We start from the raw sequence: 65556 nt of genomic DNA, 5'->3' as shown, positions 1-65556 counted from the left end.
TTAGGTAATTTTTTTTTTAAAAAAAGGAAAAAAAAATCTGTACTTAGCGTGTGTTCAGTTCTACAACTACACATATTCTAAACAAACTCTGCCTAAGTATGGGGTGTCCGGAAGAAGCTGGATCATTTTTTTCCCATTACTTAAAGGGACACTCAATCAAAATTAAACTTTCATTATTCAGATAGAGCATGCCATTTTAAACAACTTTCCAATTAACTTCCATTAACAAAATGTGCACCGTCTTTTAATATTTAAACTTTTTGAGTCACCAGCGCCTACTGAGCATGTGCAAGAATAAGTGTGTATGCGTTTGTGAATGGCTGATGGCTGTCACATGGTACATGTATGCATTTGTTATTGGCTGATGGCTGTCACATGATACAGGGGGAGTGGAAAAAGACATAACTTAAAATTGTCAGAAAAAAAATAAATCTACTACTCATTTGAAGTTCAGACTAAGTGCTATTGCATTGTCTAATCTTGCATTTGTTGATTATGCAAATCTACTGTGTTTGACTGGTCCTTTAACCCCTTGGCTGCAATATAATATGTTGCAGGACTAGCTGTCAAATGAGTTAACTCATTAATGTCAGCATTGTACCTGTAGGTCACGTGTCACAAGGGGTTTTACCAGTCCTGTTATAGCGCAGGGCTCGCCATTATGACGTTAGTTTTGTACATTATTAGAACTACAATAGGAATGGAAGAGTTTTCTTTCGCTTCATTTAGTAATTTAGAACAGTTTTTTTTCCAAAGCAGAACCAGTTTTGTTTTTGTTAGAAATTAAAGAAACATTGTAATGTAAAATGTTCTCCATTTGAAAGCAATAGGAAAGTCAAAATTAAACTTGCATGATTCAGAGCATTTCATTTTAAGACACAAGTTATCTTCTATTTTCAAAATGTGCTTTGTTCTCTTGGTATCCCTTGTTAAAAATAAAAGAAAAATACGCACATTCTACACTAGTGGGAGCTAGTTGCTGATTGGTGCATGCGCACATTAGTCTCTTGATTGGCCAACTAGATGTGTTCCATCTAGCTGCCAGTAGTGCAATGATGTTCCTTCAACAAAGGATACGAGAATGAAGCAAATTTGACAAAATAAGTAAATTGAAAAGTGTTATGTTTTATCCAAAATATGAAAGAAAATGTTGGGTGTTTCCTGTCCCTTTAACGGTTTTTCAATGATCAAATTTTACCTGCAGGAGTGTATTAAATTTGAATAGCTCCTTGACCTACTTTCCCTGTTGAAACATAGAAAAGCTATGTAAACAAGACAAACAGAACAAACCCTGTAGTGAGGTGGGAGAGAGCGCCCCCAGTTCACAGGCTTCCTGAAGTTCTTAGAGAAACTGTTTTGCCCAGTATCTTCACTAGAGAGCGGTATTTTCTATGCTCAAAAACATGATATTTGCAAGTATCTGAATACTAGGATGTATAAAAACTGCTGATTGATTAATAGCAATGTTTACTTACATTTACTGCATGCATTGCTAATGTAAATATGTCAGCAATGTTATAATAGAAATACCTGTAAACCGCATGCCAGTTTGCCACATTTTGCCCCAAGTGATATAATCAAGTTTTACCATTGTTGGTTCCTGTGCAAATTTCTTGTGTCAGATCGTCTTTTTCACAACATTTCTGCAAACGTGCATAAAGATTTTTTTGCTTTTCCGTCAGGAACACTGGACTAATTAAAGGGAACTTAAATTTCAAAAAAGTGAACAAGGCTCTATTTTTATTTTGAAACCATAAATGCACAGCTGGTCCGTGGGATAGAAGCTTATTGGCAGAGAACACCGTCACCTGAATCTCTACTGGTGGATCACTTTTTTTTCCTCAAAGCAGCGTTTCAAAAATGCCCTTTTAGATCCGACCAAAAAAACAACAACTTACTTCATGTCCCTTTAAGTGTAATTTTAATAGCCTGAGAAAACCTGCAGTTCACCAGATACGCTGGAGCGTTTGCTACATTTGCGTCCCTAAAGGATTAAACGGCAAAATAATATATAATCATGAACATTAAACTGGCCCTTGCTGCTATAGTTACTCTTTATTAGGACTGTTTGTTCAAAGTGAGGGCTTTGTAAATTTGAATGGAGAAGGAAGTATGGTTTAGTGGTTAGATACTCCATAACACGATAATGATTCCTTCCATTAACTTTTGCCAATTTAACACACGGTAAAAAAAAGATTTTCCCGTTACTTGTGGCACCTTAAGGTAAATCATTCACAAGATGGGGCTTCCTTTTTGCTCTGAGTAAAATGGATAGATTTACAATTGAGACAAACTTGGAGTACAATGAAGCTTTGTACAAGCAGTTTCTGCTCCTCTGCAAATTTTTATGCTAGTAACAAAAGTTTCCATAATGAACGGTTACAAATTATAGCTGTCAAGCGTACAGACACCATTCGTACAGACACAATTTTAAGAGGGCTAGAGAAACTAAATGGTGCCTAATTTATTTTTCCAAGTGCTAGACCTATGAACTTTTTTTTTTTTTTTTTAAATGTTCCCTGTCCAATCATGCGGACTGCTCTTGGCATAAGATGGTGCACTATGGGATTAGCCTGCAGTCTGATAGGCTAACACAGACAAGCCCCTCTGGACATAGTAAAAAAAGATTATAAAAGGACAGTAAATTAAAAATTAAAATTGCATGCTCTATCAGAATCAAGAAAGTTTAACAACTTTAATTTTCCTTGGTTATCAAATTGTCTTTGTTCTTTTGGCATCTTTTATTGAAGAGTAATACTAGGTAGACTCAGCAGTGTTTTGCAACATTATTTGTAGCTTTGTTATTCAATGTTGCAAACACTGCAGCCATACTAAGTAGTACTAAAGGACACGTGCACACTCCTGAGCTCTTATGAGCCTACCTAGTTTTACTCTTTAATAAATATATCAAGAGAACAAAGCAAATTTGATAAAGTAAATTGAAAAGTTGTTTAAAATTGCTTGCCCTATCCGAATCATGAAGGTTTACTTTTGATTTACTGGAAAATACTGGAAATAGTCTTGAAAACAATTAACAGCCACACAGGCTACCAAATGTGTACACAACTATTTGTTTGTTATACAGAAATACATAGAAGCACCCAACTATGAAAAGTGAAACCTAGGTATCAGTGAATGACTGACTGCAGCACTTACAGGCAGTATATGCTTTTTATTTCTTACACTGGTCTACACCAAAAGTATTTAAAGGGACACTAAACCCATTTTTTTTTTCTTTTATGATTCAGATAGAGCAAGCAATTTTAAGCAACTTTCTAATTTGCTCCTATTAGCAAGAGGAACAGAGACAAATTGATATCTAAATTTTAAAAGCAGGAATGTAAAGCTTAGGAGACGGCACATTTTTGGTACAGCACAATGGATAGCACTTGTTTATTGGTGGCTACCTTTAGTCACCAATCAGAAAGCGGTACCCAGGTGCTGAACCAAAAAAGGGCCGGGTCCTGAACTTTAAATTCCTGCTTTTCAGATAAAGATATCAAGTGAACAAAAATTAATAGGAGTAAATTAGAAAGCTGCTTTAAAATTACATGGGCTATCTGAATCGTTAAAGGAACACTGTAGTCAAAAATGAATTCCTCATAGCTCAAAAGTATACATTGGAAAACAACATTTTCACTGCCCATAACGTTCAAATACTTACCGTTTCTAATCTATTTGCCTCTGAAATTTTTAATTTTTCCAAACACACTAACTTTCTATATTCTTTACCAATTTCCAAACCGGGCTGACACTCTAGTTGGAAGATGGCGACTCTTAGACGCGATGCGCGAGATAGCTAAACGTCATTGAATATGTCACTGCATGCGTTATTTAGAATCTTGTTTTGGTAATGTTGGGTTCTGTGCCACAATATGTGCATGCGAGAGTACACAAAATCAAATTGCACATGCATAGGTTGACGCAAACAGAATTTAAAATATATGGTCCGTTTTGCATTAAAAAAAAAAGTTAGTAATCCTTTAAAGAAAAAAATGTGGGGTTTAGCATTCCTTTAAATCCACTGTGTGCATGTGGAAAAGTGGATAAATGAGGGAAGAGGAACCAAGAGGAACATACAAAAGTTTTGTAGGGAAAAGGAAGGATGTCGGATTTCTGTAGCATTTATACCTACTGCCAATGTGCAGCAGAATGTGAGAGTTGTAGGGGAGTGTAATGTGCTACAGGCAGCAATGGTTTTCCAGAATTGTGGAAAGGGCAAAAGGCCTAACATTTCTCAAGCACTTCTTACAAAAATGCTTTAAAAACATTGTTGTCAAATGCTTCAAAAAGGTATATAAGGAAAAAAAAAATGGAACGTCCATGATTCAGACAGAGCATGCCAGTTTAAGAGACTTATTAACTTCTATTATCAAATTTACTTTGTTCTCTTGGTATCCTTTGTTGAAAACATGTTACATATCCTTAGCAGCAGCAACGCACTACTGGGAGCAAACAATTGTGCAATAAGAAAAAGCTACAACACAGAATTTCTTTTATGAACTTGTGCTCTTTAAAGTTTTGTGTCAACATGTATGTCCCTTTAACATAATTATATTAAGTATGTTAAAAGGATATGACCAAACAGGTGCAGAATGACACAACAGGGACAAGGGAACAAGATTCTGGCACTTTGGAGCTCTGCCTTCTAATTACAACTCTTCTCTAGCCACATGCTTGCTGGGAATTATAGTTCCTATGTGTGGGCTAGAATAGATGTGGTAGGTTACCCTCCACTACTGCTAAGACTGCTTTAGTGCTGCCATAGACCTATATTTAAAATGCAACAACTGCTATAATTGCTACTGCTTGTAGTACAGCTAGAAAAAGGTAAAGCCCCTGCTTTTTATAGTAAACCTTCTCACCCACATCATACCAGTTCACAAAACAGGCTCGACACCAGAATACCCAAAGGACTTAACTCTAGGTATGATTTAATAAATTACTGGGAATAACTCCAGTTCTTTGTTATCTCCCCCTAGGTGTAATGCCTACTTTGATTTAGCATTTTGTGCTTGTCATTTTGCTTTTTTCTTTTTTACTCCTAATATTTTATTTCTTAAATATTTTTCTTTCCTGATCATATCATCGCAACTTTTATAAGGCTAGATACATATGATACTCCTAGTTCACATATAGCTAATGTTATGAACTTTTTTCTGTACTATATAGTTGCGTTAATATATTCATTTACACTATACCGTATATTTCTATGTACCTTTCGTGCATTTTTGCACCAGCAGTCCTAATTTTTCTGATAATTATTATTATTTTTCCATTGACATTTATCAGCATATGGTTTAGGCATTGCACTTTATCTCACACTATTTTTAAGTTGATTTATATATTACATCTTCTCCTGGCATATATAGTTCCTTTGTCTAATACTTTTGTCTCTCATTTTGACATTTATTTAGTCCTTTTTGTCCCTTCAACCATCCTATTTGTTTCTATGTTCCTAATAATGATAATTGTATCGATGTTTGTATACATATGGATCTTTATACCATTCATTGTTTATTGGACTATACTAGTAGAGATGGTGTATTTGCTTCTCTTATACTATATTTAGTTCTTGACACTTCCAAGCGGGCGGGTTGTTTTTCTTTTGCTCTTAAATTTTCTTTTAACCAATGAGAATCAACCTAAGGTGTTAAGTTCACCTGTCAGGCACAGCACCTGTATGCTATGATTAAGGCTTCACAGCCGAAACGCGTAAGCCCTGGTGCTGCGCCTGCAAACGTGTCTCTTTGTTCTCCATGATTCTGTTATTTTAAAGAAGTACCAATAAATAAATTTGTTTTATTTTTATCGGAGCATCCAGTACTCTTTCTTTTTGATGAGTATAATATTATGCAGATTAATACTTAATGGAAAAAGAAATTGATATATATTAAACTTGTCTAAATATGTGTCTGAAGTTGGTGTACTGTTATTTGTACAATAATCACAGCACCGGGCATATTTTGAAAGCCAGAGGTCTAATTGCTAGAGCAATGTGAATAACAGCAAGCTACCAGTTGTTGAAGGGAAAAGACACCGTTACAGAGTGTTTTAATCTTGCAAAATGTTTGGAAAAGGTGCCCTTTAACCCCTGGATTGCCAGATGGTACAGCTACTAAGACATTTATTTCAGCAATTTTCAGCAGCCAATGAGTTAAACATAATTCAGTAATTAACAGTTTGACATTCGAATGATACCATATCAGGTCTGTCAATTGGAAAACAACTTTGGTCACTGTTTAACATGGGAAATGACTCACTGTTGAAAGCAGAAGACTTCAAGCTGCCTTTACTTTTAATGCGTCTATTGCAGTTTACATTTATTATGACTTTTCTTTTTTTTTTTTTTTTTTAGAACAGAACAGTGTTGAGACATTTTGACGAGGGTGGCTAATCCAAATAAAGTGCAAGCAGTTCCTGCAGAGGAAAAAAGCTTTTGGCTTTAAAAGGGTCTGAGAATACATTCAGATTATTTAAATGCATGATCAAACACACCACTGGCAACGTTTTAATACAGGAAGTCAACACAGAAATAGATGTGCAATGTCAAGTAAAATAACTTTACAGCAATAGAAATCAGCTAGAGATTTTAGAAAACAATATATTGGAAAATAATTTATACTAATAAAACCTAATTTGAAGGGGCATTGCAGAGTAAAAATGACATGCCCTAATTAAAGGGACACTGAACCCAATTTTTTTTCTTTTGTGATTCAGATAGAGCATGCGATTTTAAGCAACTTTCTAATTTACTTCTATTAGCAAATGTTCTTCATTCTCTTGGTATCTTTATTTGAAAAGCAAGAATGTAAGTTTAAATGCCGGCCCATTTTGGTGAACAACCTGGGTTGTTCTTGCTGATTGGTGGATACATTCATCATCAATAAACAAGTGCTGTCCAAGATTCTGGACTTTCTTTTTCAAACAAAGATAGCAAGAGAACAAATAAACATTGATAATAGGAGTAAATTAGAAAGTTGCTTACAATTGCATGCTCTATCTGAATCACAAAAGAAAAAAAATTGGGTTCAGTGTCCCTTTAAGGGTTTGACAAACCCAAGTGCCAGAGAGCCACAGGCTCTTAGAATTGTACCCCTGGCTCCTAACTTTTTGGCTCATTCTCCATATGTCTATACCACTGTCTGGCTCCTAAATATTCTTACTGGCTGCAAAATGTTAAACAGATTTGTTGACCCCTGTCCTAATTCAATTTTTGCACTACAAACTGTCATTTTTGCACTTCAAGGTCCCTTAATTTTTTTTTTTTTTAACTATCATGATTTATATAGAGCACACTATAAAATATCTTTCCAATTCACTTTTATTAACTAACATGCTTGTTTCTTTTGGTATCCTTTGTTTAAACGTATACCTACTTAGGCTAAAGAGCAGCAATGCACTAGTGGGAGCCGATTAGTGGATGCACATATAGGCCTCGTCATTGGCTCACATGATGTGTTCAGCTAGCTCTCAGTAACACATTGCTACTCCTTTAACAAAGCATAACAAGAGAATAAAGCCAATATGATAATATAAGTAAATTGGAAAGTTGTTTAAATGGATATGCTCTATCTCAATCATAACATTTTGGATTTCATGTCCCTTGAAAATTAAATTTTTTCCCTCTAACCACAGAAGCGGTGAATTTGATCTTGCAGGGTCTGGAAATGTTGGATGTATCAGCTTGGATTGGCTAAGAGTGCACCCGCAAGAGAGAACTACACCCAAATATCCTAGGCTGTTTATACAGGTAATCAGTTTACAAGTATTATATGAATATCCTTGAACACAAATGTTTAAACCAAGCAGTTTGGGAGGGATCAGGGGGTGGGAGATCTCTACACTACAGCTAAAATTAATCTTATAAGCTACCCGATTAGCCCCTTCACTGCCAGGAATAACAGAAGTGTGGTGCACAGCTACAATTAGCGTCATTCTAATAACCAAAAACCAATGGTAAAGCCATGCATGTCTGCTATTTATGAACAAAGGGGATTCCAGAAAAGCTTTTACAATCTTTTGTGATATAATTGCACAAAAAAGTAAATAATTTCAGTGAGAAACCCAAAAGTTTGGGGAAAAGTTTATCGCATTTGGAGGTGAAACAGTGGCGTCAAATATACCAAAATGGGCCTAGATAATACTTTGGGTTGACAAAAAATTTTTTATATATATATATATATATATATATATATATATATATATATATATATATATATATATATATATATATATATATATATATATATATATATATATATATATATAAATATATAAAAGGTAAATAAACAAAAAAACACAAGGCACTATTTCTGTTTAAATGGAGTGATAAAAAAAAAAATGCTAAAAATTCTCCTGTATTTTGGGCAAGTTCTTCTCCGTAGCAAAGGGGTTAATATTTATCTTCTCTTTGCAGTAAAAATGGAAGACCTGCCTAGTACTGGGAAAGGTGGCCGAAATGCGAGGGAACCCAAAAGCTAAGATAACCAAGAAGAAACTGCAGATTTTTCAGCAAGGTCTAACAGCTGTCTTCAAAATTAGCCGAACTGTTTAGCAAAACTAATAGCTGGAAAGTATGAAGGCCGTCCATTCACAAGCTCATATTTGTCTGCCTGCACTGAAACTCTATCTGCACCTTGGCTGACATTTCAACTTTTTTTCTTATACAGGTGGTGAATAGTAGCACAGTGCAGAGATTCTAATATTTTCCTATTCCCAGAAAGGATCACCTGAGTAGAACTTTACATTAATACATAAAAAAAAAAACAACAACAAAAAACAGATATATAGACACGGCCATTTCTCACCACTAATCGGTCATGTGTGATGAGTGTTAGCCATAAAAATCTTTATTTAAAACAAAGAACTCAACAAATGTTTCAAAATCTATTAGCCCAAACATGCGTTTTTTTTATTTTAGTATTTGAGGTATGGGCAACCCCAGAGTTGCAAGAATCACAACAGTGATAACACCCTATTAATTGGCAAAAAACAAATGCAGCCGTGGCTTAGCCAAACAGAGGAAATCTAGGGGTTAAATAAACAGTATGTACCTCTGAATTAACCCCTTGATTGCCTGTAAAGACATGAAGCAGCAATTAAAACACTTACTTCCGACACATGTATGGTAAGCACCCCTTTGCAGGGACAGGAGTTGAAGGGAGAAGGAAAGAAGGGGAGATGGTAATTCTAGTGCACACCAAAAAAGAGAAAAGAGCAGTTATGCTTCCACTTCTACCCCAAACAATAATGGTCAGTTTCCTTATGTGCCACGATGCCCTATTTGTAAAGCGCTGGCCTAACGCATAAAAAGCCAGAGGAGTTGCATTAGAGGTGACCATAAATTACTTATTTCACACACCACAAGCTCTCCGATAAGAACCTATAAATCTAGTCAAAAAAGACACCTCTTCCTATTAATAAAAATGTGTAAGAGCTAAAAATTACTTCTCCTAAAATAGGATATTTGGAGTACAGAACCAAGTACAAAAATATAGGTACACATCTTTGAAAGAAATGTTCTTCCAGAAACAAAAAGGGAAAATGCACACAATTTGTAACAAAAAACTTCCTCGAGGCCTGCTTGATTATATCTGGTAGTTTTTTTTGTTATTTTTTTTAAAGGAACACTAAATATTTAGTATGTGGTAAAGCAGCAGAACAAGAACGGACTTATCTTTATACAGCAGCTGACAAACCCCAAAGGAACAATGGCTCCTAACAATGTAACCACTGCTCCATTTATTATTCCAAGTATATCCGTGTGATCACTCTTCTAACAGATACAAATACAGAGGGTCAGGCACTCTTATTACAGTACAAACCGTTTCACTCTGAAACAGGTTAATAAATGTCCTCCCAAACCTAAACTAAAATTAAGAGAAGTTGCTCAGAATAGACGCACCGCGCCAAGAAAGCAGCTTTCCTGAGATCTGATTTATCTTGCACATTTTGTGACACTTTTACACAATGGAAATACTACGAAGCCCTGAAAAACAGTAGTAGCTGCCAGTTTCCTGACCTGGATAGTGTTCCCTTCACATGCTGACATCTCAGGAAAGCAGCACCCATTCTTGGTGTCCCAATTTAACAGCACACTGGCCTTGTGAGTGAATATAAACTTGGGGAGTTCCTGTTTCCTCTAAAGTGATGTCCTTTTAGCTTGGTCTACATCCAGCAGGGCACTGTGCTCTTTAAATAAGGCAGATTAACATCCCAGCTGTGCAGCTGAAGTAATGGCAGATTTTGACTTGTACTGTTCAAAATATCCAGTGCACAAATTGTAGTTCAAACTCTGATTTGCCTTTTAAGCAATATTTGTCTAAACATATGGTAGTAAAGGCACTTTTATATGTATGAGGGGAAAAAAATAGGTGCCATATAGAGGTTATGTAATTAAAGATCTGGCTCACTTAAAGGGACAGTTCACCCAAAAACTTTCTCCCCTTAAAATTATTCCCAATGTTCCTTTTTACCTGCTAGAGTGTATTAAATTGGTTTCAAGTAGCTCCTTTACTCATATTTCAGCATTTGAAATAGCTGATTTAGCTTGTGGTTTCCCAACCTATACTGAAAGTTTTGATACTGGCGTATACGCTATTGACAAGCATAAGTAAACACAGCCAGCAGAAGAGATTACTCTCCCAGTGGGGGGCATGATAGTTAAGTAATAAAATGGTAATTTTCCATTGTTCTCTCTATGTATTGAGCTTTGGTGTTCCAGACAAATATAAGATAAGGAAGCAAGTCTGTGTACATAAAAGTGATAACATAATGAGATCTGATATTACCTGAAGCTCAACCCATTGTAATAGGCTGTGGTTTCAAAGCACAAAACCAGCTACTTCAGATACACAAAAACCCGAAAATGCAATTTCTCAAATATTTTATACTCTGCAGTTGGTATAACAAGTAATTTAAAATACATTAATGGAAAAACAATTTTACAGTGTACTGTCCCTTTAAGGACAATGCGAATATATTACTCTAGATTTGTTTTCACCTGGTGAAATGAATAACTATTAGCACAATTACAATATCTTATGCACTAATTTAGCCATTTAATCTTTACAAGTATCTTAAATTCTAAGGGCAATTAGTTTATTTAAAAGAAATAAAAATCTGTCTCAAAAGATGGCCAAATGTATCTTTAAAAGTTATCAAAGTCTTTGACCTGTAAATGTTTAGTCTGATACTTCTTAGCAAAATGGCTAAACATTTAGGAATTAATCTTACTATGAATGTTTTGTACGGTTCGTACATCTAAAATTGTGCATTTGTGTTTTTTTCTTATAATTATTAATGAGAATTACAAAAGGGAAAATGCACCATAATGAACTGCAAAAAGTGATATTCTATCTTCTCCTTTCCCACAGATATGGGGAATTGTTACATTGTTCGGGAAATCAAATATATTTGTTACAAGTGAAGCTTAATACTGCTAGTGGTAAAGGACATTTTACAGTAAACTAAAACTAGAGCTGGAAAGAACATTTGAAATAAAATATTAAAAGTTTCTTCCAAATATTATGCTGTAGCCAAGACAGACGTTTGTGTTAGAGTAAAATATTCCTTTAAATAAGAAATGTTTCTGCTTTCTACACACTTGTCTATTTTAGGAATAGAACTCGGTGTACTTGCATCTGCTGGCTGCTAGGGAACATTATGCAAGCTTACCAACACTGCACTGGTCGATACCCACGGAAATTACACTATTACCTGCTTCCTATCATATCAGCACAACAGATTAAAGGGCCACCAAGTCTAAACATGGCCCTTTTAAAATGTATTTTAACTTATTTGGTTGTTCTGCATAAAATTAAAGGGACGTTTTACACAAGATTTTTTTGTAACAATGTATAGTTTTGCTTATTTTTTTTAAATACCATTATGCTGATTTTCAGACTCCTAACCAAGCCCCACAGTGTCAGATGTATACAGGTGTTTAGAGACTCCTGCTGGCTCTGTTATCTGTATTTTCATAAGCAGGGAAGGAAGAAGGGTCTGCTGTTCTTGTTTTTCCAGCCCATTTCACTGGGTGTCCCAGCCTAACATCATCAGTGCTAAACTGGAAGCTTTTTGTAACAATGTATAGTTTTGCTTATCTTTATTTTTTTTAAATACCATTATGCTGATTTTCAGACTCCTAACCAAGCCCCACAGTGTCAGATGTATACAGGTGTTTAGAGACTCCTGCTGGCTCTGTTATCTGTATTTTCATAAGCAGGGAAGGAAGAAGGGTCTGCTGTTCTTGTTTTTACAGCCCATTTCACTGGGTGTCCCAGCCTAACATCATCAGTGCTAAACGGGGAGCTTCTAAGTACGTTTTTAAAAGGTTTTATACTGGATTTTTAGATCAATATCTGTACATATTCTTTATACTAGTGCCTATTAAATGTTGTTATATAGAAATTGGTGTATACTGCCCCTTTAACTATTGTTGATCTACTAATGGTCAACTTTAGCAGCAGTTAGCATGCAAGTATTACAGTACTGTCTGGAAAATAGCTTGAGATTCTGCCCCAGAAAATGTTACTAGTAAGTACTATAAGATACGTTTAACATAGGAACCGAGTCCAACTAAAACCCATTAGATTATATAGAAACTGTCTTCTGTTGCATTTATGAATAATTTTAAATGTATTAAAGCTTTTTTCCCATAAAGATATTCCTGCCCTAAATAAAACATTCTTGGTTTTATGCTAGACAGTGTATGTCCATTAATGTGGCTTTAGGAATAATACTAAATCCCTAGGTACGCCAAATGAATTTCCTGATAAAATTGCTTAAATTTACTTTTTCACACATCATAGCTTATTCTGAGACTGGACTGGGTGTCTGGTACCTGCATTTCTACATAGCAATCATAAACCTATCATGTACATGTGTCCCAGGAAGAATGAAACAGGCACTCACTGGCATGAGAGAGTCTGTATTTTAGAAACACAGTGAAAAGCCCTGTAAAGATTCTTTGCATATCCTTACCCAGAATCCCCTACTACAGTGACAGGTTGCTATGTTCTCTGTGGGAAAAGACACCTACATTTGATGTGCTAGACATTGATCTATTTTATATTGGGATATAAAAAATATTTAACGTGTGTTTTCATACAGTAGCAGACCTACTCAGAACCGTGGTGGAGATCATTTTTGGGCCCGAAAAAATAACTCTAAAGGTAAGCAATATTAATAATATGCATGCTGCTCTGAATAATGAGGATAGATAGATCTGCAACCGGTACTAATGTATAGACTGGCTGATATGGAGCACTGGTGCAACTGCACCTGCTAAACCAATGGTAGTTCTCCCCCTGGTTTCATGTTTTCAGATGCATTATAGGATACTAGTTATGTTTAATCTGTATTGGATCCCAAATAAAATCTTTTTTTTTTAATACTTTAAGATGTAGAGCAATATGATTTTAAAAAAGGGCACTGAACTGTAATTGCATTTTATAAGCTTAGTATTGAGGTTATTCCCCACCTCTCTTTAGTCATAGGTGACTTTATGTAGACGTCTAGTTGCATTCCAGTGCGGATGCGTTCGCACATGCACAGCAACTCCCCTTTAGAGGCCTACAGTGTCATCTTGGTTTAAAAATGGCAGCGTCTATAAATTAGAGGGGGTACATGAAATGTATCAAGTGTTTAAATGTCCCTGTAATACACATTAAACAATATGAAAAGTTTAAACTATGTGCTTTGCTGGCTCTTCCGATTTAGCAATAAAGACAATGTATTCCTTCTCAGGTCATTTTAAAAGTCTTCATGCAACTCTATATAGAATAGAGGGGCTTGCTGTCTGCTAGAATTTCTCCATAGCTGCAGTCTCTCTGAATCATTGCTAACATTTATAGTCCTATCTGTATGAAACGAGAGTTGCAGAGAATACGAAAACGGAGGATCCTGCCCTCAATTTCTAGGCATCAGGAAATGCCATTAACGTTGTTTTTTCATAAAGTGGTATCATTTCTGTCCAACTTATTGGTCAATACCATTTCATTGGTCTACATTGCAGTGGCATAATATAAAAGTGAGTACAATTAGATGATTTCACTAGATTTGGAACTAGATAAGGCTTTACAATCCTACACAATGGTGTATATATATATATATATATATATATATATATATATATATATATATATATATATATATATATATATATATATATATATATATATATATATATATACATATACATATACATACACAAAGATTTTAGAAGAGTAAAACTCTACGTGCCCTGACAGCAATAAAACACCAACCACTGTTAACCAATTATGAAGAACACTTACCCTTGTCATTTTAAAAAAATCTAAAGATGGCCGGTGCCATCGGACATCTTCGTCACGTCTGCGCTTTAGTCTGGTTTTCCTCTCATTTAGCACACAGGGCTGGGAACGGCATCTCAGTAAGCCCTGACGCCTCCTGAGCTCTGGAGTTGAGGTTGGTGTGCTATTGGCTGAAGGCAAGAGGTCTCCGTTCTCTGTAATATGCTCCTGAGACAAAGAGAGGCGTCTCCTTGGATCAAACTCACAAGGTTCTTCAGAGTTCCAGCGACTGCTAGAACTTGTGCTTCCTTCACTGCTGTCCACATAGCCACTGCTGGCAGATGAAGGCCTAGGGACAGGAGACAAGTCGCATGCAGTAGCTGTAAAGATGTTATTGTTGAGAGCCAGTGCATTTTGTGGCAGACTGATACTTGTGCTTCTCTGCAGAGTGGCACCAACATGGCTATTGCAGCGCTGTAATGTGGAACTCCCACCACTATTACAACGTCTTTTTGATACAGGAGTCCAAACCTTGGAATTCCCAGGTTTCCCAGGGGGAGCGGCAACGGGACAGTTCATCTGGCTCAGACAATGACCTGCAGTGCCGTTTTGTGGGAGGTGCCAGAGGCTGTCCAAGGCTTTCATTGAGGTTAAGTTCACTTATCCACCCTGATACTATGGACCTTACTGGTTGATTCATTTTGCCATTTAAGATGTAATCCTCCAGTGGTGCCTGCACTGAATGGGCACACCGGAAAAGGGAATATTGAATTCTTGTTCAACTCAGTCCTGATTGGACAAGCACTGTTAATAATATTCCCATGGGCTCTCTTCTAAAGGAAGAAAAAGAAAGAAATGCTATTAAATACATAAAAAACCTTGAAAGTAAAAAGCATTATACAAAGTCAAGTCATTTATAGAACTAATGGCATATTTAGTATATTTAGATATGAGAAGTTAATCAGCAGGCTCAGCATTTGCAGAAACTAAGCAGGATGATATTTTAAAAAGGGGCAATGACATAATATATTAATATGCTCTAAAATACTTGTGCATGTATATGGTAAGCATGTGTTTTGTTCCAATAGATTCCAAATTCACAGCATGCAGCACAGATATTTTTGGAAAGGCCCTGGAACAAAAAAAGTAACTTCTATAATTAAGTGAAGGTAAATCCTAGATTTTCAAAAATGCTAGGATTTAACATTACAAAAAAATAAAAAGGCCGCCTTCATTCATCAGTTTAAACAAATAAACCTATGAAAAGGTGTCTATATTTGCCCACTGTTTAGCTAAGCGGCTCTGACAGCCCAGCTCATTTTTTTCAACTGAGGCGACGTTCCCACCTTTTAGCCAAGAGCGATGAGGGCCGATCGGCATTATGCTGTAGACATGCACGGCTATTGGTCAAGAGGCGGAAACATCACTGAAAAATTAAGCAGGGCAGCCAGAGATGAGCTAGGCTTAGCAGTGAAGCCAAGCCAAAATGAAGGCACCTTTTCATCTGTTTATTTAAACTGATAAAATGAAGGTGGCCTTTATTTTTTAGTGATGGTAAATTCTAGCATTTTATCAAACGCTAAAATTTACCATCACTTTGAGAACACACACACAGGCGTTCAACATTTGGGGTCACTTATTTCATGCATGTTTTCATGGAAAATATGGAAGTGTCAGAGTTTGAATAGGAAATATAGTCATTGACAATATTTTTTAAAAATAAAAACTGCTATAGTCAAAGAATCCTCTATGTGCAGCAATTACAGCTTTGCAGACCTTTGGCATTCTAGTTCTTAATTTGTTGAGGTAATCTGAAGAGATTTCCACCGCATGCCTTCCTGAAGCACCTCCCACAAGTAGGATTGGCATGATGGGAACTTCTTACATACCATACGGTCAAGCTCCTCCCACAGCAGCTTCATATGTACCATACGGCCAAGCTGCTAAATAGGGTTGAGATCTGTGACTGTGCTGGCTACTCCATCAGAGACAGAATACTAGCCGACGGCTTCCTCACTAAGTAGTTCTGCATAGTTTGGAGCTGTGCTTTGGGACATTGTCCTGTTGTAGAACGGAAATTGGCTCCAATTACGCGCGTCCACAGAGCATGGCAAAATGTAGTTACAGCCTTCCCTTCTTCAAGGTCCCTTTCACCCCTGTATAAATATCCCACTTTACCACCACCAAAGCACCTCCAGACCATCACATTACCTCCACCATGCTTGACAGATTGTGTCAACACTCCCTCTCCAGCACCTTTTTATTTGGTCCCATAAATGTTCTTTTGTGATGCAAACACCCAAACTTAGATTCGTCTGTCTATAACACTTTTTGCCCCATCTTCCCTCTGTCCAGTGACTGTTCTTTTGCCCATCTTAATCGTTTTTTTTATTGGCCCAGTCTGAGTTATTACTTTTCTTTGTAGCTCTGCCTAGAAGGCCAGCATCACTGAGTGTTTTGCGGATTCTATTTAATAAAGCTGCCAGTTGAGGATCTGTTAGTTGCCCATTTCTCAAACTATCAAACTCTAATGTATTTTGTCCTCTTCTCAGTTGTGCACCGTGGGCACTACTCTTTCTATTCTCATTAGAGCCAGTTAGTTGCTGTTCTGTGAAGGGAGTAGTATACAGCGTAGTACAGAATCATCAATTTCTTGCATGGAATAGCCTAAATTTCTCAGAACAATTATAGACTGACCGAGTTTCAGAAGAAAGTTATCTAGTTTCTGGACATCTTGAGCCTGTAATCGAACCCACGATTGCTGATGCTCGGAAACTCAACGAGTCTAATAAAGTTTTCTTGCTTCTCTTAATCGGCACACAGTTTTCAGCTGTGCTAACATAACTGCAAAACGATCTAATGATCAATTAGTATTTTTAAATGATGAACTTGGGACTAGCAAACACAATGTGTCATTGGAACCCATTACACATGGTTGCTGATAATGGCCTCTGTACACCTAATGTAGATATTACATTAAAAATCAGGTATTTCCAGCTCCAATAGGTCATTAACATTAACTATGTCTACACTGTATTTCTGATTCAATTTGATGAAAATAAATTGTTTTTCTTTTGAAAACAAGGACATTTCTAAGTGACACCCAACTTTTGAACACGTGTGAGTGAGAAAAAAATTTTTATTGGTTGATTTCAGGGCTGTCTTATGGATTTTTGGGTTATCTTATTTTTCTCTGGTTGATATCAAATCTTTTGCTTGATAAGTCGCTTTACGTTACCTGATTGTAGCTGGCAAAAACTAGACCCCATAAGCCTTGAATGTCTTTTACTAATGGTTACAGGAAATGATTTTGCTGCCACCCATCTATTGATAGGAAACAGCAAAACAAACATTATTTATAACCAATTCCTGATTGAATTGGGGAATTTTAGTTTGGTATGTGTAAGATGCTTCTATTCAGCTGCATTTAAAGGTCCTCAGACACCAAAAGGATAAACGGAATGTTTATTTTGCCCCTTTTCATCTGCCCTATGAAAGAAGGCATTTTTACTATTCAAAGCAGCTTACATACACAAAAACAGGATCCTACCACATGATACCCTGGTATTGTTCAAAGACCAGTATATAAGCACCAGGTTTCTGGACATATCACTCAAGACTCTTTCTATAGTATCTGATTTGCAACAGAAAAAAAGGCTTTAACTTATCCAGACACCTCGATTTTTCTAAATAAAAACATAAAATACATTTTTTTATGTTTCACAGAAACTTACCATTGATTTCGTAAAGGGGAACAAGTTGCCAGTTTTGTTCAGCTTCTCAGATGAGCGCTGAAATTACCAAGAAAAAGAAAAGTTTCAACACCATACAAACAGCCTCATGGTGTGAAAGACAGTGAACATAGCCTTACTGAGCACAAACTAACCAGAAGAAAGCATAAATATATAAAAAGCACTTTTTTTTCTTCTGTCCAACAATATATACCAATAATACAATGCCAATGTTCTCTGTTTAACTTGTTTACATTAGAATTTCTGAAGAGAACATACATTATACAGTAACTAATATTCTGTGATAGTAATCAGACCACCCGCTTCTTTTTTTAAAACAGCCCATGGGCATCCATTTACAAAGCATCTTTTTTGTGCATGTATATTAATGCATTAAATATTTACTGAAGGCTTCCAACAAGAAGTCACAATCTGTTACCCTCAAAGTACAGATTACAATTTTATTTTTTATGTTCATTTCAAAGCAGGGGTCTTCCCAAATCTAGAGAGACAGGGACTCTAAAATGCATACAATTCCTGCAAAGTGGTTTAGTATAGAACAGCCTAGAAAAAAACAGTTTTGTACATATATTTTGTGAGTTTGTCATAAAGTCTAAAGGATAAAAAAAAAAAGGATCCACAAATAGAGAGAATAAATGTCAGAAGCTTTCAGTAAAATATTTTAAAATCAAAAGGATATTTATACAAAAATGCATTTATAAAGCATACAAAATAATTGACGTTCCCTATAAGCAATTAAATTAAGCTATATGTATCTCCCGACTCACAAACTGTAAGCAAAGCTGTCACAGTGCTAGATAATGCACTGTGTCACGGGACATGAAACCCATCAATTCGCTTTAATGGTTCAGATGGAGCATACAATTTTGAACATTTTTAACAAATTTGCTTCATTCTTTGATATCCTTTTGCAGTGGGTCCCCCCCCTCCCAGAACCTTTTAAATGGGCAATTTTTATTGCACACATAATCAAATATATTTATGTTAAAATTATGCAATTAATTTGTGCTTTGGATAGCAGAAAAATGATAATAGAATAGATTACACTGCCCCCACACAATGCCACCTAGCTGGCAATGAACATTGTATATGTGATGCACCAAATCAGCAGCTAACTCCCACTAGTGCTCTGCTGCTCCTGAGCACTAACAAAGGTATGCTTTCAAACAAAACAATACAAAGAGAATGAAACAAATTACGTAATTGAAAAGTGGTTTAAAATTACATTCTCTGAATCATGAATGCTAAATTTTCCTTTAGTGTCTCTAAACCAGATATTTCCATAAATCAATAGTTGTAATTTTACAAGATGTCTGGTCATCTAAATTTGAATACATTTGTGGTGACATGCAATTAATAGTATGCAAATAAAAAGGCAATAGTTGTGCAGAGAAAATTTCCTAGGTTTATATGAAGCTTCCATAAAAATATAAAATGTAAACATGAAGATACATCTTTAAAGGCAATGGAAACCCAAAAAATGTCATTCATGATTTAGATAGAACATCCTTTACTATTATTATCAAATATGCTTCATTCTCCTGTTATCCTATGCTGAAGGGACAGCATCACACTACTGGCAGCTAGCTAAACACGTCTAGTTAGCAATCACAAGAGACAAAGTATGCAGGGTTCAATCACCAGCTAGCTCTCACTAGTGTAGCATATGTTGCACAGTCATTTTCAACAAGGGATACCCAGAGAACAAAGCACATTTTATAACAGAAGTTATTTAAAGGCGTCTTTAAAACTACATTTTCTGATTCTTCAAAGGGGAAAACAAAATTAAACACACAATGCCAAAACAAATGCCCTAGTTTGCATGTTACACAACTATTGGCCATACTCAAATAGAAAACAAATATTGAACTATATTGTACCGATTTATACAGCATATTCTGAGAATGAGAAAAGCCATAAAACATATGTTGATTATCGAACTTCCTTGCAGGAATGCTTGCTGGACCTAGATTTATTTTCTACATCGCCAAAAAAGATACTATTGTTCAGCAACTTCCTGTCCTATGATAGCTTTGTGTGTGCGTTTCTACTGTGAAAAGTAAACATCCTACACCCTCTTCTTTTTTTATACACTAGGTAGAAATATATAACCAATCCCTAGTTCAGAGAAAACCAATGTCATCAATACACCTGAGATATGCCCACACAAACTCGTTACGTTAAGTAATCTGCAGTAAAAAACATGGCTGTTTCTGGTTGGCAGCGCAATATGCATTTAAAGGAGCACAGACCAACACTTTATTATTTGATGTAATAACTAACATCTTTGAAAAGGGACCACTAAATGCCTTTACAACATTACAACATTTACAAAGACTACAGAAAAATTAAAACAGTGTGATATTTTTAGAATGAACTTCCTCGTATGCTGCATTTGTTTTTCAAATAGCCAAACTCCCCCCCCCAACATTTGTCTTATTTGGAGAAGCTAATCTGAACTTGTTATAACGTAGTGTTCCACTGTCAGTTTTGTTAGCAAAATCTCCATTGTATCTGATCAAACCTTGCTGAAGTCAATTTGGCAAAGATATGTGGCACGGTTACGCTTGTGAAGTCCACAGTGTGCACTTCCAGTTCTCAGATGTGGAGAGCCCCACAATTAAACAAATCAGGGAAGAAGGGGGGGGGGTGTAATACAAACTTTAAAAAATTTACCTGCAGAGTTTATTACAAGAAACATTTTATAGATCACAAACGGTTAGTCATCGCTTTAATGTATTGGCTAAAATGTTACCCCCAGAGTGATGGTACATTCACTAAAAATCTGATTGCTATTTATATGCTATTGTTATATGGAACATAACCCTGAAATACAGCATGTGCTATGTTTGCACAAGTGAACCCCTTTCTTATCAGGGTAGAAAGCATACTTCATCCCATTCAAACATTTCCTAATTCGCACTATGCTTAAAGAGAAACCGCACTAACCATATGCATTCAGCATAACAAAATTAGTAAAAGAAAGCCAATGCATTGTGTACAAAAGGTTGTTTTCAAGCCAGTTACATGGAACAGAAACAGGGGCAGGTTTGATTGGCGGCAATGTGCCTGGCTCTGTATGCCAAGACTGTTACAAGATAATTAAACAATAAAATAGAGGGAACAATTGCTTAGTGCAAAGGAGCTGAAAATAACTACAATGACTGTGTGCCAAACTGCCACCTTTAACTCACTGCCTGCCAGCGAGGGCTGCAAAAGCAAACCTATATATACCCTCTCTCCAACGCCTTCTGTTTGTGGTGAAAGTGTAAGGAAGGCCATGCAATGTTACATTAGCAACATTTGTTGTAGTTTACTCCATTTATTTTTTTAAACCTTACAAAATAGCCAGTATATAACAAATAATTAAAATAAATTACTGTGATTTAAAACATAGCAAAAAAAATTGAATGTTGCCCCCTTTAAATTTAGGTGTGAGCAGACACGCGTAATAATTTAAACTTAATAGTAATTATTTATATAAAATATACAAGATATATGGTCAGAACCAGTAGGGGTAAAAAAAAAAAGTCTACACGCCCCCTGTTTAAATTGTCAGGTTTCTGTGGTTGTAAAATAATGAGACAAAGCTAAATCATTTCAGAAACTTTTTCCACCTTTAATGTGACCTATAAACTCTACAACTCAATTGGAAAAACAAACTGAAATCTCTTAGGTAAAGGGAAATAAAAAAACTAAAATAATATGGTTGCATAAGTGTGAACATCCTTAAACTAATACTTTATTGAAGCACCTTTTGATTTTATTACAGCCCCTCAGTATTTTTGGGTATGAGAGTCTATCAGCATGGCACATCTTGACTTGACAAGATCTTGGCCCACTCTTCTTTGCAAAAAACACTCCAAATCTCTCAGATTGTGAGGGCATCTCCTGTGCACAGCCCTCTTCAGATCACCCCACAGATTTTGAATTGGATTCAGGTCTGGGCTCTGGCTGGGCCATCCTAAAACTTTAATCTTCTTCTCTTGAAGCCATTCCTATGTTGATTTGGATGTATGCTTTGGGTCGTTGTCAATGTGAAAGATGAAGTTCCCCTCTTCATATTCAGCTTTCTAGCAGAAGCCTAAAGGTTTTGGGCCAATATGTCTGGTATTTGGAACTGTTCATTATTCCCTCTACCTTGACTAAAGCCCCAGTTCCAGCTGAAGAAAAACCGCCCCAAAGCATGATGCTGACACCACAATGCTTCACTGTGGGTATGGAGTTCTTTTGGTGATACGCAGTGTTTTTGTGCCAAACATATCTTTTGGAAAACTTTGGTTTCATCAGACCATAACACCTTTTGCAACATGCTTTTGGGAAACTTCAGATGTGTTTTTGCAGGGCTTGGGTGTTTTTTTTTTTGTAAGAAAAAAGGCTTCAGTCTTGCCACTCTACCCCATCGCCCAGACATATGGAGAATACGGGCAATTATTGTCACATGTACCACACAGCCAGTACTTGCCAGATATTGCTGCAGCTCCTTTAATGTTGCTGTAGGCCTCTTGGCAGCCTCCCAGACCAGTTTTCTTCTCATCTTTTCATCAATTTTGGAAGGACATCCAGTTCTTGGTAATGTCACTGTTGCACCATATTTTCTTCACTTGATGATGACTGTCTTCACTGTGTTCCATGGTATATCTAATGCCTTGGAAATTCTTTTGTACCCTTCTATTGACTGATACCTTTTAACAATGAGATCCCTCTGATGCTTTAGAAGCTCTCTGCAGACCATGGCTTTTGCTGTGGGATGCTCCTAACAAAATGTCAGGAAAGACCAACTAGAGCAGCTGAACTTTATTTGGGGTTAATCAGAGGCACTTTAAATGATGACAGGTGTGTACTGACTACTATTTAACATGATTTTGAATGTGATTGCTTAATTCTGAACACAGCTACATCCCCAGTTATAAAAAGGGTGTTCACACTTATGCAACCATATTATTTTAGTGCTTTATTTTTATTTCCCTTTACCTAAAAAGAGTTCAGTTTTGTTTTTCAAATGAGTTGTACAGTTTATAGGTCGCATTAAAGGTGGAAAAAGTTCGGAAATGATTTATCTGTCATTTTTTTACATCACAGGAAAACTGACATTTTAACAGGGGTGTGTAGACTTTTTATATCCACTGTAAAAGGCTTTGCTTAGAATTGCATACGACAGAAATGTGGGCCGACTAGATATCTTTCCATCAAACTGTTCACTTTTATTTTCTGAGTTTCCAAATTAAGTCTTAAACCATTAACCCCGTATCAGAGACCACATGTAAGAAAACACAAAAGGTACTCAGTTTTGTCCTCCCGCTATTTCCTGTTCTAGGATTTGTATTGCAAGACATAAAAATAGGGTATTTTACGTCATGTTAGACAGTTGAAGACTTTATCTGATTCAGAAAATCTATTTGCTGTGTTCTGAAACTTAAACTTTTTGCAAACAGGATTATACAGCATACAAAAAGGTGTGAAGATTCCAGATCAGTGTTTTCAACACATAACATAAAACAGCTGAAGGCAAAAGGTTTTTTAATCATAAGAACAGTCACTTATCCTCCCAACAAGTTACAACTGACACCACACCCAGCATATCGCCAGAGAGCAGCTTTGGTCAATGTTTAGCCCAAGGTCAAAACCTATCAATGGTCCAATGAGGGCTGGGAAAGGAGTGGAGCTCAGTCAAGGTCGCAAGAACAAAATCACAAAGGACTTGTTGCTATGTATAGCTGAGTAAATATGAAATAACGGATGGACCTACACGTTTATTTTATGTTACTGTTTTACAGTAGTGGATACGTGGATCAGCCTTTCAAGAGAACACGAGAGCAAATGAATAAAATGCTTAGGATATGTGTAATGTTAATATAAAATGATGTGATAATCATTACATAGGAAAACACTTTATTTGGTAGTGTATACTGGTGCTTGTCATTTAAGCTTACGAGCAGAAGCATGTGCTTTTTTAGGTTATCTAGTATAAGATAACTTACAGTAACATTTAGAATCAGATACTAAATTAAAGGGACAGTCTACTCAAAATTAAACTTTCATGATTCAGATAGGGCATGACATTTTTATTTAATTTAATTGTATTTTTATTATGCAATTCTACTGCATTTAGTGATCTTAAATTACCACACACAAAAAAAAAATATATATATATATATATATATATATATATATATATATATATATATATATATATATATATATATATATATATATAGAAGGTCCAGAACATAAATTACAGTTTCTCAGTCCAGTATTAGGAGTATTGCAGAAGAGTTAAAATAGGGCTGTCCAAGTTTTCATATGGCCAAATTTTTTCTCTACAATAGAGGTTTTAGAAACGATATAAAGTGAAACAAAATGTATTTCTGAAGAAACTTTAAATGAGAAATGCACTTAGTCAAGATATGGTACTAAACGGTTTCCCAATATCACTTGTCAGCTGCACGGATAACCAACGTAGATGAGCAGTGTGCAATACAGATGGGGAGAAAGCCCAACACTTCAATCCCTCAAGTATCTGCTACATGGGGGTTTTACACAGGTGCAGTGAAAATGCCATAGTGGTGGGTCAGATATAAATATAAAATGGCCTCACAATAAGGGGAGGGTGTACATAAGTATTAGAGAGATGCATTGTGGTCCTAAGTCATAGACTTGACAACCCAGAATAAAAAAGGATAGGAAAGTAAAAAATTATACTAGCTAAAAAAAAAAAAAAAAAAACGCATGCCATTTTAAGGGCCACTAAAGTCATAATTCAGATAAAAGCATGAAATATATATATAAAACATCTCTTTGTATATGCACACTGAGGCTGCAGCTCCTGGAAATGTGCAAAAATACAGTATATGCATGTTGTGATTGGCTAAATCACTGTCACATGAAACAAGTGGAAGGAAAATTGGACCAACTTTAAATTTAAAATTTGCTAGAAAATATATATTTTTTGTAAGTGTTATTGCATTGTCTTTCTATTGTGTATGTGTCAATTTAACCCTACTATTTATTTAGTGGGCCTTTAAAATGTACTTCTATTATCAAATTTACTTTGGTCTCATATCTTTTTTGAAAATATGCAATATCCTCAGAGAAGCAGAAATGCGCTACTGATTGGTGGCTGCACACGTCTTGTCATTGGCCCACCAGAAGTGTTCAGTTAGGTTTCAGAAGCGCCTTGCTGCTCTTGAACGGACCATCTCCTATGCAGGCATTAAACAGTTATATGCACGCAGCAATACAATAATAAAATGCCGTTAACAGATTAAAGCATATTCTTTCTTGCCCCCCCCCCCCTTTAAAACAGATCTCCCTATAAAAAATACAATTAGGAATGTCTAGATATCTATATGTAACGGATACGCAGCAGAAGTGTATTTTATTTATACAAGATGAACAAAAATACCATTTCAAACCAGCTCTAACATGTCTGCTGTATAAACTAAACGAAAATAAAACCAAAAATGCTTCTATAGAAAGGTAACAAGGGTGAAAAGCTGCTTTTTGATCTGGGTTGTGTGCTGGGTTAATTAGTAACCTAAAGAATGATTAAGTGGAATTCCCAGATCTGTTTCTTTTAAACTGTGAAACGTTTGTGAAAGAATCAGCTTTGACCCTCCACAACATTGTGGCTGACGCACTACTGCAGCAACAATGAAATAAATGAGCCATCTCAAGCAGAGGTGAAACTAGTCTGTAAACCCTAATGGAATATACATTTGGTAACAGAGAATGATTGAATCCTCACTGTAAGAGTGCAGTTCCTGTGACAACACTGTGGCCAGTCTCTTCTTCTACAAGATATTACGCTAGGATTTCAAGTTTGCATATTATCTTAAGGGGTCTTTTGTCTTTATTTTTTGCTTCATATGAAGCTCTCTATACTAAATTAATGTATCACAGAAGTGTCAACAGCTGTATAAATTTATGGAAAGGTCATACAATTTTAAAAAAGGTAACATTTTCCTTGGAATCCTTCTTAATGCTAAACCAACCTGCTGGAACCATTTGACCAAACAGTTAGGGATAGACAGGTGATGGTTGACCTTTGGTGCAGAGGGAAGTTGTAAGCCTTTCCCCAGGCTGGTCCAGTGGATCCATGTAAACCAGGGTCAGGAAACTTGGGCCCCCAGATGTTTTGGAACTACATTTGCCATGATGCTGAGACACTCTCTAGGCTGTCTGAGCATCATGGGAAATGTAGTTCCAAAACATCTGGTAACCCAAGGTTGCTAACCCCTGATGTAAACTAATGTGAAAGCTGAGACAGGCAGCTAGATTATGGCCTGGTATAATGGGCTTTTGCCCTCTAAACTGAATGCGGACAGTACTCTGCACAAGACCGCAGACAATCACTCTCTCACACTACCGGTTTAGTGCCTTTTCTCCTATGCGGTGTGTTAATGTGGTCTTTTTTTAATCTCAACATAGTGTTTAATAAACAGACACTGTACCCCCTTCACTTTCATGCAAGACAGCAGAAAAGTCTATAACCAGCAAAATACTGGGAAAATGTCAATATTGTTATGGGTTGAGTTATATATTTGGAAATATGGTCTCACAATGTTCCATACAAAACCAGTTTCCTCTCGCCACCACATAGGTTTTTTATAGCATACAGCTATGTGCAGTGCAGCCTGAATGCAAACAGTAGATAAGTAAAATGATTTGGACTGCTGTCATTTCTTGTACTATAGTGTTTGTGTGGCTATTTATATTGCATGAAACCCTCAGCCCAACATGACACTGCTCTATTCAGCAGCAGGCAGATATGAAATCATTATCCCCCTGATGAACGAAACCACTGCAGTTAAGAAAAAGTGCATTTCTGCACAGATGCCTAAACTCCAACTTTCCTAAAACAGACGGTTACAAGAAATACTTCTAACTATCTGCCTTCTCTTTCTACTTGAGGCATTTGCTGCCTAGTAATGTGCAGTAACATCCTGTCTTTTGGGGTGTTTTTAAACCTTACATCTTATATACGGTTAAACACAAAATTTAAAAATGCACAAATTAATTAGAGCATTTTAAATGCTGAAAAGGGTGAGGCACGGCAAAACGAGTTTCCCAGATGGGCTCCTATTCTGCTCCTGAGAAAGACAAAGATGACAAGATACTTATGAATGCCACTCCTTATTAGTTCATTGGCCATTGTGCTAGTCTAGCAGCAATGCATCTCTGAGCATAACTAACTATATGTTAGCAATGAGCATCTGTGTAATAAAATTCTGTAACAGAGTATTTTATTAATACACTAGAATGTCAAGATATTAGTTATTTATAAAGCACCAATATTTTACGCAGCACTATACAAAAAAGGTACGCTACATAAATGTGGGTACAAAAAAATATTTACAACAAAAGATTGTGCAAGGATATATTATATTACATACGCACACTGAGAAAACATTACAAGATGGTGACTCATACGTCATCACACAAATTCAAAATGATTAGCTTTAGTTGAAGAAATTCTAGCAGTTACACAGGTTATGTGGATCAGCTCCTTCAATGTACATTTCGGTATCCCTATACTGACCTACAATGGTTACATTTGTTGATGTTGAGCTTTTTCGCATGCATTTGCTTACCAGATTAATATTATAGGTTTTGCAAGTCAAATCATCCAGGCTTTGGTTTTGAAGCTCTCGGTTATTAGTGTTACCATGGTAGTTGCACCTTTTCCTTTTCGCAAGCCTAAAAGCATGGATCCTCTTGGTTTAATACTGTTTAGCCATTTTATCAGCTGGTGCAATTAAGCATCCATTCGGCTTAATTCTGTGTAGTACTGCAATGCATTATTCTCATCTGCAAAAACAAACAAAAAATAGTACTGAGCAAACAAAAAAAATAAAAATAATAATGTAACATAACAATTGCAGCAAAATGCCTAACACTAAATTACTAGGACCTTTAGAGGCAGTTTTAAAACAAAACACTTAGACTCTTATTTTAAACTTGCCAAAGGTCCATCTGTTTCCTAAATGGCACTGATCGAATGAACATTAAAGGTTCACTTAACGGTAAAATGTAATTTACCCATAATAAGTTCCAAATTAATTCTTATAACAGCCGCAGAGGTATTGGATGTATTGGAAATTGTTCCTTTAGATTTATTTTTTGCAATTGAAATAGTTGGTTTTACACATTGAAACCAGCACCTTTAAGGCACATTTCAGTACATAAAGTAATACATCTTTAAGATGCAGCCAGCAGATCCAATATGGCAGCCGCCAAATGGTACACAACATTCCTGGCGCTAGGCCCAATTTCTGAGATGCTGTGAATTTGTCAAACCTTGAACTAATGTCCCCTTAAAGGGACATTAAACACTAAATACATGCAGTGTTACCTAGGTTCCAATGATTTCCAAATTAAGTACTGACTGATCACTGTTCAGCTCCAGACAGGGAAAAAAAAAATGATGACCATAGGACTTCAAGGACTATATTATGAGATGAAACAAACAGGTCGGTGAGAAAAGTTCAGAGACTAGTAAGGAAAACTTGGTGTAAAATAACATTCCTTGTAAGCAGAAAACAACTTTTTCAGCAAAAGAACATCCATTTAAAAAAAAAAAAAAAAAAAAATACAAAAAACCAAACGTACATACTTTTACTAATTTCCCTCCTTTAAATGCAATTTAAAAAAAAAACTAACGATCTTTTCAATGGTACAGAATTTGAGAATACTGACAAAAAAAAAGCACACACAACTCATGTCCCTTTAAAACGAATACGTAAACAAAAAAAAAGTAAAAGAAAAAACTTTGACCTGAAATCAGTAGTGTAGAAACTTGTCAGGATAGGTCATTTATATAAAATGCAAACAATCTGGCTTTTAACACTTCAGATGATACTATTACATTTGCAATACTGAAAAACAGCATCCAAGTGAAATAGTAAGTGTGTTAGCGCTGAGAAGGCCTTCAGTCTATTGCTAAGGAAATGACATCTTTCTGCCATCCCACAGGGACAGTAACCAAACCAAAGCCCTCAGGTCCTATTGTTCTAACACAAAGGATCAAAAACAGTTCAAGATAGCCCTCTATGGAGAGGCCAGCACCACACTGTAACTTTATACAATGCGGGCCCCGGTGGGACTATAGCACACAACCTTCAGAAGGGCTCCACAAACACTACAAATAAAAGCAGAACATCTTATAAGACAAAGAACTGTGTTCATGCATCCCAAAAGGAGGGTTTGGAAAAATTAATCACGCTTACATCACCCCTTAAGCTCTGTGAAAAATAAACATTTTCTTTTAAATAGGAGCAGTAATTATCGGACATTAATTTTATTATTCAATCCTCAACAGTTGGCCGGATAATTATGGCATCACGCTTACTTCTCAAGGCAACGACAGGCAATAATAAGAGGTCAGGCAAGGTGGCCGTTCAGCCCGTGGATAAGATGATTAGAGTTTATATTAACCCCTCAGCCGTAAGAGGGATGCAACTTGACTGCTATGCAATGCAGCCCTCCATGCTAGTCAACAGGGTAAAGGGACAGTGCTATTATACACTCCGTGGGACAGTAAAGTTAACAAAAAAGGACAGATTTTTTTTAATTTTATTTAAATAAAAAAATAAATAAAAAAAAAAACCCTGCTACTTCTGATTTTTAATGCAAAAAAAAAAATCCTTGCTTTAAAAAATGACTAGGTGGTTCTTGCATTACTGCACCAAGTTAACTATGGCTCCCAAACGAAAAACCGTAGGCATATCGCAAGTTATGTGCAACTGCCACTTCTGATTGGCTAACTGCTCTTGTAACTGAGCTGAAAGGACCTGCAACAACTGAACCTTTTACCTCTGAGTTATCTAAAGTCACTAAAGCAAAACTTACATGTTGTAACAAAATAAGAGCTTTTTACATTGGGTTTCTTTAAAGTTTACTACAAGGTCCTGAGCAAAATTTAAATATATACCCACACAATCATAGTTCCTTGCTTAAAGGGGCAGTAAAAGTCAAAATTAAACTTTCATCACTCAGAGCATGCAATAAATTGTATAAAAAAAATAAAAAAAAAAAAAAAAACCCTTTCCAAAATTACCTCTTTAACCCAATTTCCTTTGTTTTCTTAGTATCCTTTGTAGAAAGGCATACCTACATAGGTTCAGGAACAGCAATGCACTACTGGGAGCTGTTGGTCCAACATATGTGTTCTGCTAGCTCCCAACAGTGCATTGTTGCTCCTTTAACAAAGGATACCAAGAGAATGAATCAAATTTGAGAATAGAAGTAAATTGTGAAGCTGTTTAAAATAGGATGTTCTATCTGAATCATGTGTTTAAGGTCCTTGAAGTTTAAACAGTTATAATACAAATGGTTTGTCCCAGAAAAATAGTAGATGTTAGTATCTGTTTAATAGGAGTTTCTACATATGACTTAAAGGGACAGAATGCACCTTGAAATGACAAGACATTTCTGTTGTGTTGATAAAAAAACAAAACAAAAAAACATCTCAGCCAAGTCTAAATATTTGAAACCAATTAACACCTTTTTTACTGCAACCATTTTTCAATAGCCAAACTTCATCCACCATTTACCTTACTTGGAGCAGCCAATATGGGCTTTAGACTACAGACAAACAGGCTAGCCACGGTCATAATAGTATAAAAATGTATTGTTTTGGAGCAGTGATCAGTTAAAATCAACTAGGGAGTGGTATGTAGCAGGGTTAGCCTCCCAGAGTCAGCAGGGTGCGTTTCAAATTCTGAGAATTAGAAAATCCTTGTGTCATTTTTCTTGGAGCTAAATTACATTAAAAAGAGAGGGGGGAGGGCAAAATAATTAAGATATTACAAAGTTGTTTCATTATGCATAATTAAACATTTTATATAAACAAATCATCTCAAGGTGTTTACTGTCACTTTAAAATAAGCTGTAAAATGATGCCCTCTCCCAGTACAGCTCCAGGTTACACCACCATGAAAGGACATGTATGGATGAACTTGTCAGGGATCCTTCATGGAGCACTATTGAGTCATACAAATCACGGAGGAGTTTGGAGAGGGGTTAAATTCATTTATATACATTTGTGATGCTTAAAAGGAAAAGTCTAGTCAAAATGTAACTGTCTTTATTCAGATAGAACATGCAATTTTATGAAACTTTCTAATGTACTCCTATTAACAATGTTTCCTTTGTTTTCTTGCTATCTTTATTTCAATGTAAGCATAGGAGCCGGCCCATTTTTGGTTCAGCACCTGGGTAGTGCTTGCCGATTGGTGGCTACATTTAGACACCAATCAGAAAGTGCTACCCAGGTGCTGAACCAAAAATGGGACTGCTCCTAAGCTTACATTCTTGCTTTTTTACATAAAGATACCAAGAGGAGGAAGAAAAAAAAAATTAATAGGAGTAAACTAGAAAGTTGCATGCTCTATCTGAATCATGAAAGTTTGATTTTTACTGAACTATCCCCTTTAATGTATTTGCTTTAACTTCAGAATAATTTTTTTAAGGACAATTTTCTCTGAAGATAATTCATTGTGGTTTGCTGTTTGTTTTTTGGACTTGACTGTCCCTTTAAGCACTTTCATGTTTCAAATAGGGCATGTAATTTTAAACAACTTTCCAATTCACTTATCACCAATTTTGCTTTGTTCTCTTGGTATTCTAAGTTGAAAGCTAAACCTAGGAAGGCTCATATGATAATTTCTAAGCCCTTGACGGCCGCCTCTTGTCACATGCTTTTTTATTTGCTTTTCACAAAAGGTGAGAGCTAGCTCATGTAAACCAGGGGTGGGCAATTACCGGCCCTCCAGATGTTAAGGACTACATCTCCCATGATGCTTTGCCTGCATTATGGAAGATGTAGTCCATAACATCTGGAGGGCCGATAGTTACCCACCCCTGATGTAAACCATATACATAACATTGTGATCACACCAGTGGCTTGTGGCAGACACTGCACTAATTGGATAAAATGGAAGTCAATAGGTAATAAATAGCCATGTGATCAGGGGGCTGTCAGAAGATTCTTAGATACAAGGTAATCGGAGGTAAAAAGTATATTAAAACATAGCAGCGTTGGTTATGCAAAACTGGGGAATGGGTAATGAAGGGATTATCTATCTTTTTAAAAAATTAAATTCTGGTGTTGACTGTCCCTTTAAGGGAAGTGACCATGAGAGAGATCCTGGGTAGTCCCATCTGGAGCACAGAACTGGTGCGCTCTCTAATAATAGAGTAAAGTGAGGGAAAGCAGAACTTTACACAAGAGAAGAAATGTTGTATTCTTACAAGAAGAGAAGTCACATGGATGGGTGGCCTGCAGGTCTCAATGGGACCACTTGTTTTATATGTACATGTGGTTGTATCAATACTCTTCATGTTTGGCAATAAAGTACTAAGCAATGTCTAGTTACACATTTGTCATAAAACAGATTCCTAATAAATCATGATAAATATGATCACACTAAATACTGGAGCTACCAAAACAGCCTATAGGGTGGTAGATTTAAAATCAGTCTGCCTTCCATCAAATAAATTATATATTTTGCCTATTCTCACATATACCAGGACCCTCGGAATTCATTCATGCAATAATATTTATCTTACCCAAAAAAACAAAAACAAAAAAAAAAAAACATTTTGCAGATTTTTATCAAACGGAATTGGTGAAACTATTACTTTTCAGACATATAAAAAACTTGTACTTTGATCTTTACTCAGAGCTTTCAAACTGAGATATCTATATAAATTGGGGGTCATAAACCGCAGCATTACCGTTAAATATTGCAGCTCTGCAAATTTATCAAACATAAAGCACCGCTAAGGACATAAAGTTTCATTCAGATAAAGCATGCAATTTAAAAAAAAAAAATTTCCAATATATTTCTGTTATCAACATGTGCAGTTTTCCATTCCTTTAATAAGCACACTGAGGTTCTGGCTCCTACTGAGCATGTGCAAAAATGCACAGTATACATATATGCATTTTGTGATTGGCTAATTGCGGTCACATAATACAGAGGGAGGGAAAAAGGAATTCATTTTGAAATTTGCCAGAAAATAGTTTACTGCCCATTTATCAGTTATTTAGTGGTCTTTTAGTATTCCGTGATCGCAAACATACATTTATTTGACGCTAAAGAGCACAACAATGTGCTTTTGTATCGCTTATACCATTTGCTGGGGAGGTGGCAGTGAACCTTCAACAGTTCAGAGGTTCATTTCTAGGGCACACGTTACTTCAACTGTCAAAAGAATCCACAACCTGAAACCCAATATGGCAAATGCCCGATGACGCATCCAAGAGAAAATGAATATGCCCTGGACTCACGGTCCTTAATACTAAAGAAGTAAACCTGCACTATGACACGGAGCATAAAGCTACACAATATATTCATGCACATATAACTAAGATTAATGTATAATTGCCAGGCCACTATTTGTATCACATATTTCAGTTTATATTGTATTTATGCGATACCGTTCAAAGAAATTGTGTGTAAAATAAAACTGGGTTTATGCAGTGTTATCACATCACACACACTAATTTTTTTATATATATATATATATATATATATATATATATATATATATATATATATATACACACACACACACATACACAATTTACAAGGTTTTGCAGAGAAGCAGTTCAGGGATACACCCATTTAAAAGCCTTATGGAATCCATGCTCCTGGTCTTCGCTGTTGCCAATTATGAACAGGAGTAAAAATGTGAAGCAGAATGGAGGAGGGTTGGATACATTTCACCATACAGAAGTATAATGGAGGCAAGTCAGGTACACTGGAACTAGCATAATTGTATATGTATATTTTACAGCAAAATAATTATTAAAGGGACTAGAAACCCCAGCATTGTCTTTTATGATTCAGATAGAATCTGAAATTTTAAACAACTTTCCAATTTAATTTTATTATCACATATGCTTCATTCTCTTGTTATCCTTTGCTGAAGGAACAGCATTGCACTACTGTCATCTAGTTAGCCAATCACAAGAGACAAATATGTGCAGGCACCAATCAGCAGCCAACTTCCACTAGCGTAGGATATGTGCATATTCTTTTTCAAGAGATACAAAGAAAATGAAGCACATTTTAAAATAGAAGTGAATTTAAAAGTGTCATAAAAAAAAAGCTCTATCTGAATCGTGCAAGTTTAATTCTGACTTTCCTATCCCTTTAAGTATTTCAAAATGTTTGCTTAACAAATGGTTTAGGGGATAAAATATGGAATTTAACTTCCCCTTTAAAGAATATAATTCTGCTTGTAACGTCTTCTCTCACACATCAGCGATTCCTGCAATGAACAAATGTAGCCGATCACTGTACAGAAAGGTTTGTACTCTAATCTCTAAGGCAAATTGCTTTATTTCCTGCATAATGGTTAAAGTTTAGCAGAAATGTTCTACTAAAACAATCTCCATAACCACCCAACATAATTTGTGGTAAGTCAGAAGCAGCAGTTTGGCTTTTCGAGCTGAGCACATGGCGTGTATATAAGATACACCTTTACTGGTTAATAAATGACTCGCCCACACGTCTCATTACTAAGCAACAAAACAGCATTATTTGTTATACGCATTGAATACGTGATTGCTTCAGTATGAAGTTTCAGCAATGGGTTTATGGTTGTCACATGGCAAACGCACCTTACACCTCAGTACACGTAATCCCCAAGCGTTGTATTACCTGGAGGTTACCGATCAGGGCATTCATCTAGTGCACTCAGTGTATGGCTCACTTTAGAAAATCAGCCCCAACCAGCACTTAGCATAGCACATGGATGGCTATAGGGCATTCTAGTATACAGAGCGTTAAAGGGATATGAAACCCAAAAAATTCTCTTGTGATTTAGACAGAGCAAACAAAAAAAAAAAGTTTCAAATTTACTTCTATAATCAAATTTGCTTTATTCTCATGATATTCTTTTTGAAGAGATACCTAGGTAGGCATTTTGGAGCACTACATGGCAGGAAATAGTGCTGCCATATAGTGCTCTTGCATATGGATAATATTCTTGCAAAACTGCTGCCATATAGTGCTCCAGAAACAGTCTGGCTCCTATACACCCCTGCTTTTCAACAAAAGATACAGAGAGAACAAAATGTGAAAATAAAATTAATACCTTTTTTTTTAAATCGCATGTTCTACCTGAATCATGAAGGAAAATTTGGGTTTTATATCCCTTTAAACAAAGGCTACTTTATAAACGATCTTTATTAAATCAATGTCATAAATACACCACAAGACAAACCTTCCAGAGAGCTGAAATAATAGTGTATGTTATAAGGTGTGAGGTACAGCGAGGTGTGGGGGCTGAGTAAGCTAAACAAAGGGTGGCCAGTTTACACTCAACAGCTGAGGCCATAAATGTGCACTGTTCTCTAGGCCCCTAAGAACCACTGCACTCTACTCTGCACATAGAGGCAACATAGGTCACCCACATGCGGTGGTATCTTCTCTTGCAACCACTTCCTGTCTACAGGAGCAAGACAGGGTCCCTCTCTTACGCACCAACAAGAAATCAGACTCCACAAAGCATTTGTTCTCTTTTCCCTCAAATATAACGAGAGCACTGGATTGGCCCTTGGGTTATCAGTAACGTTCATCATCTATTATATACATGACTGTCACCAGAGCAAGACAAATAGATCTACAGTAGAAAAGCTCCTTACTGGTCTGCAAGCTTGTTTAGTAAACTATCACAGGAGAGTGGAAATTTCCAGCCGCACCATTATAATTATCTACAATGAGCCAACACCCGCTAATAGGTACGGTTCACATTGCTGTTGGATTCACTTAGTGCTGACCTTTTGATAGGACTTTAGCTGTGTCATACTGAAAGATTCAGAATATGAGCTAAGTATCTGCAGCTAAGACATGTGTTTTCTCTATATCTTTCATGAACATTCTGGATCATACTGAAGACAACCCAAGTGACACTGGCTTTAGAAGTAGGCTAATTTCTATAAAACTTTGGGGAGTAGCTAGCAGCACATTTTAGGAGCCAAACAACGAAGTAAGAGATCTATGTAAAATAGTTTAATATAGATTATAGCAGAAGGAGAAAACAAAACCACAGTTAAATAACTACTTTTTTCCCCACAAGGCCCCAAAAAGTTAAGGGGCAATAAAAGTAAAAAAAAAATAAAAAATGACAGTCTTAAAGTTATATGCTATATCAAATTAGAGCATATTGACCCTACACAAAAGATGACTCGCAGAGCCTGCTGGTAGTGATCCAATCAGTAGCGCTAGTCCCATGACTCTGCTGTCTAACTAGTGAAACTGATTGGATCAGCAGCGGGTTGCGCTAAGGACCAGCAGTGCACTGCAAATTAGAGCACGTCTTTTTTTTTTTACTTACTAACCCCTTTAATAAAAGCCTTAGATAGAAAGGCAGCCCCTCATGGCCATTTGGAAAAACAAAGAATATTTGCACAACTATCACTATTTACACATATTTGCTGCTAAACAGACACAAAGATATTAAACATCTTTTCTAGCTAGAACAAGAGTATGTTAACCCCTTGGATGCCATAGTAAAGTGCAAAGCATTTAAATGAACAGCCAGACTTACCTGGAGCCTAAGGGTTTACACAAAGTGCATAGATTGACGGTTGTGAACAAAACATCTGATCTATTTATCAGTAAAAAAAAAAAAAAAAAAAAGAGAAGTAAGGCAGGTTTGGTACCTTGTACCTATGGTTTATTACAACAGCTGCAGGAATTAAATATTACACCCTGCAGTAAAGATTACTGAGTAAACACTTGAGTAGGCGATTTTCTGCATGTCTTTCCTTTGACAGAAGCCGTTACCTGTCCAGACGCTTGGCTGCCAGGGTAAACAAACCAAACAGATGGAATATTGTACTCTGCTATGACAGGCAGAATCCCTTTCAAACTTGGCAGTTTGAGTATTTAGATTCCACCCACCCCCTCATTTAACAACCAGACCCAAAACGTTAATAATTTCACTAAGATGCAACTACTGAAATATATATATATCTCCATTTAACTATCACAGCAATACTGAACTCAAACATTATATCATCCTTAGCAGCAACTAAATATGGAAAAGCTTAGAGGAGCAGTAAAGTCAGAATTAAAACAAATGGATAGGATAGAACATGACAACATTTTAAACGACTTTCCAATTTACTTCTATTTTCAATTTAGGTCACTTGCTATCCTTTGTTAAAAGTGCAATTCTGAGTGAGCTCAGGAGCGTGCATATGTCTTTAGTCATACAGCAGCAGTGTTTGCAACAATGTTTGTAGCATTGAAAGTAGCAAGCAATGCTGCCATAGAATGCTAGACAAGTGCACCTTTCTAAGCTACTATCAAGCCTACCTAGATTTACTCTTCATCAATGGATACCAAGAGAGCAAAGCAGATACGTTTTTTTAAAATTGCATATTCCGTCTGAATCATACATTTCATCTTTACTTAATGTCCCTTTAAAGGGACATGACACTCGAAATGTAAGAAGTTAATGGTTCAGATAGAGACTTCAGTTCTCTCAGCAGATATGCTCAGCTAGCTCCCAGTAGTGCATTGCTGCTCTAGAGCCGACTGTGTACTTGGCCTCTCTGCAGAGGTTAAACAGTTACATACAAGCAATAATAAGATGCTCTAACATAAGTGTCCCTTTAAATACAACAAACAGAACAGGCATTTCATTACCTTGTTAAACAGTCTCACTTTTACAAATAGGGTTCCGTTTGGTGGGCATAAGCATTTAAACAGTGTGCATGAATTTACTACATAAAAAAAGAAGTGTATTCACAGCTGCATGAAGCCCTCTAACACTACTGGAAAACAAGAGTTGCGTCAGGTCAGTGAAGCTTCCCAAGGCTTGCATCAGCTGAGACACTGATATCCGGCCTGCAACTCTCTGTAAGAGTAAGACATATTCTCACTAATCAGATGCTGAAGTAGTTCTTATGGGCTGTGCGCTGGTTCCTCCAGCACTGACGAGGAGCAAAACCCATCTGAACTGATTAGATTCTGGCAGGAAAGTTTATCTTCCTGTATTGTATGCAAGCTTGTGTTTTCTGTCTAGCACAACAAAATGTGGGTTCATACACTTATCCATGTCTAGCAGATTCTCTGCTGCAACTCTTACTGTATTTGTTGTTACTATTTTATGTACCGTTAGATAGGGAAACTGCAGAATGTGAAACCAGTCAAATTGCAGTTATAAAAGCCAAGTAGAAAGCGGGAGCGTGTTCTGTTTATTTTCATTCGGGCAGGTAGTTGCACAAATATTTCAAAAATAAGCTGCAGCAGAGTTAAAGGGCCACTGTAAGTAAATATTTTCTATGCCTGTTACTAACTAACTACCCCAAATACGCTTTTTACCAATAGCATTTCATTAACATATCTCTACCGTATATCAGAAATCTTGTCTGGAAATTTAATTGTTTTCCAAACCCACTTTGTGGGTATCCTTTGCTCTGTACCAATCCGTTTACAATACCTAGGTTTCAAAATGGCGCTTTAAACACAAAGTTATTGGTTTAAGTATTTTGAACATGCAGTGCTGAAAATAGTGGGCAGGATAACGTGACATCATCGGCGAATAAAAGATATAACTTTTAGAACGTTATGAAACTTCGTTTTGGAGAAAATATAGGTCAGTAGGTTTTAATTAATGTTTATTAACTTTAATATGTTAGTTGTTTAGCTTAAAAATTATAACAGAAAGTAATCCTTTAAGCACACACTTATGCAACAACATACACAATCTAGTTATAAACTACAATTGCGGTATCTAACTTTTTCCTATCCCATACAGCAGCACAGACCAAGCATACTGTCACCGGTTATGTCAATTTTACTGAGTTAATATTTTCAGGAGAAGCCAGAAACCAAAAAAAAAATATATATCACACTGCAGCAAAAGGATGGAATGTAGAGAGCTACTTCAATAGTAAAACATTCTAAGAATGACTTTTTAGCAGAGGTGATAAAAAAATATCAAGCTAAACACAAGCGCATTTGTGTATTCAGGCTAGTCTTGTGAACGTGGTGGATTTAAAAGCTAATAGGAATATAAATTTGGTTACCCATCAGATAATTATATTGAGTTTCTGAAACAAAGATGATATGTGTATTCGCCACTTTCATTAGTTGCCAAATGTGGAAAATGGCAGCCACTCCTGGTATTTAGCTCTTTTCGGAGCTGGATTTTATTTTTGTTAAAGTGCAGCAAATCCAGATCTTGGTGTTTTACACTTTTACGAAAAAAAAAAAAAAAAAAAATAGGAAAAGGACTGAACGAGCTTCTGCTTTTAGCCGCTAATGAAACTACCGAATGCGCATACTTAGAAAAGAGTTATAGAAGAAAAAAAATGTAGGACAAGGCGCCACATAGCGTAATTCCGCAGAGTATATCTTATATCATATGCTGAATTGTATACACTCACATTTGGTGTAGCACTGTAACGTAGTGCAAACTAGGCAGACCGGATCCTCAGAGTTGTCTGGTAAAACTCTCCTCTCGGTACAGGACACACAGAACTTGAAGGTACCTCTTCCCTCGCAGTAGGTTGGTATATTGGTTACCCTTAGGTGCCACCTTACTGCTACAAACCATCCGGTGGAGGAAATAGGTCACCCAAAGTATTGAGAGTGTATATAAATAACATAATTTATGCTTACCTGATAAATTTATTTCTCTTGTAGTGTATCCAGTCCACGGATCATCCATTACTTATGGGATATTAACTCCTCCCCAACAGGAAGTGCAAGAGGATTCACCCAGCAGAGCTGCTATATAGCTCCTCCCCTAACTGCCATTACCAGTCATTCGACCGAAAACATGCAGAGAAAGGAAAACCATAGGGTGCAGTGGTGACTGTAGTTTAATGGAAAAATTACCTGCCTTAAAGTGACAGGGCGGGCCGTGGACTGGATACACTACAAGAGAAATAAATTTATCAGGTAAGCATAAATTATGTTTTCTCTTGTTAAGTGTATCCAGTCCACGGATCATCCATTACTTATGGGATACCAATACCAAAGCTAAAGTACATGGATGACGGGAGGGACAGGCAGGCTCTTTATACGGAAGGAACCACTGCCTGAAGAACCTTTCTCCCAAAAAAAACAGCCTCCGAAGAAGCAAAAGTGTCAAATTTGTAAAATTTGGAAAAAGTATGAAGAGAAGACCAAGTTGCAGCCTTGCAAATCTGTTCAACAGAAGCCTCATTCTTAAAGGCCCAAGTGGAAGCCACAGCTCTAGTAGAATGTGCTGTAATTCTTTCAGGAGGCTGCTGTCCAGCAGTCTCATAGGCTAACCGTATTATGCTACGAAGCCAAAAGGAGAGAGAGGTAGCCGAAGCTTTTTGACCTCTCCTCTGACCAGAATAAACGACAAACAGGGAAGACGTTTGTCGAAAATCCTTAGTTGCCTGTAGATAAAATTTCAGGGCACGGACTACATCTAGATTGTGTAGCAGACGTTCCTTTTTCGAAGAAGGATTAGGACACAAAGATGGAACCACAATCTCTTGATTGATATTCCTGTTAGTGACCACCTTAGGTAGGAACCCAGGTTTAGTATGGTTTAGTATGCAGAACTACCTTGTCTGAATGAAAAATCAGATAAGGAGAATCACAATGTAAGGCAGATAACTCAGAGACTCTTCGAGCCGAGGAAATCGCCATTAAAAACAGAACTTTCCAAGATAACAACTTGATATCAATGGAATGAAGGGGTTCAAACGGAACCCCCTGTAAAACATTAAGAACTAAGTTCAAACTCCATGGTGGAGCAACAGTTTTAAACACAGGCTTGATCCTAGCTAAAGCCTGACAAAAAGCTTGAACGTCCGGAACTTCTGACAGACGTTTGTGTAAAAGAATGGACAGAGCTGAAATCTGTCCCTTTAAGGAACTAGCGGATAAACCCTTTTCTAAACCTTCTTGTAGAAAAGACAATATCCTCGGAATCCTAACCTTACTCCATGAGTAACTCTTGGATTCGCACCAATATAAGTATTTGCGCCATATCTTATGGTAAATCTTTCTGGTAACAGGCTTCCTAGCCTGTATTAAGGTATCAATAACTGACTCAGAAAAACCACGTTTTGATAAAATCAAGCGTTCAAAGTCAGCTTCAGAGAAATTAGATTTTGATGTTTGAAGGGACCCTGGATCAGAAGGTCCTGTTTCAGAGGTAGCGACCAAGGTGGACAGGATGACATGTCCACTAGATCTGCATACCAAGTCCTGTGTGGCCATGCAGGCGCTATTAGAATAACTGATGCTCTCTCCTGTTTGATTCTGGCAATCAATCGAGGAAGCATCGGGAAGGGTGGAAACACATAAGCCATCCCGAAGGTCCAAGGTGCTGTCAAAGCATCTATCAGAACCGCTCCCGGATCCCTGGATCTGGACCCGTAACGAGGAAGCTTGGCGTTCTGTCGAGACGCCATGAGATCTATCTCTGGTTTGCCCCAACGTCGAAGTATTTGGGCAAAGACCTCCGGATGAAGTTCCCACTCCCCCGGATGAAAAGTCTGACGACTTAAGAAATCCGCCTCCCAGTTCTCCACTCCCGGGATGTGGATTGCTGACAGGTGGCAAGAGTGAGACTCTGCCCAGCGAATTATCTTTGATACTTCCATCATTGCTAGGGAGCTTCTTGTCCCTCCCTGATGGTTGATGTAAGCTACAGTCGTGATGTTGTCCGACTGAAACCTGATGAACCCCCGAGTTGTCAACTGGGGCCAAGCCAGAAGGGCATTGAGAACTGCTCTCAATTCCAGAATGTTTATTGGTAGGAGACTCTCCTCCTGATTCCATTGTCCCTGAGCCTTCAGAGAATTCCAGACAGCGCCCCAACCTAGTAGGCTGGCGTCTGTTGTTACAATTGTCCAGTCCGGCCTGCTGAATGGCATCCCCCTGGACAGATGTGGCCGAGAAAGCCACCATAGAAGAGAATTTCTGGTCTCTTGATCCTGATTCAGAGTAGGGCACAAGTCTGAGTAATCCCCATTCCACTGACTTAGCATGCACAATTGCAGCGGTCTGAGATGTAGGCGTGCAAAGGGTACTATGTCCATTGCTGCTACCATTAAGCCGATCACCTCCATGCATTGAGCTACTGACGGGTGTTGAATGGAATGAAGGACACGGCATGCATTTTGAAGCTTTGTTAACCTGTCTTCTGTCAGGTAAATCTTCATTTCTACAGAATCTATAAGAGTCCCCAAGAAGGGAACTCTTGTGAGTGGAAAGAGAGAACTCTTCTTTTCGTTCACCTTCCATCCATGCGACCTTAGAAATGCCAGTACTAACTCTGTATGAGACTTGGCAGTTTGAAAGCTTGAAGCTTGTATCAGAATGTCGTCTAGGTACGGAGCTACCGCAATTCCTCGCGGTCTTAGTACCGCCAGAAGAGCACCCATAACCTTTGTGAAGATTCTCGGAGCCGTAGCCAATCCGAATGGAAGAGCTACAAACTGGTAATGCCTGTCTAGAAAGGCAAACCTTAGATACCGGTAATGATCTTTGTGAATCGGTATGTGAAGGTAAGCATCCTTTAAATCCACTGTGGTCATGTACTGACCCTTTTGGATCATGGGTAAAATTGTCCGAATAGTTTCCATTTTGAACGATGGAACTCTTAGGAATTTGTTTAGGATCTTTAAATCCAAGATTGGCCTGAAAGTTCCCTCTTTTTTTGGGAACCACAAACAGATTTGAGTAAAACCCTTGTCCTTGTTCCGACCGCGGAACCGGATGGATCACTCCCATTAATAAAAGATCTTGTACGCAGCGTAGAAACGCCTCTTTCTTTATTTGGTTTGTTGACAACCTTGACAGATGAAATCTCCCTCTTGGGGGAGAGAATTTGAAGTCTAGAAGGTATCCCTGAGATATGATCTCTAACGCCCAGGGATCCTGGACATCTCTTGCCCAAGCCTGGGCGAAGAGAGAAAGTCTGCCCCCCACTAGATCCGTTCCCGGATCGGGGGCCCTCGATTCATGCTGTCTTAGGGGCAGCAGCAGGTTTCCTGGCCTGCTTACCCTCGTTCCAGGACTGGTTAGGTCTCCAGCCTTGTCTGTAGCGAGCAACAGCTCCTTCCTGTTTTGGTGCAGAGGAAGTTGATGCTGCTCCTGCTTTGAAATTACGAAAGGAACGAAAATTAGACTGTCTAGCCTTAGGTTTGGCTCTGTCTTGAGGCAGGGCATGGCCTTTACCTCCTGTAATGTCAGCGATAATTTCTTTCAACCCGGGCCCGAATAAGGTCTGCCCTTTGAAAGGTATATTAAGCAATTTAGATTTAGAAGTAACGTCAGCTGACCAGGATTTTAGCCACAGTGCTCTGCGTGCCTGAATGGCGAATCCAGAATTCTTAGCCGTAAGTTTAGTTAAATGTACTACGGCATCTGAAATAAATGAGTTAGCTAACTTAAGGGCTTTAAGCTTGTGTGTAATCTCATCTAATGGAGCTGATTCAAGTGTCTCTTCCAGAGACTCAAACCAAAATGCTGCTGCAGCCGTGACAGGCGCAATGCATGCAAGAGGTTGCAATATAAAACCTTGTTGAACAAACATTTTCTTAAGGTAACCCTCTAACTTTTTATCCATTGGATCTGAAAAGGCACAGCTATCCTCCACCGGGATAGTGGTACGCTTAGCTAAAGTAGAAACTGCTCCCTCCACCTTAGGGACCGTTTGCCATAAGTCCCGTGTGGTGGCGTCTATTGGAAACATCTTTCTAAATATCGGAGGGGGTGAGAACGGCACACCGGGTCTATCCCACTCCTTAGTAACAATTTCAGTAAGTCTCTTAGGTATAGGAAAAACGTCAGTACTCGCCGGTACCGCAAAATATTTATCCAACCTACACATTTTCTCTGGTATTGCAACTGTGTTACAATCATTCAGAGCCGCTAACACCTCCCCTAGTAATACACAGAGGTTTTCCAGCTTAAATTTAAAATTTGAAATATCTGAATCCAGTTTGTTTGGATCAGAACCGTCACCCGCAGAATGAAGCTCTCCGTCCTCATGTTCTGCAAATTGTGACGCAGTGTCTGACATGGCCCTAATATTATCAGCGCACTCTGTTCTCACCCCAGAGTGATCACGCTTACCTCTTAGTTCTGGTAATTTAGCCAAAACTTCAGTCATAACAGTAGCCATATCCTGTAATGTGATTTGTAATGGCCGCCCAGATGTACTCGGCGCTACAATATCACGCACCTCCCGAGCGGGAGATGCAGGTACTGACACGTGAGGCGAGTTAGTCGGCATAACTCTCCCCTCGTTGTTTGGTGAAATATGTTCAATTTGTACAGATTGACTTTTATTTAAAGTAGCATCAATACAGTTAGTACATAAATTTCTATTGGGCTCCACTTTGGCTTTAGCACATATAGCACAGATATCTTCCTCTGAATCAGACATGTTTAACACACTAGCAAATAAACTAGCAACTTGGAAATACTTTTCAAGTAATTTACTATAATATGAAAACGTACTGTGCCTATAAGAAGCACAGAAAAAGTTATGACAGTTGAAAATTAATAAACTGAAAAGTTATAGCATCAAATCTTTGTAAAAAACACAATTTTAGCAAAGGATTGCTCCCATTAGCAAAGGATAACTAACCCTGATAGCAGAAAAAAATAATAATACAGAAATAAACGTTTTTTTATCACAGTCAACTACAATCTCACAGCTCTGCTGTGAGTGATTACCTCCCTCAAAACAAGTTTTGAAGACCCCTGTGTTCTGTAGAGATGAACCGGATCATGCAGGGAAGACAATAAACTTCTGACTGAATCTCCCCCTCACACATAACAGTGAGAGAGATCAGTAAACTGTCATAAATTAAATAAAACGACTGCCAAGTGGAAAAAAATAGTGCCCAAAACATTTTTTCACCCAGTACCTCAGAAAATTAAACGATTTTACATGCCAGCAAAAAACGTTTAACATTAATAAATTGAGTGTTATTAAAAAGCCTGTTGCTAGTCCCTGCAAATTAGGCTAAAGTTTTATGCATACAGTATAATTCCAGTGAAGTGCCATTCCCCAGAATACTGAAGTGTAAAATATACATACATGACAGCCTGATACCAGTTGCTGCTACTGCATTTAAGGCTGAGTTTACATTATATCGGTATGGCAGAATATTCTCATCAATTCCATTGTCAGAAAATAATAAGCTGCTACATACCTCTTTGCAGATTAATCTGCCCGCTGTCCCCTGATCTGAAGTTTACCTCTCCTCAGATGGCCGAGAAACAGCAATATGATCTTAACTACTCCGGCTAAAATCATAGAAAAACTCAAGTAGATTCTTCTTCAAATTCTACCAGAGAAGGAATAACACACTCCGGTGCTATTATAAAATAACAAACTTTTGATTGAAGGTATGAAACTAAGTATAATCACCACAGTCCTCTCACACATCCTATCTATTCGTTGGGTGCAAGAGAATGACTGGTAATGGCAGTTAGGGGAGGAGCTATATAGCAGCTCTGCTGGGTGAATCCTCTTGCACTTCCTGTTGGGGAGGAGTTAATATCCCATAAGTAATGGATGATCCGTGGACTGGATACACTTAACAAGAGAAATATATATTTTTTTATTTTAAATGCACGTTACAGGATTTGCTTTTTGGTTTCACTAGCAGGGCCGGCTCAACCATGGGACCAAGTGGATCCAATGGACTCAGGCAGCATATAAGTGACTGAGTCAGTCACTGTCAGGCCCAGACCACTCCTGACCTCTGTCTCCATGATGGAAGTCGCAGGCTTCCAGTAGCATAACCTCATCGCAAACAGGTCAAAGCTGACATTCAAGGTGGGACAAGTGCATCTCTTACCCAACTTCCTTACCACTCATTGCACAATTGTGCATAAGCATTGGTTGCATGCAGGTAGGCAGGCTTAGAAAGGTTAGTAAAATGCTAATCAGTACTGGGGGGGCTTGTTGCATTCTCAGACCCAGGCAGCACAACATCTTGAGCCAGCCCTGCTCACTAGGGACTCTGAGTGTGGGACAAAGCACAAAAGCAAGAAATGTTGAATGCCCTTTTAAAATTACTCAAAAGCTTAAGGTACCAGGAGGCAGGAGTTCAATACCTGTAGGATGTAAGCTCTTCGAAGCAGGGCCCTCCTCCTGTGCTAGAACCGTCTTCGGTTTTAGAATCTTGTCACAAACCCTGTCATTGTATATGCCTATCTACACACAGCACTACAAAATGTTAGGGCACTGCACAAATTATATTATTAATAATACCTTAATCACAATATCAATGTAAAATCCTTTGTCACTGCATTGACATACCTTAAAGAGATTATTCAACCCATTGGCTAAGAAAGTAGGTTTTAACCCCTTATTTTCTAAGTATATACAAAGTTCTTTGAAGGACAGCAAAAATCAAGGGTCTGACAGATATGAGGCATTCATGACTGCATATGCTTCAGATGGAAGCAATTAACTGGTGTGTGATTAATGGTTCACCTTTCATTTGAATGGCTATGAATAAACACATGAAATTTACGTCCCTGCTAATACTTTGCATAAGGCAATGAGAAGAAATGTGTGTGCTTGCTGATGCCAAAAGATTTTTCCACCATAGATTTCCAACACTATTCCCTAATGTGCTGTTCTTAGGCCCAAGGAAAATGCATTTTTGTTACATCCAGCATTCACATCAGACTATCAGATAAATAAGAGCTGTGCTTATCTTCAGGAGTCCAGTCTTGTGCACTCATCATGTGAATCCTCTTTCATATCAAAAGAAAACCCATATCTTGATCAAATTGTGTTACACAGTTGAGCTATTCCGTCATTTTTATAATAATAAGCTGTATGTAAACAGCCTTGCCAAGAAAAAAAAAAAAATTGAAGAGCAGAACTTGTTTTTCACACAAGACTTTGTAAATTGTGGGTTTTGTAAGTGGATGTAATTCTGTAAGGCGACTTGTGGTACTTGTTTTTAAAAAAAAACAAAAAAAACAAAAACAGCCGTTTTCTTCTTTACACAATTGTACAGGTATAGCTTACAGGCCATTAGTGTGTCCTTTTTTGTTTAAGGTGGACTTAAACTCCAGTTTCCCATCATGCATATGAAAGAGTAGCAATAACACATTGGATTGGAAGGGAAAAAAAAGGAATGGTCTAGTCAAAATTATTAAAAAAAAATTGTGATTCAGATGAAATTTTGAGCAACTTTCTAACTTACTTCTATTATCAAATTTTCTTCGTTCTCTTAGTATCTTTACTTGAAAAAGCAAGAATGTAAGCATAGAAGCGGGCCCATTTTTGGTTCAGTACCTGGGTAGCACTTTGATTGGTGTCTGAAATGTAGCTACCAATCAGCAAGCACTACCCAGGTGCTGAACCAAAAATGGGTCGGATCTTATGCTTACATTTAAGTGTAGAAACCAAGAGAACGGAAAAAAGTAAATTAGAAAGTTGCATGTTCTTTCTGAATAAAAACAGTTTAATTTTGACTAGACTATTCCTTTGAGGCAGGGTTCATTACTTTGTTACAGCCCTAAAAGGGGATGTGGTCTTTACAGGAAGGTAACAGTTTGATATGGCTGCTCAAGCTGCAGTTAGTTTCTTGCCCATGCTCAATAGAGGACTTTTGCTGCATAAATCATGTGACTTTAGAACATTAAGTTCTGTAATATCTGGTTACTTATCTCACTAAGAAGTGTCTGCACTGAAATGTGCTCATTCTGCAAGGAAAAAATAAGCAGTTTTATTTCCCTTTAAAAGTCGTTTAAACAGGAAATGCATGTTTGTGCTCTTCCCCAGGAATTAACCACTTATTGACTGAAAATTCCCACAGCACAATTGGAAGACATGGACATGCCCCTACAAGCATAAAAATAAAACTAGTTTTGCTAAAAACAGGAGCATCCCATTTAAAAAAAATATATATATATAAATACAATGTAAATGTTTCCTTTCATAGGATCCACACACTCTTGACGGTTTCTGATTTTTTTTACCGTCCCAGAGCGTTAGTGAATATAGCCCAGATGTATGGAACGTCTTGTATGTTGCTCATTTTAAATTTAGACTTTTAGAATAAAATAAAAAAAAAATTGGGTTTCCAGTTTTAACAAGAATAATTTATTCCAAACCAAAATATAAGTTTAGCTTCTTGCAATCAGCTACAAAAAAGGCAAAGTCAGTAATTTTGAATCCAGATGCTTCCTGCTGTAGCTTATTGAGACCAGACTGTGTACAGCAGTAGCACGTACATGTATACACCCTTGTGCCATTCAGAGTGAAAAGAGATACAAAAAAACTTAAGCGTTAAAATAAAAACAATTAAAATAGGTCTATAAAAAGCAATTTTTTTAAACCTGTACTTTGTGTCCTGTAAAGTGATGGTAAAACTGTCAATATATATAAGCTATGGAAAATGCCAACTGATCCTGATTCTAGGCCAAAGTTAATATTTTTCAGTGCAAGAAACAAGGAGAGACAATTGAGCAATAATACATGTTGTAAGATATATGGTTTGTTTATAAACTGATCGGGTGGCTTTAGAAACACTACAAGAGCCCCCCCCCTTCTTATTGCTCTCTGGCTTCTAAAAAGTAAAATGTTATGTCTGAGAGGAGTTGCATAAGGCAGCCCTCTCTTCCAATTAGGTTCATTAGTTTTATTCTAGGCTAAAAACAGCCGAGTAATAAAATCCAGAGCTGCTGAACAGGCCCATTTGGTCACAGTGTAAAAGATCAACTTGACAGCTCTGAAATGAAAAATAAAAGCAAAGTTAACCATGAGAAAGGTGTGCAAGACTAATGGTAGGAAACTGCACACGGCTATAAATCAGCAATACAGTTATGACAAAGCATCTAGCCATTGGCAGATATTTAAATCACTGCAGACTTTGTAGTTGCTGGAGTTTTTGTTATTTAGGAGGGGTTTTTTTGTTTTTGTTTTTTGCCAACAGCAAAATATGTAAGTGGGGTTAGAAAAGGAACAGATATATTTCAGAGAAATTATAAAGTTGGCATGGCTTTAAAAATGAGGCCTCAGGAAAAAAAATAAAAAAATAAGCATTTTATAATTCTTTATCAAAAGGATATTAGCAGCCAACACTATATCCTAAATAGTATTACACTACAAACAGGAACACAAACCTGAAAGGCATATACTGTAGAGACCTACAAAAACATGTCTGCATTGCGTACCTCTGAACGATTAGGCCTCTCTGGCCATTCATTACTAAACATTAATTCACTGAATGGTAACAAGAGTGGCCTCAGTGATTTATTACAAAAAAAAACCCTGAAGATCTGCATTTCGTAGGCAACAATCACCCAAATTGGAAGATTATCGTAGAACCAAGATGTTTAAAGTGTTCATTTTGGAACAAAACAAGTTAGTTGTTTGAGGTTTTGTAACAATCTGTTTCCGTTAAATACTAGTGATAAAATGATAAGCTCTACGTGTTTAAACCCCACAACATGGGTAAATGCATAGTTAAAGTACCGCTAAGGACAAGAAGTGTTCTGTGAGTGACTAGTGATACCAAATTAGAGCATGTAATGTCATTGCTATTGTGTCCTTTAATAAGGACCAGCCCAGACTGAACTGCTGTACAGTATAGCAGCACTAAATAAGTGTAATATATTTCTGAACATATTGGGTAAAGTACAAAGATATGACATGGGAGAAAAACAGTTTGTAAGAAGCTGCACAGACTTGCTTCAGATTCCACAGGAAACAGCATCATACAAAAAAAGCTTCATGGGAATTTATAGCAGGAATGAAGCTGTGCAAAGGAAAGTTTTAATCATAAGTAAAGGAATAAACTATCAAACCACAGGAGGTGACCAGGGCTGCTATCAGCACTGTTTGGACAAAGGAATGTGTCTGGGGGGAGCTCTGCTAGCCAGAGCCGGGGATTTCCTATTGTACACAAAAAAAATAAAAAAAATCTGTAGAAATAAAAAGCTGCTGAACATTTACTAAACATCCCAAACCATGCGGCAATACTGTGCTTTTAAATGAGCTATATGAAGCCACACGTGCGCAGGCGCAGCAGGCAGCGGTCTCACACGTGTACACGCGCAGCAGGCAGCGGTCTCACACGTGTACACGCGCAGCAGGCAGCGGTCTCACACGTGTACACGCGCAGCAGGCAGCGGTCTCACACGTGTACACGCGCAGCAGGCAACGGTCTCACGTGTACACGCGCAGCAGGCAGCGGTCTCACACGTGTACACGCGCAGCAGGCAACGGTCTCACGTGTACACGCGCAGCAGGCAACGGTCTCACGTGTACACGCGCAGCAGGCAACGGTCTCACGTGTACACGCGCAGCAGGCAACGGTCTCACGTGTACACGCGCAGCAGGCAACGGTCTCACGTGTACACGCGCAGCAGGCAACGGTCTCACGTGTACACGCGCAGCAGGCAACGGTCTCACGTGTACACGCGCAGCAGGCAACGGTCTCACGTGTACACGCGCAGCAGGCAACGGTCTCACGTGTACACGCGCAGCAGGCAACGGTCTCACGTGTACACGCGCAGCAGGCAACGGTCTCACGTGTACACGCGCAGCAGGCAACGGTCTCACGTGTACACGCGCAGCAGGCAACGGTCTCACGTGTACACGCGCAGCAGGCAACGGTCTCACGTGTACACGCGCAGCAGGCAACGGTCTCACGTGTACACGCGCAGCAGGCAACGGTCTCACGTGTACACGCGCAGCACGCAACGGTCTCACGTGTACACGCGCAGCACGCAACGGTCTCACGTGTACACGCGCAGCACGCAACGATCTCACTGATCTCACATCTGTACACGCAATGATCTCACATCTGTACACGCAATGATCTCACATCTGTACACGCAATGATCTCACATCTGTACACGCAATGATCTCACATCTGTACACGCAATGATCTCACATGTGTACACGCGCAGCACGCAATGATCTCACATGTGTACACGCGCAGCACGCAATGATCTCACATGTGTACACGCGCAGCACGCAATGATCACACATATGTAAACTTGCAAATGATTTGCCAATTTCTAAAATGTATTTGTATGCACATTTTTTGGAATGCGGTGTTTAACTGCAGATAATGTTTGTATTCATAACAAAAAGTTCAGTGTACTTTATCCTCTATATTGCAATGCCCCTGAGTGGCTTCACTTGTCAGGCCTTGCAAGATTTGAAGTCAATAAGAAATTTCATGGCTAATTATATTTGTGGTTTTGGGCCTAGGGTGTGTTTGCACCATTGTGTGAGTAAGCAAGGCCTCAAGGAAATCTGGGGTGTAATTAGGGATGGCAGAATGTTTCTGCACATTAATAAAAAATATGAAAAATGCGTTTTTTTTTATTCAAATAAATGTTCCCCACATCAAATGAAACATTAAAATATAAAATTCTATCACTTGAATGTTGAATTTCATAGACAATGTAGGTCTACAGAAATCAACATGCAAATACATTTGAATGTTAAATATACGTGAATCTCACCATTCATTTTATAGAAACATTTGAAAAGCAGAACGAATGACAAAGACGACATTTGCTATTACATTTTAATGTCAATAAACAGAAATATGGTGATTACTTTGTCATAATGCTTAAAGTGAAAGTTAATTTTGCTTCCAGTGAATCAAGCTGCAGTTAGCCTTCCTAATAAATACTTAAGTCGCTAACTTTTTTAAAAAAAAAAAAAAAAAAATATAAGAATCTGTAAATAATTTTATTTTTACAGATCGCATTGTGTTCCTCCGCCCCCTCGCATTCTTCCTGGTTTATGCCGTCTTCACTGTTCAACTGACAGAACAGTCAATTGCGTAAGGATGCGCACTCGTACCCAACAATCCAAAATGTGTGCATGCGCACTTACACTCACTATGCTGATACATACTGAGAGCAGGATTGCCATTGTCAATGTGCATGCGGCTAGCATGAACGCGCTTTAAGAAACATAATGAATTTGGAGTTAGCCGCATGCGCATTAGAAGCCGTGGGCGTTGTTCTTGATGCTGGAGATGCCAATGGGGGAGCTAATCAGTTAGATACCGATAGATTTGTCACAGCAAAATATATATTTTTTTTATTTATTTTTTTAACACGGGTGGAGGAACGATTAGCGATTTGCACACAATGCGAAAGGGAAACAAAGGTATTTAGAAACAGATGTTTAAAAATTCATGAATAAAAGTTAACTTTATTTTGCATGTAATTTCGATATATAAATGGCGCAACCCCTGACTTTACTTTCACTTTAACTGGAATGCCTATTCCATATTTGGGAACCATCTTTGTTATAGTATGTATCTAGCATTTCTTGTTTTGGTAAGGGATTCTCTTATGCAATATTAATTCTACAAGCATACAATTTGAAACAACTTTCCAATTTACTTCTAGTATCAATGTTGCTCTGTTCTCTTGGTATCCTTTGTTGAAGGAGCAGCAATGCACTGCTGTGAGCTATTTGAACATACCAAGTAAGCCAATGACCAGAGGGGGGTGTATAATTATATATACATACAAAAATACAATATATTTGAAACTATATATGGAACACTGAGTTTTCTTTGAGAGATATATAGATATATATATATATATATATATATACATACACACACACACATACAGACCTGCAGGTAGTTCCCAGTAGTGCTTTCTTGCTCCTGAGGCTACCTAAGTATTATTTTCAACAAAGAATAGTAAAAGAACAAAGCAAATTAGATAATAAATAGGAAAGTTGCTTAAAATCTCATGCTCTGTCACTGGTTTCAAACCTGTCCTCAGGCCTCACTAACAGTCCATATTTTGAGGATATCTGAACTAGAGCACAGGTGAAAATCAGGTGATAAGTAAACTGTTATTTTACCTGCTCTCACCCAAAGTAATCCTGAAAATCTGACCTGTTGGGGAGGCCTTATGACAGGTTTAAAAACCAGTGCTCTGTGTGAATAATGAAAGAAATAATTTGGGTTTCCTATCCTTTGAAGTCAAATTTACACAAATCAAAGGGCAATATTAAGGTTAAAAAAAAATATCCTAAATTGTAGATTCACTAATATTTATATTTTCAAGTAATCTGTAATTAAGAAGCTGAGTTCTATCAGCCTCATCCAATTTGCCTCCAGTTCTAAAAAGTGCATTTCAAAACAAAAAATAAATAAAAAAAAAAAAAGTCTGGAAATTGTTGCAAATAAAATAAATAATAAAAAACATTTAAAAAGTTACCAATTAGATGCAACGAATACAGTGCTAAAGTAGTGAAGAGAAAAGATACTTTTAGCCTAAACAAGATATTTTAAAGGAGTAAAAAAAAATAGTTTTAGTTAGTTAAGATACAAGGTCAGCATTGCTTAAATAAAACAAAGCTAAAATCTCACAAATGTGCCTTAAAAATATTAGCAATACGTCTAGCCGCTCAATAAGAATACATTTTTATTAGAAGGTTATAAATTCAAACCAAATGTTGGTTCTCACTGTGGTGCAGTCATGAAAAGAAAGATTTACAATGTATGGCAAGAAGTCTAGCAGAAAGGATGATGTGAGAGGATTCGAGTAAACACTATTCATTAAGAACACCGGGTTTACAACGTGGTATAAAAAGGGTACTTGCCACATTCATGAAAAGCCAGAAATGACACACGTAGGACGTATGAACATAAAGTCAGATTATATTATGTCCAATATATAGAAAGGGAAAATGTAATTACACATTTAAACAATGATAATACCCAGATACAATTCAGTATTGTTTACAAAGCAAAACTTGGTGGCTGGGTTGTACAATTTAGTTAACTTTAAAATAGAACTGGCAAAAATGAATGCAGTTCACTGGGTAACATTATATCTTGTAATCTTCAGAGGGAAGCCAGGGTAATATCAACAATCACTCGGCAGTCAAATAAACCTGAACACATGTTCCAACCTAAAATGTGCCTGAAACTAGAATGGTCTGAGCATGGATTAAATTAAAGCACTAGTGTACTCTTAGTATAAACAGTTCCCATTCCCTTTATGTCAACTCTGGCCTCTGGTTTTCTTTACATATCCATCCTGCCCTCAGGAGTTTAATTTACTATTTCATTTTTTTTTTCTCCAACTCTGTATACTAAACTGTGCAAGTTAGCCATAATATGTGTAGTGTTAAACACACGCATACACCAAAAAGAATTAGACATTAGAAAAATGTATGTGTAGGGAACAATGTCTGAAAAGTAGTGATTAAACCATCTTGGCAGCTAAGGAGTTAATCAGCACTTGCACGTCTGCTGGGATTTAATAATGCACATAAAACAGACAATGAGATACAAAGCTACTTGTTCACACTCATCTGAGGCCTAGCAGCACTTTTTAAAAGCCATCCCCCATGTCTTTATCTGATCAGAAGGGTATTAGCACTCAGCATTTCCCCCATTTTGCCTGGAGGACCTGGTACTGCAAGAGGGTTTCTATTTATAAACTCAAATGGCATCAGTTTGTCAATTTCATGAGATCACGTCTCACCTAAGATAACCCTCTCATCTGGCCATTCCACCTTACATAAGAGTTCTCTCTTCCAGAGACAGAAAAAGCCTGGAACAAAATCAAAACCTAAAAAAACGATATGTCGAATATATTTTGAACAATAAATATGAATGCACTACAAGAGCCTGCAATTAAAAACAATGTATCCACTCTTGGGTATTTTCATGGCATGGTGAGGAGATATATATATCTGGGAAAGTATTTCCTCTAACAGTAAGGAAAGATATTGCAACATGTAAAGCTAATTTATGTGTATATTTTGGAAAACGGTTTGCAAAAATCACTTTTCTTTCCATCAATATATAAACATAATGCACTGTGCCCTCATTATCTATAAAATAAATATATATATAAAAAACCTGCTTCTAGAAATAGCTGTGGTTCCCTTTATAGATACAAAGCGTCATCATATATGAAGCAACAGACAGAAAGAGAAAAAAAACTTCCCAGCACGCAGTATAAACTGGATTCTTTACAACTGCATCTTTCAACCCAGCTGGGATTATTAGCATGTGAGTCGGCCTGGATGACGGGTGAGATTTTCAGCAAAACAGGACAGACACACACATAAAAGCATGAATATTAACATCTGGGGTGTATAGTTGCAGAAACAATAGCCGAGCTATGTACTGAAAGCATACACTATTATAATTATATACAAAATAAAAGATTAACACTTGCAAACCAATAGTAAAAAAGTATATATATAATCCCATTAAGAAGTTCCTTTTTGTGTTTTATTGCTCATCAGGGTCATAAATCTCATGTATATTTGCATATTGGTCCAAAGAATGAAGTTATTGCCAATTATGTTTCCAGGTAGAGACGCAGACAAGATATAAACTGAAACAAGGTGGATTATTTAAAATATACTTTTACTACTTGACTGCCAGAGAGGGGTTGCAATGCAATGATTTGCAGCCCTCGCTGGCAGCCAAGGATTCAGAGATGCATTTTAACTAAAGGGTTAAGAGTGAGTCCAGTCCCTGGGTCGAGTACAATTGCCATGAAGTAAGCAGGATATACTACAAGTACTATAGGAGGTGCTGGAGTCAGCCTGTGCCTAGACAATACATAGTACCTGTGCAGCACGCTGCCTTCCTGGCTGCTTCCCTGCATATGACCAACACAAACTGGCTGCAAGGAAGAAATAAGATATGCACACGCCTCTTGTGCTCCAAACTCCGCCTAGCTAGCACTGATTGGTCAGAATATTACACTACTAAAGAGCTTTTTTTCTTTCTTTTTTTTTTAACACAGCTTTATTGCAAAAACTCAAAAGTACCGCACAATAACCACATGCAGTTTATTCAAACTGAATTTGAGTTCAAAAAATAGTGCTAGAATTCTGAAAGAAAATTTACACTATACATAATAAAAACATATAAAAACACAAAAAACATATAATTACATTTTCTTACCATTATCTCAGAATGGTTTTTGTAACTGTAAAAAAAAAAAAAGTTTAACCATATGGCTGGCCCCCGCAGTAAGAGGCCTAAACCTTTGTTAATGTGCAAAATCACAGATATTCATTTCTTTTCTATTTCATGAAGGCACTAATGAAAATTATTGTCTGCAATATATTACCTGTGCATTTAAAAGGGACAAACAGTGAAAATAAACTGCCCTTAATTAATCATGCACTTTATTTGCTGTCTCAGAAAATAAAATGTATATTTTTAATTATACAAACATTAAAGCAGACAACTATTAATCATAACTTCTACTACCCATCACAATGTCATACAATGGCATGTGGGCTTGGCAGACAAATATGAGCAATGTGTAAAATGAATAATGTATTTGTGAGAGTGCTGTTTGTTGTTCCCTTATAATGACATTAACTTCAGTTACAATTTACTTCTTGTTACACTTTAATAACGAAAATATAAAATGTTTAAAGTCTGCTCCAAATCTCAAAATGGCTTCCAGTTCCACATATGCACAGTTTTAAATTACACACAGACAAAAAAATTGAAAAACAATTATAACCCATTTGGCTGCAAAAAAAGCAGTAATTATTCTTTAGCTCTATTGTTTCAGTTACATTTTTTCATATGATTTCTCCTGTGAAGCCCAGAGATAGGCATATTCCCCCATACAGTCAAAGAAAACCATGGGAATGTCATTTTTACATTATTTTAACAAAAACCTGAATACCCAAAAATCTGATCTGCCAAATGATTTACTCTGGGCAATAAGGGGGTACCCATTGACGGTAAGGGTGGCTAGCAACATATTACAATAATAACAGAAAGACAATTATATAGATATAATAAAGATGATCACACCCTTTAAAACGAAACTTAACTCCATTCACCCACCTGGGAATATGATTTACAGGTATAAGAATAGTTATAGGCTTCTTATCTTTACAACGTTATAGGCCTCAATAAAACAGATAAAGGCAGATATAATATCTTAAGTTACATGATTCTGAAATATTACTTTGGAATTTTTTGTCTATTTTATCAACAATAAAGGTCAACCGTGTTACTTCAAAATAAAAAATACGTTATGGAATATATGTAGGGGTCATAAATCTCACCAATTAGAAACAATAAAAAAAAATCCATCGAATATCTCCACACCATTTAGAAATTGTGCTTCAATGTTAAACAAAATTTTCTCACGGTTTCTTATTTGAATCCTCAGGGATCAGAAAAAGAAAACAACATACTGTGTATCAACAGATCACAAAAGAATTAAAGCGCCACATGGTGGAGAAAATAATTCAAATTCTCCCAAGTAAACCATGAGCCCAGCAAGTCAACCAGAATTACAGAACACATTTATTATTTCAATAAAGGCCAGGCAGAAGGCAGAAAACCACACCTGATTTACCTACAAATTTCTATTTACAAAAAATAGTTTTTAAATCATACAGACCAGATATATATCATGTTTTGTGACTTAAAACAAGCAAAGTGTCTGCAAAAAGATAATTAATCTAGTCTACAAGCAGCAAGGGGAATTTTATACCACAAAGAACTTGTGTGAAATTACCCACAACCAGATGTATTTAAGTGCATCTTTAAAACAAAATACAAACTAATGCAAGGGAGGGGGAAAAAATCTCTGTATGATTCGCCAACTTATTCAACAGTACCAAGTATAAGTTAGACAAATATATGATGGGGGACCAATATAAAAACATACCAATACGAAAAACAAAATACTAGCGTTGGGTTGAAAACAAAAGTTGGTGCAGTTGTAGGAGAATGGCTTTCTGGTATACTGTAACCACAAAATGTTTCCAGAAACAATTTGATAGTGCCCAGACTTTTCAAAAAGTTAAGCACCTCCTACATTCTGCTGTTGCTTAGTTCTGCAACGAGACCAAAAAAAAAAAAACTGTAAAGGTTCAGCAATAAAATTCATAGTATTTCTTGAACTCATAGCTCTTAAAATAGCAAACTGTACTAATATTTGTAAATGATAAAAAGTAAATACATGTTTAAAATGCATTCAATTTTAGACCATATTTTCATGGATTTTTTTCCCCATCAAAATAATCCATAAATTCCAATTCTGTATATATGCCACATTCTATTGAATTTGGTGGAACTATTTTGTGTATTGAATGAAAATAGAAAACGGTAACTCATTCTCAGTAAATTTATCAAGATAGATCAAAGGATTAATTAATATAAAGCATGCAATAATAAGAAATAGTTTGTTGCTTAATCATAGGGGTGGTGTAAAAACATATTTTTATTAGGGGCTTTAAGGGAACATTTCATGAAAGCAGCTGCTGAGGAGTTGGGTTACACTCAAGAGTAACTCTAGCCTGTGCTGTCTAATTCCCAGGAAGCAGCATTGTTATAGCCCTTCTGAACAGTCACTAAACTGCAGCCTAGTAAATGAGTGCATTGCATGAATGGGGAATTGCCAGTGTGCATTCTGCATATGCAATCTTATGAAAACAGGGTCAAAACTGGTAAAAGAAAAATGCAAGAATTACAAATTAGTTACAATGATTTACTAACTATATCACAGACTCCATACAGAAATACACAGGAGATACACATGAATATTGGTGTTACATTGTATATACAAATTGCTAAATTATACATTAATCAAAACTAAAGAAATTGCTTAATTATGCATTAATTAATGTATCAAAACTAAGATATACAGAAAGCAAATACACATGTGGATAGAAACATGGAGGCTTACAACTGCAGAATTATGCATTCATGCAATACATTTTATATATACATGTGCAGTACTAAGAGGGACTGTGGTGCAAATACTGTACTGCTACTAAGCCATTTCAGCAAATAATACAATTATAGTCTGCGTTTCCTGCCTGTTTCCCATTCATCCCTTTGCTAGCAGATACACCAATAAACCAGTTACCTGAATCTGTTAAGTCCTCAAAAAGAAATAAAATAATCAAAAAGTCTCCAGGAAAGTGTGTAAAAGTTCAAATTGGAGATTAAAATATAAAATAAAAAAGTGCTTATCTTTTGTTTAACTACTTTCTACGAACCAACTAAAGTTTCTTGTCCCCTGATTTGTAGGGAAACTTGTAAGGTTCAGGTCCCTTGTACAGGAGGTTTTATAACTTCAGGCCATACCATTCTTCAAGGCGAGTCAGGGGTGTACTGATAAAGATTATGTGAACACAAGTTGTAAATTAAAAAAATAATTGTGTATGTTTACGAAAATACAACAATTATAAAAGCGATATTATAAATGTTATAATATTAAGCGTTACAAAGTTGTTGATTTGGTTTTTATAAGATTAACAAGTACGACGCTTTCTTCTAAACCAGTAAGCGGAATGGTACAGCCCAGTTTGCAAATTATAAACAAAGAACCTCGTGGGAACCAGAGTCAGTCTCAGTCTGGAGTTGAGGCTGAGCACTGGGGAAGTGGGAGGTGGCAAGAGCAGGCAACGTGTGCTGAGGTCACAGTGTCACTGTTTCCTTACTTTCGTTTTTGCGTTAGTGCTCAGTCAGTGTGCTTCCTCCTCATGTGTAGACCTGCAATACTGTCTCTATTATAGTTTTCTACTCAGTGACGAGTGTAGTTCGTTTATAAAGCTGATCTCTCCTTTTTTTTTTTTACTTGATTCCCTTTCTCTAAATGTAATAATGCATTTTACTCATAATGTTCAAAAATACTGCTGTTGATTATTAGAGTTCTCTTCTAAATTAAAAAAACATAATGCTTATGTATAAGAAAGCAGCTGCTGCTATTTTCTAACTTCGCCATACAGCATTATTTTACTTCAAAAATTGAGATGTGGTTCAAATCAGAGCTACCAGCAATACTCCAGTCCAGAACAAAAAATGGAAATTTAATTTGGGGTGAAAAATCCCTGTTTTTTTCATGGATTTTTCCCCAGCTCTGCTCCTATATGGATACATTGGGCTCCATTACATATGTGGCGACGCCGGTTTTTACACGGTTTTGGTATCACATATACGGTGTAGTATACAAGTTACGCGCATATATTTTACCCGCCGCCTGCATTTTTTACTTCCATAAACTAACATAGAACTATATCCAATATACAGCGCAAGGACTTACGCACACAGAATTGAGAAAATCTCCAGTTTCATCTCGCCACACATAAGCAAGCACAGCAACCCTTGCACTGACTAAAAAAGCAACGTAACTCAATGGAAGCCTTAACAAACACATACATTTTAGCAGCATCTCAAAAGTTAAAGAGACAGTATTCTATAAAATTGTTTTTTTCTTTCCAATTACTTCTTTTACTTGCTGCAGAGTATAACATGTATGAGATTTTCTTTTTTAAGGTTTATTTGTGTATTTGAAATAGCTGATTTTGTGTTTTGAATTTACAACTTAATAGAATAAGCTGAGCTTTTAGGTATAATCAGATCTCATTACTTTACCACATTTTGTACATATAACCTGCTTCTTTATCTTATATCTGTCCATAAACCAATCACCAATACTTGGAGAGAACAATGGAAAATAATAATTGTATTACCTTATCTCTTCTAGAACCCTCTGGGAGTGTAATTTATTCTACTGGCTGTGTTAACACAGCTTGGCCTTGAGGCCAAAATATTTAAGGATGGGTGGGGATACCACAGGCTAAATAAAATATTTAAAATGCATTCATAAGGGTAAAGGAAATACTTGTAAACAATTTAATACACTCCAGCAGGTAAAGTGGATCATTGCAAACAAATTAAAGGGAAGAACATTTTTTGAGTAAAATGTCACTTTAAACCTTGATGCCCACTTAATTATTATAATCAATATTCCTCCTCTGCAATTGTGTCAAATGAATCACTTAAAACACCGGACAATGCATACCCTATCAGTAACATCAGTATTATATATACCCATGTGACAATTTATATTGGATGTGAGATATATTGATTTACATCTTATAAGTGAATATTACTATATGTACCCTTCATACACAACAAATATTACCTGTCTTTATTGCCATTTCAACACAGGTAATATTATATGTTTTAACAATATTAGTGTAATAAAACACACCTCACATGGATGTGTATGACAATTACACGGTAAATAACAGAGGACAAGGTTTATGGTGAACTATAATAATATTATTATTTTTTTGGCTTCTTGGATGAGGGAGCTGAGGTGCCTGTAGTGGACTGCCTTGTTCTTGTTCTAGCAGATTCTGGTGTTTCTGCTGGTGTGCTGGCCACATATGATAGGCTGGAGGCAGTGTCCTGCTGGTGTGTTCAACCAACACACCCAAGAGACGATTTTGTTCTCTCCATCTATTGTCCATCTGCATCTGCATATCAGACATCATCTGTGATTGGTTTTGAACAATTGCACTTAACGATGCTGCCATGTCCCTCTGCAGCTCTATGCTACGTTTGTGTAACCTCTCTTGGCCACCGAAGAACCTCTCTTGGCTTCTGAAGAACCTCTTTTGGCCTCTTTGTATGCTCTCAGTGCTTGTGACGATCCTCCTTTGAAGTACAATGTATTCCTTACCCAGGGGAGAATACAATGCATCCACAGGCTCTTGAGCGACAGGGCTGGCAGTTGCTTGAGGGGCAGGTTCAGCTGTATCTTCTGCTACTTGAGGGGCAAGTGCAGCTGTAGCTTCTGCTGCTTGTGGGGCAGTTTCAGCTGTATCTTCTGCAGGTTAAGGTGCAGCTGTATCTTCTGCTGCTTGAGGGGCAGGTGCAGCTGTAGCTTCTGCTGCTTGAGGGGCAGCTGTAGTTTCTGCTGTATTTTCATCTGCAGATGTTGGAGCTCGTCCCATGGAAGAGGATGGTGGAGCTCGTCCTATGGAAGAGGATGGTGGAGCTCTCATGGATGATTGGTAGTCCCACTGATGACCAGTGTGTGACCACTCAGCCTCTACAATCGGCACATCCTGTGATATAGTCTGTGGGTACTGACATGAGATTGTTTTGTGGGGGGTGTAAATATATGGACCCTTTGTGGCTGTCTTGGCTCCCCCTCAAAACCAAAGGAAGGATATTCCTCTGGCCAGGAATCTTGCCAGTGGTCATATGGAGGTGGCATCACTCCCAGGTCCTCAACTGAAGCCATCCGGCCATGCTCATGCATGGGAGCACACTGTTCGTGCGGTTGCCTGAAGACTGGTAGTGGTGGTGGTGGCATGGCTGTTTGTATCCTTGTGACAGGAGGTTCTGTGGAGGAGTTAAATGATGAGAGGGATTATTAGTCAGATATATGTCCATGTGGGCATACAATGTACATTGATACATGCTAGGGCCTATACTGATTTGCATGTCAAACTCTGTAACATGCATGTGCACATTGTGAGTTGGTCTTTGAGGGATTTGAATATGAGCAGTATACAGGGATGTGTTTCATACAATAGTTATGTGTACATGTCAATGATGCAATAATGTGTTCTTTAAGTGACACTATGGTCACACAATTTACTTTAGCCTGATGTAGGCACAGAGCCTGCTTTATTGAGCTGAATGTATTGGGATGGCTATAGTGTCCATTTAATGAAAAATCTACATGTGGCCTGTGTTACTCTGAGATATGTTAGTATTGCACTATTCCACCTCACATCATGAATTGCATTGTGTTAAGTAGCAGTAATGATAAAGGATGGTTTAGACCGAGTGCCAAGAATACAACCTCGAGCTTGTATACAAAGACCTCCTAGCTGGTCTGAGTGAGAGCTAATCAAATGGTGGGGTGTATACAGCGCCTATAAAGGCAGAGGTAGTGGAAAAACAAATATATGATCGATGTGGAAAAAGACTCCTAAAGTGAGTCTCACTATTTTACCGATTTTTTATTTTACTTTTACAATCTATTGTTTAGAGTTTGGGTATATTATATAGGATTTTTTAACTGTGTTATTTCTTCTCGTCTCTCAACAATTGTATATTTATATACCCCCATGTATTAAATTATACCCACTACATCTATATCACTTTAGGAGTCTTTTTCCACATCGATCATATATTTGTTTTTCCACTACCTCTGCCTTTATAGGCGCTGTATACACTCCACCATTCGATTAAGTAGCAGTAATGTCAAGTATAATTGTAGATGTTTTTGTTAGTACTCCAAATACCATGCTCCTCATCGTATACATGAATGTGTGATATTAAAGGATGTTGTATCGCAACTTCATATAATACAGGTGTGTGGGATGTTACTCACCAGCATGTGGTTGCAGCCCCTGAGTCACGAACCCCTGGAAGTCCACGGACTGCTGTGATACTCAGGGACCTGCGTATCATCTCCTGCCAGGTGTTGTATTCCATTTCCAGGACTGCCCCACTGCCTGTTCCCTTCTGGTGGACAACTTCCTGCCCCATCTTCTCTTTCACCCGCCTCTTACAGTCGTTCCACCCTTTTTTAAGGCCCTCTACAGTCCTCCTCTGCGGGGCCACGCTGTTGACGGCATCTTCTACCGCCAGCCATGTAGTCTTTCTTTTTTTGGCACTGCCTTTGCTCTTCTCCTGCCCAAAGAGGTCACTGTAATTGTCTATGATGGCCTGGACTAGGGCAACATTTTCGTCAAATGTGAAGTTAGGACATCTCAGCCTCTCATCCTCCATGGCTACTTGGCTTCCTCCTTGTAATGTCCCTGGTAGTTAGGGTTCCTCCCTATCCTCTCCCTTCTCCCCCCTTCTGTCCCCATGTGCACCCTCTGTCCCTCTCCTGAATGTGCCTGCTCTCTGGGGCTCTCTGGCATCTCTCCTCCCATCATCCCTTCTGGCTCTCCCTCTTCCCACTCCACTTACTCCCTGTCGGGGGGGCCTGCTGCTCCTCCTGTCCCCTCCAATCCTCCTCTCCCTGCCACTCCTCTCCCCTCATCCCTACCTCTCCCTGTCATGCTTACACTAATATATTCACCAGGGAGTTAGGAAAACAGCACACCTTTGTTTTTCTTTTTCTTCTTCAATGGGGCACGGAATAAAGGACTTGCCAGGTCCCAAACAATCCAAAAACAAAGTGTATTCCAGCCACCAAATTTGTTTAAAAGAACCTTTATTTCCACATAGGGTCCTCAGCAACAAACATACAACGTTTCAAGCCTCAACAGGCTTTTAGTCCTGACTAATGTTCATACAGCATGTAAGTCTTAAAGGGACAGGCATACACAAGTCACGCAGCCTTTGAAGGGGCAACTCACACACAGTCTTAGAGGGATAGATCACAGCAAACACACAGCATACACAATCTTAAAGGGACAGCTTAAGCGGCTTCCGGTGGGAGGAGCGTGAGGAGGACGTGCACGCTCGAGCTCTGTGAGAGGGAGACAACTTACTACCATACCCCGCCAAACTTACTCCTATTGCTGGGGGTGAGAGCCCTGCCTGGGGAGACAAATATACACCAGGAGCGGAAGCCTAACTACACCCGAGTTTATGCCGGTTGGTCCCGGCCGGAGATACGCATCACAGCGCCCTGAAGACGGACCCAGACGCCCGACTCTGACCAAGCCGCACGCCACGACGTGCGGGACTTTTTGCCCTGCCTGGGTAAAGCTTGCGGCTATCTCTAAAAACCAGCCGGAATCGTCAGCTGTTTCAAGCACCGGGTGCAGATGGGAGGTGTCCTGACTGCAGCCGGACAGACGGAGAAGCGGCAAAGGAGCTGTGGAGCTGCGGCCTGGAACGCAGCATAAAGAGTGTCACAGGAGTGCAAGTATTAATTCTACCTTTCTTTTTTTTCTGGTCAGAGTTCGGAGGGTTTGTGCAAAAGGGGTCATTGAGGTGTCTGTGTTGTCAACCTAGTAAAAAAGCCAGAGTGAGAGTCTGGAGAAGCATACAGATCCCAACCTAAAGTACAGACTTTAAAGGGGGCGCTGTGATAGCGGGAGAGTGTGTGGTGTTTCAGAACTAAAAAAAGAAAGAAAACCTCCTCACTTAAAGCTAAGCCGGTCACGGAGGGCAGGGGAGGGTATCATAACAGTAAAGCCTTTTGAAATATGTTGGACTATGAGAATCTATCTAATATACGAGCCATAAGACAACAGTCTCCCTAAAAATGGAAAGGTTACGTATATTAATCGTATGATTTCTGAAAGAGAGCCCTATGTTGTGGGAGAAGAGGCTGTAAAGTTGGAAACTTTATGCTGTGTCTGGTTCCTGCCGTATTCTGTCTTTTCATGCTTATACGTGTTTGCAAGAAAACGCTAAGGCTAGAACAGATCAGTGGAACTGTTCGGGTAGAAATCTGCAGTTGGACTGATATATAGTCAAAAAGGGAAGGAAGGGAGAAAAGAAAGAGGGAAAAAAAAAAGTAAAGATACAGAAAGCCCAAGATCTGGAGATAAAAGGAGGACTAAGAATAAAATCTCCCAATCATATATATGGACTAAGAGAGCAGAAATTAGTCAAAGCTAACATTGTGGCAATTGTCTACGGTCACAGCTATTGCACCGCTTACTGTTATTAACCTTTATGTATGCTGGCAAGGAAAGTTTCTATTTACAGTATCTTGTGACATTTTCTAGGTGGTGATAAAACTCATCAGGGGTGATAGAACCCTTTAGTTATTGTTTTGATGGCTATTAATGGAATGTTATTG

General features: G+C 37.6%; 1 long non-coding RNA gene and 1 pseudogene across 1 annotated transcript; one reads left to right on the top strand and one right to left on the bottom strand.

The window, feature by feature from the left end:
* The first annotated feature begins 7653 nt into the window (after positions 1-7653).
* LOC128650352 (uncharacterized) lies at positions 7654-12707 on the top strand. The gene is made up of 2 exons (XR_008400740.1): positions 7654-7753; positions 8420-12707. It is a non-coding gene; the product is annotated as an uncharacterized LOC128650352 (long non-coding RNA).
* A 1248-nt stretch (positions 12708-13955) lies between these two features.
* LOC128647531 (protein FAM53A-like) lies at positions 13956-59060 on the bottom strand (annotated as a pseudogene).
* Between the last annotated feature and the right edge of the window lie 6496 nt (positions 59061-65556).

The sequence above is a fragment of the Bombina bombina genome, chromosome 2, assembly GCF_027579735.1.
Source record: "Bombina bombina isolate aBomBom1 chromosome 2, aBomBom1.pri, whole genome shotgun sequence".
In the NCBI taxonomy this organism is placed as follows: domain Eukaryota; kingdom Metazoa; phylum Chordata; class Amphibia; order Anura; family Bombinatoridae; genus Bombina; species Bombina bombina.
Note: the sequence above shows the minus strand (reverse complement) of the source record. Positions and strands in the feature narration are given on the sequence as shown.